Here is a 70,729-nt window from a genome sequence, read left to right on the forward strand (position 1 = left end):
AGGCAACCAGAAATATACTCGGTCTGGAGAATTAAGCCGGGTGTTGGGTGTTCCTCTTCGAAGCAGTACATCAGATGATCATTCTTTTGGAGTTTCACACCCTAAACCTTGCCCTCCAGTGGCGACAGAGGAGCTTAAGAACTTTAAGGAAAGCATTCAAGATACCACCAGGAAGGCCAGGTATAGTCTTTCTACATTATTCCACTCGCTCTATAATGCTAAAATTTGGAATGTTCTATATTCGATGGAATATGGTAACCTTTATGGTTACTGAAGTGACTTCTCAATGTAATTGTGGTGACAGGGGAACCTTTAAAGTTATTTAGGCGATGGTAGGAATTGCCCCTGGAAACATAACAGGCAAATAACAGTCAATGCCTGCAATGCTATTGTATGGTGGTATATGCAATTTATTATCTTTGCATGCAATGTAGATATATCCAGTCTTGGATAGAGAATATAAAGCTTTCCTGCAAGTCAAATGATTCTTGTCACAGTTTTCTTTCTGTTCATGTACTCCATGTGTATTTTATCTCGATTATGATGCCTGTTACTCGTAAGTCATGTGAACAGTTTTTTGTTATTGAATCTGCATTGTCTTTCTAACAGGGATAGAGTCAAAAGATTCCGAGAGTCAATTTCTAAACTCGATAGGTATAAAGAAGCTTTAAGCTCAAAGAAGCGACAACGGAGTGATATTTCGAGTGATAGAACTAGTGGAGTAAATATTACAAAAATGGGATGCCAGATTCACAGAAATGGTCATGACTTAATGACTCAAAGATTGGAGGATAGGCCAAAGACTATGGGGCTGAACAAGCGTGTTCGCTCATCAGTGGCTGATTTAAGGGTTTGTATTTCACTTGTATTGCTGGAATACCAGTCTAGGTTTTTATGTGCATTGTTTGAAGATAAAATATGTGCATTTCCATGTGATTTGCATAGAAAGATAAGTTTATCACTGTTCAGTTATGTATCGAATGCTGTTTCTGACGACTTTGTTCATTTTGTTTAATGATAATTGGATGTGCTATTTTATGCATAAATAAAAGGAAGAAAGCAAAATGGGCCTGAAACTTAAAACGTAGCTTTTCGACACCCTTCCTTTTTATCTTATTATTTAGCTTATGCTTCATCAATTTTATTTACTTTCTTGTTTTGTCTCCTTTTCTGCTTTCATGATACAGGTTGATAATAGAACTGCTGTGAATCCATGGCAGCCGGGGACAACAGAAAAAAATGGTGATGTGCTTTCAGATGTTAATGGTGGTTCTGCTCGAATGGCAGAAAAGATCCGCAGATTGCCAGGTGAAGGATGGGAGACAAAGATGAAAAGGAAACGATCTGTTGCAGCTGTGGGAAATAGAGTTGCTGGTGGTGATTGAGATATAAAACGAGTAATGCAAGCAAAACTGAGTTCTGAATCAAAGTTGCGATCATGTGATAGACAGGGTTTCAGGTAATTGTCTAGGACTGAACTTGTATCCTAGTTGATGATTTAAGAAAGAATGCCGCCTCATTTTGCTGGGCAGTTGGTATATTAGTTTTCAACTCATACTGTATAACTGCTTTTTTCGGAATTGCATTCTTGAATGCTTGATATGATATTACTGTTTTCTAACTGATATATAGGAAGCTTGCTTCTGTATATTAAGGCCTTGTTGCTGAACTAGATTGTTTCGTCACGTTTAGGCTTTTTGTTTATAAATCATGTGATTGTGTTATTTTTCAGCCGTTTTTCGAACCATATTCTCTAGAAGTTTTTTCTTAATATTGTGTTATTCATTTTTTATGCCTACAGATCAAAATCTTCCCTTGGAGTTGGTGGAATTAGAAAATCTGACTGTTCTTTTGAAGTGGCTGGTTCAGATGCCAATACAGTGCTAAGGAATGAATCGGAGAGTACCTCTATTCCTCGCGATCGTGCAGCTATGTTGGAGCAGAGGGTTGTAGTAAAAGCAAATAATAAGTATGTGCTTCACTGGTTGAGTTCTAAGCTTCTAGCAGTCTGTGGTGTATATGCAGAAATCATACATAGTTAACAACCATCAAAGTTTACATTTAATTTTTCATGTATGATATAATTTTTTGTGGTTTCTTCTCCTTGACTATTGATTCTTTTAATGGCTGTATTCATCAGGGCAACTCTCCAGGATGACAATCAGGCAATTGGCCCAAGTACAATGCTAAAAGCGAAGGTTTCTAGGGCACCACGAACTGGTTCCATCATGGTGTTAGACTCGTCTTCTAAAGTTCACCTCTCATCTGGAGCTTTGCAGGGTTGGGAACAGCTAAATCTAAATAAGATCCAACCGTTAGGTGTTGGGAGCAATCAAAAACGTTTGATGTATACAGGTTCATCTTCACAGGCCATGTCTCAGTGGGGTGGTCAGAGACCACATAAAAACTCACGTACAAGGAGAACAAATTTAGTGTCACCCTCTAATGCTGAAGTTCAGATTTCAAATCAAGGCTTCACAACTCCTGATTTCGGTGCTAGGGCATCTATTGGAACTGGTGGATCACTGCTTGGCTGCAGTGTAGATAATGCTACTCCCAGAATTAAGAGAGAACCTGAGAATGTTTCTTCTCCATTTGGGTTTTCTGAGAGTGAAGAAACAGGGGCTGGAGATAACAAATCAAAAGAGAAAGGAATTGATTGTAGTGAGGTTACTTTACCTACATCTCAAAAAGCTGGATCTTTCTTATTGCCCACAAGGAAGAACAGAATGTCTACTAATGAAATTGGAGATAGAGTCCGAATACAAGGAAGGAGTGGAGTTAATGCGGCATCCTTTACAAAACCAGGCATTCCTCCAATGAGGGAGAAGTTGGAGAGTATTACGACAACCAAACCAATACAAAGTGCGAGATCTGCTTCTGATAAAAATAGAAGGTTCTTAAATATTTCTAGCTAGCTTTTGGTATTAGGTTGTTTATTTGTCTTGAGGAGATCTGATGAATGAATTGTTTTTCTTTGGTTCAGTAAGACAGGGCGTCCACCTTCCAAAAAGCTGAAAGACCGCAAGGCCACAACTCGTGTCGGATTGATACAGAATAATGTCTCTTCAGATTGCACAGGTATTTACTAGATCCTTGAGATTTTCAAGTTTCGTCTTCATATATGTTGAAAATTTAGAGTATCAAGTCTATCGTATTACTATGATTGCTCTAAAAATGTCACTTCAATCATTTTTGCATGTTATTTCCAATCTTAATGCTGTTCATGAATGATGTGATTCTTATCCACGTCTCTGTGACCAAACGTTTAGCTGTGAACAGGTAATAGTTGTGTGCTTGTACGGGTTTATTGTTTCTTTTAATGGAGTGTGTCTTTTTGTTTATGTAATTGTCAAAGTGGGAATTAGTTTTAGATTCACACTTTCTGTGTCGATATACCTTTGAATTTTTGTGAACTAAAGATGTGTTTGGGATGGCATGTTCAGGTGAATCTGATGATGATCATGATGAACTATTTGCAGCTGCCACTTCTGCTCGATTTGCCACTAGTATGTCTCTCTCTCCAGTCATTGCCCCATCCAAAAGAGAAAAATAAATAAAAGAAAATTGCATTTTGAGAACTGAGCTTTTGTTGTGGCATATAGTCTTAACTGTTACTTGGTTTGATAGGTCTTGCTTTTTCTGGTCCTTTTTGGAAGAAAATGGGATCAATTTTCAATTCTGTCAGCTCTGAAGACTCATCATTCCTTAGACAACAGGTACCGTAGGGTTACTATCAGACTTTTGATGCATTGACAATTTGGGATTTTGTTAATCACAGTTTCCTTGGCTATTGTTTTGATGTTGGAACAGCTAAATTTGGCAGAAGGGCTTGATGAGAGTTTGTCTCAGATGTTTGGAGATCAATATATCGTTTTGGTAGGCTCATCATCTTATGAATTTCTCCCTAAACCAGATCTTTGGATTGGCTTTAATCACCTGCCAAGTTCAAACAACTTTATAAGTGATCTAAAAACTGTCAAAGGGATATCTGGAAATCAAGCTAAAACTTTGTTGACAAATATTGATACAAACTCCTTTCATTTCTCAGGGTAGCGTGACACCAAAAGATGCACCTAGTTCTGTTGAAGAAATTGCCAAAACTAACACCGCAACTGGAGGATTGGATCTAAAACAGTTTGACAAGGTTACTCCTTTATGCCAAAGAGTTCTTTCTGCTTTGATAGAAGAAGATGAAAGTGAAGAAATTTACAACCACGTTGAAGCTAAGAATATGTCCCTTCATTATGCAAGTGATGATTCTCATTGTGGTTCTTGTAACCATATGGATGTTGAACCTAAAGATAGGGACAGGATGGAGTCCGAAGTTGAGTCGAATGCAGATTTTCAGTGTCAGAAGAACTCTCTCTTAGACAGACTCTCTTATGATGCAAGCGTAGCATCTAACACATTTAGGAACTCCAGCTTGTCTAATTCGTTACATAGTAGTGAAAGGTGGTTGGGAGAGGATGAATTTTCACATTCAGATATGGGTCCTGTGAGTGAAATATGTTCAACTGACCTGGGTCAGGTTCAACCCAAGGAAATGAGTATTTCTGTTGTGTCTTCGTCAGATGGACGGTACCAGTTTATGTCTATGGAGGACAAGCTTTTGCTGGAGCTACAGAGTATTGGTCTTTATCCAGAGACTTTGGTGAGTCCTTTTTCACACTTCTGTCTATTTGACGTCAAATGTCTTTGTACTTCACTCGTATGATTTTCTTTTTCATTTTTTGCAGCCTGATTTGACAGAGGGAGAGGAAGCAATAAATCCAAATGTTGTTGAACTTAGTGAACATCTGTATCAACAGGTTTCTGTTCGTAACTTGTTTCAAAAGCATCTGCAACTTGGATTGTTTGAGCTTATTTTTTAAATTAGCCTTGTTTTATATATATATAGTTTCATATTTTTGCTAAAAAGAAATTTCATTGTTTGATGTAAAAACTTAAAACCTGTTAACTGCCTTTTGCTTTTAAATTGCATTTCGGCAGATTTGAACACTTCGTTTTTACTGATTTGTAGATCAAGAAAAAGAAGAGAAAGTTGGGGAAGATTGATAAAGCCATTCAGAGTGGGAGAGAAGTAGACAGAAGGTGAGATAGACAGTTGTCTTCGAGTGTTGTTAGTAGCCTTATGAAATGGTGCTTCAACTAGAATAATGTGGTTTAATCTGCAGGAACATCGAGCGTGCGGCAATGGACCAACTAATACAAATAGCTAACAAGAAACGTTTGGTAATTCTCAGATTCCGGGTGCAATTACTGTTTATACTTAATAACTAAAACCATTTAGGCTTAATTTGTTTACTACAAACGATTTATGCAGGCTTGTCGTGGGGGTAATTCATCGAAAAGCGCAGTTCGTAAGGTTTCAAAACAAGTTGCATTAGCTTTCATCAAGCGAACGCTTGGTAGATGCCAAAAATTTGAAGAGACAGGCAACAGTTGCTTTAGCGAACCTGCATTGCAAGATGTCATGTTTTCCGTACAGACAAGCAGCAACGAAGCAAAATCTGTTGAATGTATTGGCTCTGGAACTGCTAGTAACACTTGCAATGAAACATCCAACCATCAAGCAGAAGCCAGGGGCTCAGGTACATGCGAAACTAAATTTCATGTTACTTCAACTCAAGTATGTCGTGTTCGTCCAACATGTCTATGTCAATATTTTGTAACTTCATTCGTGTGTACCAAAACTCAAGTTTGAATGTCTCGGATACTCAAGAAAATAGTGAAGACACCAAGAAACATAGCGCTATAATATGCATTCAAGCTTTTATGAATTTTGGAATTTACTTGGTCATTGAGAGCATTATTTTTGGAAGGGTGGGAAAATTTATGTTAATCTCTCTTCTGCCTCAGGTGCTGTTTGTAGTACTTATGAAAGGTATGATTCGCCAGACGCTCCTCCAGCTGTTCACTCGTCGGAGCATGCCGTGTCCAAGTACGGAACTATGTTGAACAAAGGTAGAAGGAAGGAAGTATTGATTGATGATGTTGTTGGAAGTGTTTCTTCTAGGGTAACACCCGTTCTTGACGGCAGCACCGGAGGACTAAGAGGAAATAGAAGTGAAAGAGAGAGGGAGCAGAGCAGAGATAATTTAAGAAATACGAGTTCGATATCTGGGGCTGGCCGGGCATCACTGTATGGTGCCAAGGGTGACCGGAGAACAAAATCAAATCCCAAGCAGAAGGGTAATTCGGGGCATGGGTTCAATGGCAGGCTTTCCGATCCTTCACTACCTCCTTTGGCTAATACTACCAAGATGGTCGAAAGAGGAGTGAGTAACATTCGTCCGGATTCATCTAAAGAAGCAGACGAGCCTGTTGATTTCGTGAATTTGCAACTAACCGAGCTGGATCCGATGGAAGAATTGGGTGTTTCGAATGAGATAGGAGGTCCCCAAGATCTGAGTTCATGGCTAAACTTTGAGGAGGATGGTCTGCAAGACCATGATTCAATAGGTTTAGAAATACCAATGGATGACCTCTCGGACTTGAAATTTGCATTTTGATAGTCTTTTTACCCCTGCCGTTGTCATTGTTAAAAAAAATTAATTAAATTATTACATTTTTATTTTAAATTTTAAATATGATTAAAATTAAAAATAATAAAAATACGCACCAATATGAGTTAAATTTTTTTTCTCGACAAATAAGATTTTATCAAAGATTTAAACGACAAATATCAAAACATAAGTTGCACGTCTCGTTAAAAAAACCTCTTTAAACTTATATGAAAAAAAAAGTACACCACAACTAGGGGTGAGAATGGGCCAGGCCGGCCTATAGAGGCCTACGACCTGACTTATATAAAACTTGATCTATTTAATAAAAATGTTAAGCTCGGATTTTTTTAAAAGCTTATTATATTAAATAGGTTATGTTTAGGCTTATTATTAAAAAGTCTTATAAGCCTGATAGGCCGACCTATTTAAAGCGACTACTTTGTAAAATGCGCTAAGTTGGAGTGACTTAAGAGGGACTTTATTTTAAAATTAGTGGCTAAACTGGAAATAATAAAAATGTTTATTGTGAAACAGGCTTTTAAACAGATCAGGCTTTTAAACAGGCCAGGCCGAGCCAAAATAAAAGCTTTTGACAGGTTACAGGTCAAGTTCAGGCATACAAAAATCATCGTAAGTCAGACTCATACCTATTAAAATCTGGACTGACCTGATCTATTCCCACCCCTAACCACAACCAAGTAAAAGCAACAACGCGAAGAAATACAAGTCCGACAACCATTGACCAAAATCAATAAGACACCTTGAGACACCGGACATAAATCACTTTATAGATCGATTTTTTTTAGTCATTAAACTGTTTTCTCTCTAACATTAGGATGACGTGGCATTTTAAATTACTTTTTTCACTTGTTTTCAAACTTCTAATTTCCATATCTTGTTTCTCGTAATTTCTTTTCTTCTCCTTCTTCAAACACATCTTTTACGACACAGCTAAACAGTCACTCTTAACTCACGTCAAAGCATCAAACCCATCAATTTTATTATAAAAAATTAATCAAAGAAGGAAAAAAAAAAGGAGAAAGAGAAGACGAAGAGATGGACTTAACGCATGAAGTTATACATAACAAAATTATAATTTAGTCCTTATGAATCGTATGAAATTGGGAACTTCAAAATCATTTACAGGTAGTTAACCTGTGGCCGGTGGGTTAAAAACTCTACAAGGGGGTGTAATGGAATAGTTGTGTTAGAAACACCAATGTGAACATAAATGCAATGTCATCACGCGATTAGAAAATTAAGAGTGAATTAAAAGAGTTTAATATATAAAGTTCAGTGGTTGAATTGAAAAAATTGAAAGTAATATGGATGAAATAAGAAAGATAGTAAAGTTTAGAGAGAAATAGTGTAGTTTACCCAAGTAAAATCCGTCTATTCATTGCTCTGTTCTCGTTTGGTGGGCGACCCATCCCTTTATAAACCCAGCATCCCCTTTCTTTTAATCAATTCCCTTTCTTTTTCTTCTTTTCTTTCTTATATTTGTTTTATTACATTTGATCTGGTAATTTTTTTCCTGGAACAAAAATCGACAAGGATGTTTAACGGAATGATGGATCCTGAGTTGTTAAGAATCGCTCAGGAACAGATCGGTCGTATGTCATCCGATGAGTTATCGAAGATTCAACAACAGGTCCAATTTTATATATTTTTTTATTCTAATTTTGCAATATTTTTATCAGAATTATCAATTCCCATGTAGGATTTAGTAAATTTGATGTCTTTCTCAATCTGGGTATTTTAGCTTTTGGGAATTTATGTTGGGTTTCAGTTTTGATTTTATTTCTAATTCCATTGGAATATCTATACGATGTTGAATTGCTTTCTTATTGGTAAATTTGTACTTTTATATGATGCTCCATCTGATATGAACCTGATATATATGTATTTCATACGTCAAGATTTGGGATTTCCGAATAAAATTAATTTAGTGCATGATTTGTTAGATGTAGTAATTAATAATGAATTTTAGCTGAACCGATACAGTCATTGGACCTGAATATAAGTAATCAGTTTGTACTTGAGTACATGCCTTTTTTGCATATATAACATTAAGGGTTGTTTTTATTGTGGATTCAATGGCATTCAGATGATGTCTAATCCTGATTTGATGAGAATGGCCTCGGAGAGCATGAAGAACATGAGGCCGGAAGACTTGAGACATGCTGCAGAGCAGTTGAAGCACACTCGTCCTGAGGAGATGGCGGAGATTGGTGAGAAAATGGCCAATGCATCACCTGAAGAGATAGCTGCATTGCGTGCCCGTGCTGATGCTCAGATCAGTTATGAACTAAGTGCAGTTGAGATGTTGAAGAATCAAGTGAGTTTTGACACCCAAAATATATGCCCAACAGTAGAATAAGTTTTTAGTCAAAAATCTTAAAAGAATGTGATCAGTTCAGAATAGGAGCCTTGATGCTCATAAAAGAGCTGCAATACTCGAGTTTTAAAGAATTGAACACATTGTAAAAGTTTTGGTGAGATACTATCATACTAAGAGCTGCTCCTAAACCACTGAGTTTGCATAACTTAAACATGTAAGTCAAAATATGAATACAAGTTGTGTGTAAAAAAGTACCTGATCAATTGTGTTAATCTTTAATATTTGGTTCATTTGTGGAGGCAATTCATTACTAGAGATGTACCACATGCATCTTGTTGTGGTGCAAATTCGACTGCATGACTTTCCTTCTTGTATATCTAAATAACTTCTGCTAAATATTGTTGTTGTGTAATAAATTATGACTCTCCCCATCTGTTTCCGAGAACTGCAGGCATAATAATTGTTTATCTTCCTGCATTGAGTCTTAAGAAGAGCTTTTCACTATCGAATTCTTTTCAAATACGCATGTCTTAATCAAAACCTAAATTTTAATTATGGTCTTCCCTGATCCCTTTTTTTTGTTTTGCTTACTGTTAATGCTTATTGACTGGCACCTGACTTGGAAAAATGTGTATTTAATTTTTTTCAGGGGAATGAGCTTCATAAGCAAGGGAAGTTCAATAATGCCTCTGAGAAATATTTGCTTGTAAGGCAGTAATAGTATCTTTTGTCTTTTTCCAATTATGGGAACAATTCTTTCTGTTTACTTTAAATTTTAATTTATTGTATTTTATTTCTCATATTAATTAAAACCCTCATTGCCTTCACAATCTCAGGCAAAGAAAAACCTGAAAGGACTTCCATCTGCGAAAGGGAAAACACTTCTACTGGCATGCTCTCTTAATCTTATGTCATGTTATTTGAAAACAAGGCAATATGATGAGTGTATAAAAGAAGGCTCTGAGGTATACTTCTCCTTTTATTATCATTCGTATGCTACTATAGCTTTTGTCATAAGTCAAATCCTCACACCCCATTCCAAGATAATGTCGTAAAATTATTTAATACCTATAGACTAGGCTGCTAATCAGTAAACAAATAGATTAATAGTTCTCTAATTAGCATTTCATTCTTTGTGATCTTTTATCTTCTTTTTGGCTAAAATTATGTTTTTATTTACAGGTTTTGTCTTATGATGCAAAGAATGTTAAAGCTCTTTACCGAAGAGGTCAAGCATATAAAGAAATAAGCCAATTAGAAGTGAGTTCTATGTGCATATGGATTTTGTCAATGGTTGTTGAATTGCATTTCTGGTACATTTTCAAATTTGGGAATACCTTTTCTGAAATTATTAGGATGCCGTCTCAGACTTGAGAAAAGCACACGAAGTTTCACCTGATGATGAAACGATTGCCGATGTCTTGAGGTATTAACACTTTTGAATTAAGATTTTGGTAACACATCTTAAGTTTCCTTCAGCTACATTCGTTTATAAAGTTGGTTTATGCACCAATATCAGCCCATCATGACCATTGTTGGTTAGGATACGATAGACACATTTTATTCTACTTTCTTTACTTTTGCAAAAGAAAAAGCATTGTGATAAGATTCACCTGGTATGCTGCTTAGTTATTAAATATTTTTCATAAAATTGATGCGAATATGTTTTTTGTTGAATGCTTCTTGGTGGTTAGTGATGTCAATTTTTGATGCAGGGATGCTGAGGAAAGATTGTCTAGAGAAGGCAGTCATGAAGCACCCAGGGGTAAGTTTCTCGCCCTCTATTATGTGTTTTCCTTAGGCTTCTGTCTTTCTCTCTTTTGTATATTTTTGAAGTTCATATTTGTTTTCTCCTTATTTTTCAGGACTGGTATTTGAAGAAATAATTGAAGAACCTGCAAGCACCTCTTCTTCTAATCTTCAAAGTCCATCTACTGAACCTTTGTTGAAACAACCACGAGAAAGTAATGGATTCTCTAAGAGTGAGAGTGTGAAAAATGTTGGGGACTTGAGAATCAATTCCGACTGTCTGCAGGCTCTGAAGGAGGATCCAGACTCACTCAGGTTTGTTTCCATTATCTCAAAATTGCCTGATAAGTGATCTTCATTTGCTTAGTCTGGTAATGTTGTATCCTCTTTTAGTTTCTCCTTACTTTGGCTATGAATTCTAAGTAGCATAAATTTATAGTAATCGCATGATAGTATGAACATAAAATGGTTATTGCTGCTAGAAGCAAAAATTGGAAGATTAAAAGGAAACAAGTGTGGCATTGTTTCAACCACATATCCAAACTCACTTCTCAAATCTTTTTTTCCCTTACCTTTCCAAATGAAACTACTTGTCCTGTACTTTTGCAACTTTTTTGTGCTCTGTTATTAGTTAGTTTAGAGGTCCTTGAAATTTTGAGTTCTCTTATTCCCAATTTTAATTAGCAGGTCATTTCAGAATTTCATTTCTAGTGCCGATCCTGACACCCTTGCTTCTATGAGTGGCGGTAAAGTTGGAGAGGTGTCACCAGACATGTTCAAGACTGCTTCAGATATGATCAGCAAGATGTCACCTGAAGAGCTACAAAGAATGGTTCAATTGGCTTCTTCATTTCCGACTGAAAACCCACATACAGGTGGATTTAGATCTGGTTCCGTTCCTTCAAATGTGACACCTGACATGCTTAAAACTGCAACTGATATGATGACCAAGATGCCTTCAGAGGAGCTTCAAAAAATGTTTGAAATGGCAGCTTCTTTAAAAGGGAAAGACTCTATTCCCACAGCAATGGCTGTAAACAATAACAGACTAGATTCAGATGCTGAAGTTAAATATCCCGAATCTCAGACAGCATCCTTCACCAATATTAATAATGGTTTTGGTGAAACCGGAGCTTCTAGTTCTAGTTGTTTTCCAAATTCAAGGAGTGCTGAGTCAAGTTTTCCAACATCAACTGCTGATCTGCAAGAACAGATGAGAAACCAAATGAAAGATCCAGCTATGCGGCAGGTATGACAAATATATTTTACAATTATTTCTTTGGTATTAATATTTTTCTATTTTGCTAGAATATTTTTTTCTTTTTAACATTTAAACCTATAAAAAGTTTAAACCTGTATAGGCAATAGCTGATAGAGTCAATTGCAATAGTTTCTTCATAAATAAATCTTGCATTACACCTAGGTCGAGTCGGTTAATGTTTACTTGTGAACTGAGCAGATGTTCGCATCAATGATGAAAAACATGAGTCCAGATATGATGGCAAACATGAGCAAACAATTTGGATTGAAGCTTTCTCGGGAAGATGCTGAAAAAGCTCAACAAGCTATGTCATCTTTATCACCCGAGGACTTGGATAAAATGGTACATTTATTAACCTGGTTTTACATTTTTTTTCTATTTAGTACTTGGTAGAAATTGTCATCGTCATACTTTAAACAGAAGTTTAATGGATCTGAAATGTTCCATTGATTGAACTGTTGTTCATATTTTCCTGAAATATTCTCTCCCAGTGTTCACATCCCACACATAGGTCCTACACCTATGACCTTCCAAATACCCTTTCAAATACGTGCAAAAACGTTAATGTTTTGAACATACTTGTGTTGAACTCGTATTATCCGGCACCCAGACGTATGTCAGAGTAATATATGGTAGTAGTCGTTCGTAATTGGCTTACTAATCATCATTATCATCATCTTCTGTGCTAAGGTCGCTGATTTAGACGATTATGGTGGATTTTCTGTCCTCTCATGTTAGCAGATCTTTGCCTCGAAACACTAACTTTTTCCATCGGTAATTGTGGCAGATGCGCTGGATGGATAGGATCCAGAGAGGAGCCGAAGGTGCAAAGAAAGCAAAGAACTGGTTGCTCGGGAAACCCGGTATGATTCTGGCAATATGCATGCTCATCTTGGCAGTGATTCTTCACAGGTTGGGTTTCATTGGTAGTTAGAAATGGAACCGATTTCCATTTCGATCGTAACGGACCCTGGCAATTCTACTTCTAATCAAGTTAGTGTTGGAAACTGGCATGCTTCTTTGGTTGCAAGTAGACTTGGGCAATTCGTGTACCGTCGTGTGTTTATGGTTTTTCTTTCTCGTGTCATAATCGTGTTTAAGATATATTTTTATATAAATTTCGATACTTGAATAATTTGTATTATGTAGACCGTTCGGGTATCCATGTCGTGTTTTAGTAATTTTTCGTCGAGTGTTCGAAATTTTCTGGTTGAGTTAGATGGTAAGAGAGGCATTTCAAGCAACATGCTCTCTGAGTTAGGATCCTCCAATTAATTATTTTTTAGTCAAGCAATGCATTTATCATTACTATTCCTGTGCGTAAGGATAAGTTGATTTATCTTAACAGATGTTTTAGAGGCATTAGCAATTGGGTTAAATGCATATTTGGCCCCCAAAATTATTAGTTTATTTTCATTTTGGTATCTGAAGATGCAAATTGTTATAACGGTTAAGGTTACATGATCCGAATTGAGTTTAAGGTAGTTCCATCGGACTCGAAAATTGATCTAAACTTTTAGATAAAGTTAACACTTCATCTGATTCGATCTGATATATATATATATATATATATATATATTAGTCAAATAAAAAAATTAATAACTTATTTTATATAAAGAATATTTGAATTTGTAATAAAATTTGTATATTTATAAATGTTATATTATTAATATTAAAAACAAATAAACTTCATAAAAATAAAAATAAAAGTAAAATTTTTTAATGTTATTAATATTTAATCTATTAATGACTAATTCATATCAAATCTTACATAGATTTATTACACAATAGTTATCTTAAACTTTCATTTTTTTTTAAAAAAAAATTAACATTTTATTTGGTTAGATCAATTGATAACTGATATATTTATATTGGAGGTAACAATTAGATATTTAAGTCAATTTAAGTTTATATTGTATTTGATTAAATTTGGTTCGAGTCAAATTTGATTAATTAGATCTATTCTAAATAAATATATATATATTAAATTTGAGTCAATTATGATTCAAAATCAACTTGTTTTGGACTTTAAATTTAATTTAAATTAGCATGTTTAAATCTATATCAATTAATTTAATTTATTTATATTTTTTTTATAAAAAAAAAATTAGGTCAAGGGTGGGCTCCCCCGTCCAAGGTCAGGGTATACCTATGACCCAATTGGGATTTATATATTACCCACAAAGAGTGACGGTGATGAGATTCGAACTTGGCCTTACAAACTCAAATTCTTGAATCTCAACTACTTGTGCTAACACTTGTTGGCAAAGAGTTTAATTTATAATAGAATGATTAATTTCAAAATTTTGATAAAAGATAGCTTAATTAGAAAATAAGTGTTTAAATTATATCTCTTTTTTCAAATAGATGTCCATTTTTTTATTCATCTAAATATCTAATGTTACAAATGTTATAATTTTAGGTGTCTCGACCATAACGGTTATTAAATTCTGCCTTTAAACGATATGTGACACATTCTGACAATTTTAAAATATATATATTTAAAATTATAAAATTAAAAAATATATATATAATTAAAAACAAAATTTTGAAAATCCTAATCTCAACCCTAAATCCACATTGAACACAATCCTTTTTCGTCGATAAACCTCCACCCAACTTCACCTCCATCCAATAACCGACAACCCCATTAGAAGCCACCGGAATAAGATTCAATCAACAGTCAATCGACGTGTGTACCCTAATAAACCCCGATGCTACAAATCACAACCCTACGTGATCTCGGTGGACAATCAATGACAAGGATGACAACATCTTACTATGAAGGTGGCAAGAATGATGTCGACGGCGGGAACCGACAAGGACGATGTCGCACGGTTAGAGTTAGGGATTGGGTTTTTTTTGTAAATTAAGATAAATTAGAGTTATTTTTTATAATATAATATAATTTTTATTTTTTTAAAAAAATCTCAAAATTATAAAAAACGTGACATATATCACTTAATAGTATTTTTAATGTCAGATTGAGCACCTAAAGTGATAAGTTTATAATATTAGAGATATGAATGAATTAAAAAAAAAAGTTTAAATACTTATTTAAAAATAATGAATGAATGAATGGTCAAGAATATTACAGTATATTTGCCACGTTTCAGTATCACAGACGCCATTGGACCCGAACCCGACCCCCGCAGGTTGGTTTGTTTTTTCCACCCCCACGAAGTCATCACTTTCAGCGATTCTTCCCAAACAACCCCAATTTCAAAGTCTTCACCTTTACCCGAATCCACCAAAAAAAAAATACTACGGTCTTTTGGCCCTTGTTCTATTAACCGATCTACCGTGTTGTTTTTCTTCTTTGGAGGTAAACTGAATTCTGGGTGTTTCTTTGATTTTGTTTTCTGGGTTTCTTCCCTGCTGCTTGATCGGTGAGAAAATCGAGGCAAAGTTTAAGAATTTCTGGGGGAAACTGGGTGATTTGATATTGTGAATTTTGGAGGTTCTGCGTAGTTTAACCTTTTTAAAGAAAGTTTTCAATGCTTAATTTGCTGATACTTTGTTAATAGGGCGTTGATTTCACCATTTTTATGCATTTGATTAGTGTGGTGAAGGTGTAGATTCCTTTTGATTGTATATGAACTGTTTGTTTACTGGTCGCAGTCGGTTTCATTTGGTGCTTAGGACATGATTTAGCCTCTTTTTTCTGTTTGTTTTATCTTTGGAAAATTGGGAATCGAAATCTGTTATTTCGGTGTTTGGCCTATGTAGGGGATGGAAGATATCGGTTCCGAGGCAGGTTTAACCTCAGCCGCGGCTTTTGTGGAAGGGGGAATCCAGGATGCTTGTGATGATGCCTGCAGTATATGCCTCGAAGTATTCTGTGAAAGCGATCCCTCCACGGTATACATCTTTAAGAATATCAATTCTCGTTCCTTTGATATGTGAATGTACATTTCTTTGATCGACTATGGCTGTGGCGCTTACAGGTGACCGGCTGCAAGCACGAGTTCCATCTTCAGTGCATCCTTGAATGGTAGTATAACCCGTATCCATTTTATCGAGTTCGTTGAAGTTTATATTAGTTTCATTTTCATTGTAGCTCTATCTGCTTGATAAAAAAAAAACCCAAATCGACCAGACTTATGAAACCGGTAAAAATTTTACCGGCAGAGTTCATCTACATACCAAAAAGATAACATTATTACCTTAATTTGTCATTTTACTGTTTTTTCCTTGCAGGTGTCAAAGGAGTTCTCAATGCCCCATGTGTTGGCAGCCAATTAGCCTGAAAGATCCTACCAGGTTGGCATTTCATCCGGTTCTGGTTCTTTTTGTCGTTCATATTACATTAACGATTTTCTCTCACTATGGCAGCCAGGAGCTGCTTGAGGCTGTTAAACGGGAAAGGAGTTTCAGGTTCAACCCCTCGAGAAATGCTACCATATTTCGTCATCCGACTCTTGGGGATTTCGAACTACAACATGTTTGTATTTCTTCTCTGCTAGCCTGATGTGTAGCATCCTCATTATGTTATCAATAAATTGAACCCAAGCCATTCTCATCGGGATTTCATTTAATGCAGTTACCAGTGGGAGTGAATGAGACAGAGCTCGAGGAGCACATAATTCAGCACTTGGCTGCTGCTGCTGCAATGGGGCGAGCACGCCACATTTCAAGAAGAGAAGCTCTGAGGAATAGGTCATCAGCACCAGAGCGTCGGCCGCAGTTGGTATTTTCTCATTCGAATGAACCCTCATCGACCGATCCTGTATCTTCGTTATCTCCAACTCAAAGTGAAGGTGAACCTGCCCCCGCAATCATTGTTGGAACTCCATCCTCTCCTGCAAGAACAATGGGGGGAGAATCTTCGGCATCAATTACTCCTCTACCTTCCGTCGTAGTTGATCACCAGTCTGCCTCGGCATCTGGCGACAGTGCTCTTTCGGTCAATGATCAAGGGAATTCCTCAAATACCCGGTTCTTGCTATTCCCTTGATTCTCCTTATTTTCCAATTATTAGGTAATTCTCTCCGGTAGACTTACTTAAAACACATTTTTCTATCTTGCAGGAGGTCTCCTACTCTGTCTTCTCCAAATAGTCAAGATAGAGCCAGACCATCGGACGTTCAATCATTTTCTGAATCACTAAAATCCCGCTTTAATGCTGTTTCAACGAGGTATATGTCGTATGGAGACATTTGTGATTTTTCCTTTTATATGGTTTATTATGTAAGTTTGTGCCTTTTTTTGAATTACGAATCTCTTTAGATACAAAGAGTCGATTTCAAGGAATACAAGGGGCTGGAAAGAGAGATTTTTCTCTCGCAACACTTCCATGGCAGATATCGGTTCTGAAGTTAAGAGAGAGGTTAATGCTGGCATTGCAACAGTCTCTCGCATGATGGAACGTCTAGAAACCCGAGATAATAGAAACAGCACCGATTCTATATCAAGCAGCTCGGGGTATAATTCTAATCCAGAACCAATTAATCATGAAACCAGCACGGCTACCGTATGTAGCAGTTCAGAGAATAGTTCTAATCCAGAACCAAATCACCACCAGATATCAGACACAGATGGAGAAGCTCCCTTGACCAGAACCAGCGTGCAAGCTTCATGTGCTACGAGTTCATCATCCAAATAAGTATCGCTTCAGCTATTGCATCAACCGAAAGTGTTTCAGCATCAAAGGTAGGCTAAGATGTCAAAGTTTCGCTCGATTTCAGTATCCATATATTCCTGTCTAAAGCTATGATGTTTGGTTCCATGTGGTTATCATTCTCTAATATTATACAGACACACATATATTATGTTTAGTATTTATTTATGGATCTTTCGTTTTATCTCTTAAATCTTATCATGTTGGAACTGCCAAGAATGCTGGAACTGTATTCAAGAATAAGCTTCCTTTCGGTAGATCGGCTGACCAACACCAGCCCTGGTGCCGGAGGCTGGTTTCTCCCTTCTCTTACTAGGCCGTATTTATTTGTGTCTTTATGAAGTTGGACCTGCCGAGAATGCTGAAACTGTTTCATGAATAAGCTTCATTCCGGTAGATTGGATGGCTGAAACCAGACTTGGTGTCGGAGGCCGGCTCCCCTCCTCTCATAATAGGTTGTATTTATTTATGTATATTTACGAAGTTGGACCTGCCAAGAATGCTGGAACTGTATTCATGAATAAGCTTCTTTCCGGTAGATTGGCTGGCCGAAACTGGCATTGGTGTCGGAGGCCGGCTCCTCCCCCCCTCTCGTACTAGGTCGTATTTCTTTATTTATCTTTATGAAGTTGGACCTGCCAAGAATGCTGGAATTTTATTCATGAATAAGCTTTGCTTCGGTAGATCGGCTGGCCGACACCAGCCTTGGTGCCGGAGGCCCGCTCCCCCCTCCCCTCCCCCCTACTAGGTCGTATGTTCTCTCGATATAACCACCAAACCTTTGATTGAAGGAAATTACGTGCAAAATTCACATCCCCATTCTATAGTAATAAGAACGGTATGAATTAAAGGAATCCAGTTTGATTCGGGCTTAATATTTACTTTTAGCCTTTTCATTTTAGTCCTTTTATTAATTTTTTTATCAATTTAGCCCTTCAACTTTCTTTCCGTCAGCATCATGTCTACACATTTTCTTCTAGGTGAAACTATATTCATTAATAGTCTTATCAAAATGGACAAAATCAAAACTTCAAATAATTTGCAAATTGTGATAGAACTGCAGAAAACTTATTGGGACAACTGGTTTCATCAAGTTGCTTCTAAAAGAAGAAAAAAAGTTTACCAGCATCTAACCAAACATTATGTATTCGACATGTCGCCGTTATTAAACAAAAGGAAACCGAGCACAGGCTTCGCTTTCAATGGCACAATAAATTTTACGATCACCTCTGGGACTTGTTTTCCCACCACTCCATGAATTTGACTTGTGCAGCCATTGTGTCCAACCTGTAGAGTTGATACCAGTGGTTTGCGATTTCTTGTCCGAATGTCCAGCCAAAAACGCCTCCTCCTAAGAAAGCCAGTCCGGCACCTGAAAAGATTCGGGTTGAGAAGCTTAAAATAACTTCCTCATGTCTCATGACATTAATCAAATCACTTCTAACACCCGAGTTATAACACACAAAATCGCCTTGTGAATGACCTTCCAAGTTATTTCGTGTTCTTGTATCCGAGAAACCAAAGTGAAGAAGCTTAAAATAACTTCCTTCGTCTCTTAATATTAGTCGAATCAAGGTCTAACACTGACTTATAATAGCAGTAAAATTGCAACATAACATGTTCTTCAACGCACAAAGATTATTACTTCCTAGTCTTTCTGTTATTGTATTCGGAAAACCGGGCTAATCGTATTTTTTTCCATTCATCTTGTCTCCTACAGATCTACTTCAGTTGTATTAGTGTAAACCATGAGCTGGAACAAGCCGGACTATGCTAGTACTGGTAGTGCTTTGAAACTAGAAAAGAAAGATACTAGTAAGACCTAGACAGGCCACCAAGAGACACAGAAACTTATAAGAAACTAAAGAACTTCAGTTCACGAGGAGAATACAGAAAAGCACTAGGGATTTCGACTCATTGAAAACAAGAGCCTAGTAAACTTCTTCGAATACATACGCAAACTACTTATAGTTTTGAATATTCGTGTTTTGGCCTAATAATGCAATGGAAGGATCTTCCATCCATACACTCCCCTAGTTCTTAAAAGGAACTGGGATTTCGATCAGTATTCAGACCGAACCAGATATCGGCAGTTACATCACTATCTTATATAACAAAAAATGAGACCAAAGAGAATAAGCAGAGCATGTTACCATGTAAACTCCTTGAGTATTTCCAGGCAAGGCCTGCAGTTGAGACAGCTCCAATAGCACTTCCTGCCAAGGCGGTGTTTGCAGCTTCCCTAGCAGTCTTCAACTGAAAAAGGAAACAAATGAAATCCAAACAATTTGAGAATTTCTACTGCAATGAAATGACAATTGCATTAGCTGCATATGGTTACCATACGGAGACGACATTCGATATTTTAACAATGAACTTGCACAATAAACTTTTGAATCAATTAAAAATGGTATAATGCTAAAATTAGTCCCCCAAAGTTAACAAAATGGTCATTTTGGCCCTTTTTTGGGAGCATTCTAGCCTACTAACGTTACATTTTAGGGTAAAAAGACTCCAAATGTTTAACTAAATAGTCACTTTAGTTTTTTTTTTAATATTTTGGCCCTCAACGTTTCATTTTAGAGTAGAAAAAAACTCTTATTTTGAAGCGTTAACCGTTTGTTAACTAACAATTTTCACTCATAGAGGGGTCTTTTTGTCCTAAAATGAAATGTCGGAGGGTCAAAATGTTCCAAAAAAGAATAGGGATTAAAGTGACTATTTAGTCCAACGTTATGAGTATTTTTTTAAGTATGCCAATAAAAAAACAATCCATTTTCAATAATACTTTCAAGTTTTAACATTTTAAAACAAACAACATAAAATCACATAGAAGGGCAACACCGTGTTCATATTAGAACGAAAACACAGCAATGTATGCGAGGAAACAACTGAAGGCGGAATCTAGCAGCTACGGGAATTCTAAAACCAAAGCTACGAGCTAAAAAATGGATAACCCACAACTCTCTAGCCTCTAGAAGTTTCAGGGGACTGCTATGTTCTTGTATACATACATATATGTATATATATATATTAGAAGGAAAACAAAGCTGCTAAGCGACACCAGCTAAGTAGTGGGACAAGTGTTGATGGTAAAATACACGACACAACGGCTGAGGCCGGATCACCCCTTCTAATTTGAATAGAGAGTCACGGCCCATGACTATGTGAAAGGGGAAGAGAGATGATAATACGAGGAAGAAGATGAATAATAGAGAGGGTTGAGATTCCGAGAGAAAAGAGGGAGAGTTATTCTATTTTGTATGGCTACTTATATCTCCTTATAGAATTAGTGTTAGTCCTAGTATGTCCTAGAATGATAATGGTTATTTGTAGATTGATACAGTGAGTAGATTTGACCGTCATATAATATATTTAACCAATGATAAAATTGACAGTAGTCAAATCAGAAAATAACATTTCGAAGGATATAGAATTTCAAAGACTTCTATCGGGAGCTTTGATAGGCAGCAGAAATTCGATTTGTAGAGACAACCCGGAGGAGATACAACAAGAACCATAGGCAAAACTTAGCAGTTGTTCACCCATAGTTCTTTTTAGGGAATGACGCATAAATTTATGTTAGGAACGGCAAATTTATAATATTTTAAGAAAGATAAACTTCTAAGATTTTAAGAGGCATGTAAACAGATTTTCAGTAAAAATAATAAAAAATATCTTAAATATATAAAAAAAAATTCAAAATTTCTAAGCCCAGCTTAGGTCCATCCCTGGTTCCCTACCAATTACACCAGCACCGAAATAACTTCCTTCAAATTCATAGCCTTAGTTTCCTTTCTAACTACTGGTTTCATGACATAATTCTGAAACATAAACTCCATCGATAAACAAAATTCTCAATAATAACAACGATGGAAAAGATTAAATTTGCTATAATTTGAACTAAATCAAAGAAACCCAATACGGAAAAAAAATCAAAAAATGAAAGGAAAAAAAAGAGCGAAAGTGGAAGAGATTATTACGGTGGGGCCGTGGACCGAATCAGAGGCGATGAACTCATTAACATCGGATTCAGACCATGTTGGAAGAGAGTCTTCACGGCGGATGAATCTAGAATAGACATCGGTAAATGGAAATCGCTCGGCCCAGAATTCTTTATATTCTTGCCAGTTCTTCTTCAAGAAAGAATCTGATGATGATGAATCTACCATTTTCCTTTCACTAGATTTTTGTTTTCTTAAATTAATCTCTCGCTTTCTCCCTCAGTTAGATTCTTCCGCCTTCTTCCCGTTAAGATGCGTCTGAGGGTTTGGGAGAAGACAATTTAACCCGAATCCGTGGGATTTTGATCCGAATGGATGAATAGTAAAAAATTATAGTCTAATTTAAGATAATAATGTAATTTTTTTAAAAATTTTATTATATCTTTAATTAAATTTTTATTTTATAAATTAAGATGAGATTTATACTCTAAAAAAATCGGGTCAAGTTAGAGTCATGCTGAAGATATAAATTTTTCGAATCAGATTGAATTATATAAATACTATAAAATTTTTCGATCGAATTCAAATAAAATATATATATATTTAAATCAAATCGAGTTAATTAAAAAATTGACCTAATTCAACCCGTTGTCCTCTCTAATTTGGGTCATCTTCAATGATGGCTTAGGTCCTTTTGGCCTTTTGGGCACTGACCAATCACATCAATACATGCCAATTTTTCCTTTAATTGTAAATGAGATCATTATCAAAATAAAAGTTTATGTACTAATATGTGAAAAATAGACAATTCATGTGCAAATGTGAAAAAAGAAAAACTTTGGTATCGACAAGGGATAAAAGTTAGAATTGAATATTAAGAGGGATTAAAAATATAAGGTATAATATTTAAACTCAAAATTTTGGCATCAACAAAGCAACTTTAATGATTAAAAAACAGTTGTTCTTTAAAATTCGAGTCTGAACACTACGTATGCATCATCTCCAAGCGTTTAATATCAAATGGTTTAGAATCTTGAATAGATAATACATAGTATTCATCTAAGACTAATGAAAAAAAACTCAAAATTTTGAGGATAGACCCAAATTATCTAATATTTAAATGGTATAATGACAAAAAAATGCTCATAATATTTTATTATATAATTTCTATTTTTTTAGAGTATTTTGGCCTTAAATATTTCATTTTGGGACAAAAGGTATGTATTTTGTAGTGTTGACTAACTATTTTTATCAATGGAGGAATTTTTGTTTACTTAAAATGAGGTGTTGGAAATCAAAATACTTGAAAAATAGAATGATGATCAAAATAACAATTTAATCGATCGTTATAAACTTTTTTTTTACATTATACTTATTAATATCTATGAAAATTTGTACGAGCCAAGCGACCTCGATGATAAAGGAATCGTTGTTATTTCTTAAGGTCTCGAGTTCGAGTACCAGAAATGTCATGGGTGTGAGCGTTCAATGTCAAATGGTTGAGAGATGGGTTGAGAGTATCTTTGAACAGATATTATCTTTACCCCAAATTAATAAAAATGTATAAAAATCTAAATTATTATATTAGACAAAAAAACTTTGAGGCATATACCCCTTTTACCCTTTAATTTCGCCAATGGTACCAACAAAAAAATAAATAAACAAATTTAGAAGCTAAAATGTGATTTATCCCTATTATATATTTTCATATTATACTTTTTAAGTTTTATAATTAAAATAAATCTAAGAAATGGCCTAGTAATTAAAAAGAGTGTTTTTCCTCGATAAAATTATGGATTCAATAAGTTACGTTTGTATGATGCGTGTTCTCATTAATTAAGAAAGATTCTAAACATATAACATCTTGTAATCACTCCAAATTATTCGAGATAATTTTTTTTATCAAAATTTTATTATTTCATCTCGACCCGAACTCAAATTCTTAGCTTCGCCTTAGATATTACTTATATCTTTGTGACCTAGATAACAATCATACCATGCAAGAGAAACAAGAAAAACTAAGAATAATTCTACTGAGAGTGACACCTCTGTGTATATAAAAACCAACAAGAACAAGAGTTTTCGTATTCATTTCCAGAAGACGTTGAATCAAAAGATTTAAAAGATCAAAGGGTTAATTTGATAATAATCCCAAGACATGGATTCGAAGCCAAACGTCGTCTTCGAAGAGTTCGATGTGCCCACTGAATGGGTTCATCAGGTTGCAGACGACACGTTAATTGCATATCTACCAGGTCCTTTTTCTTGTTCCTTTTATTGTTTTGATTTTATCGTTAATATTATCGTTACTTATAATTATATGATTTTCAAAGGACTAACCTAAAATTCGGTCATTTCGATGACTAAAATATACTTTCAAAAATTTAAAGGGACTAAACTTGATATTGTAGCTTTTATTCTATAATATATTATTACAATTTTCCCATATCAAGAGGGACAGGACAATCAATTATGATTTTTTATTAAAACATTATTAGAACAAGTGGGATAAGGTGTTCCATCGTAAGGTCATAGGTTCAAATTTTAACGTTATGAAAAGAGAAAATTTGGTTGAGAAAGCCTCATAATTAGTGATGTTCATAAGGGTGTACAAATATTCAATCCGAATAATTTGATCCGTTTATCTTGTGATTCAATTCGATTTTTTTTATATCCAATTTGATATTTTGAGGATAATTCGAATCAAATATCCGAAAAAATAGATTGGATACAAGATTTTACAAATATTAATTAAAAATATTATTTAATATTTAATGTGATTAGAATACTATATATATTTTATTATATAATAAGCTTTGTTAATGTAAATAGTAATTAAAAATATTAATATAATTGGATCCGATATTCTAATATCTAAAAATTTGGATATCCAGTTATTTCATATCGGATTCGTATCAATATTTTAATTATCCGAAATCTCGAATATCCGAATTTTTAGAACGGATTGGATCTGATATTCGAATTTACACACCCCTACCTGTAATAGTTTATCCATATTAGTCAACTAATAGATCGAATAATGATGATTATACTAAAAAAAGTGTAAGTTACACCCGTGATCACTCGATTATAAAGATATTTCAATCTAAACATTGATCTTTCAACCATTTAATTATTTAAATGATGTCAATCAAATCATCTACGACATCAGAGTCGAAATCATTCATCATTTAGAATATTGATAATATTAATTAAAATATTGATGGTTAGATTAAAATCATCCATAATTAAGTGTTCACATGAGTAATTTACTTAAAAAGGTTCATTTGATTCTTGTCTCTCATTATTTTCTCTATTTTCTTCCGATAAGATGATAACACATGTTATTGTTTTATTAGAGAATTAAAGGTTTAATGAAATTTTGTATTTCCTACGTGATCTAGGTTTGAGCAATGTTGTTTGCATGTGAGTTTAGATCCAGGTCTTTTCATAAAAAAATTATTAATTTATTAGATAAACTACATTGGTGACCATTCAACTATTATCCCCTTTCATATTGACCACTGATGTTTTGATATCGTCAATCAGATAACCTAACTATTTAAATGCTTCAATAAAGTCACTTACCGTTAAAATTTAACAGGAAATGACATGGCAGTTAAAAATTTGATATAATTACACATGCAACAATCTATAGTCAGAGGATCATTTTATAACTTTTAATAGTTGAGGGACTTAATAAAGAAGTACCCTATAGCCAGGGGACTCTTTGTGTACTTTACCCAAATAATAAGGATCAATATGAAAATGGGGATAATTTGGTAATAAAGTCCCCCAAAAAGTAAGCCAATGGCTGCGTATGAGAGGGAATCAGATGCCTTACAGTATTGGTTCCTTTATATACACTTATACGTTCACTATCATTTTTCTGTTCGATTCTTTTCCGAGGAAAAGAGAAGCTTAAGTGAAGTAGTAGAAATGACCGATCAGCTTACCGACGACCAGATCTCTGAGTTCAAGGAGGCCTTTAGCCTATTCGACAAGGATGGCGATGGTCCCCTTCTCTCATCTCTGTCGCATTTATTTTGTCATTGTTTTATTTTTCCTTTTTAATTTTACTGTAATTATTTTCTCATGCTCAATTCAGCTTTGGCTTGCGGATCCGAGTGTATTTTTCACTTTTTATGCTTAACTTTTTGTTTCTCTTTTGATTTTACGATCGTATCCTTTCGTGATTCGAATGGTGTGAGGGATCTAGGTTCCGAATTATGAATTTATGATCGTGGTTGATCTTCGTTTTTGTTTCGTACTTGTTCTTGATTGTTCTCGCTTTTGATTTCTATCCTTCCATTTACGTTCTCATCAACCTTTTGTTGTCGTTTTATTGATTTAATTTATTTGACTCGGCACTGTTACATCCTTTTTTATGCAAAAGAGACTTACCTAGACCCCGCCATTTCATCTGGTGATTTGCCTTTTAGCTGATGTTTTAGATTTGATTTTTGATTTTATCATGACTGCAGGTTGCATTTCTTTTGTGTAGATTATGCTTAGTATTTACTACATGAAGGTTATTGAACCAGAAATCATAATCCATGAGTAATCGAACTTCTAATTCTTTATGTTTCTGCATCTTGGAACTTTTATGGAACAATAAGTTTGATTCAATACATTGGCACATTGGAAAATTGCTCACAATCCCCATTCTGTCGCGTTTGTTTACCTATCATTTGTCTGTTTTTCTTGGCAAATTTATTCAGTCATCTTGATTGTTTCATAGCTGATATTGTAGTCTTATTTTCCTTGCATTGCATTTCATTTTCATCCGTAATGTAGGTTGCATTACTACGAAGGAATTGGGGACTGTGATGATCACTTGGACAGAACCCTACCGAGGCAGAACTCCAAGATATGATCAACGAAGTCGACGCCGATGGAAACGGGACCATTGATTTTCCCGAATTCCTTAACCTCATGGCAAGGAAAATGAAAGATACCGACTCCGAGGAGGAACTTAAAAAGGCTTTTAGGGTGTTCGACAAGGATCAGAATGGCTTCATATCTGCTGCCGAGCTCCGTCATGTGATGACGAATCTCGGCGAGAAGCTTACGGACGAGGAAGTCGATGAGATGATCCGTGAAGCTGATGTTGATGGTGATGGGCAGATCAACTACGAGGAGTTTGTCAAAGTCATGATGGCCAAGTAAGGATCTCTCCAACCATAAGCAACCTCAATAGGATATCTATGATTTTGTGCTTCTCAGTTCGTCATCTGTTTATTGATTGCATTGTTTGCTCTGTTTTTTTGCTCATAGTGTGTGTTTTTCTTACCATTTGGTGTTTTCTTCCTATTCTTGGTGCCAAGAAACCAGCACAACATACAACAAGATTCCAAGTTTTTGCTCATAACTGTTCTACTTTCAATCAAATTAATATTTAACTTGAACTGTGATTAAAATTGTAATGGTTTATATCATAGTACATGATTTTATATCATTGGTCGAATCGGTTGAACTTCTAATTCTAGATTCAACTAGTTCACCTAAGGCATAATATCAAAAATAGCTCCCAATGTTTATCAAAATGGTCATTTTGGTCCCCTATTATTTTTTAGAGCACTTTAGCCCTCAACGTTTTAATGTGGGGCCAAAAAGCTCCCTCTATAGATGAAAATCATTAGTTAACACACTACTAATGCCCCAAAATAGGGATCTTTTTTATTTTAAAATAAAGCGTTGAAGGCTAAAATGTCACAGAAAAAAAAATAAGGAACAAAGTAATTATTCTGTAAAATATTAGGGGCTTTTATGCCTTAAAATAAAACGTCGTGGGCGAAAATGCTCCAAAAAAATGATCATTTTAATAAATGTTGGGGTTTAATTTTGACATTATGCCTTCAAATAATTGGTCCGGCCAGGTCTGATGCTTGTTGGATCGAACGATGAAGAGTCTAAAAACCTTTAAGCACAAATGTTTTGATTCTTGTGGATGGAAGAGAAATAATGTCGGAAGAGATTATCTTAAAATTGATCCTACCCAAATTAACTTATTCCGATTTTAGTATGTTAAACAAATAACTTGCCTTCCATTATTTTTTTAGTAAGTTTTGAGAGCGTAAAGTACACAAATGGTCTCTTGCTGTTTATTGAGTCCATCAACTATTAAAAGTTATAAAATAGTCTTCTGACTATAGGAAGTTGTTTTATTGAGTCCTCTAACTATTAAAAGTTACAAAATGGTCACGGGACTATTTATTATGTTACAAGGTCGTCCTTTTTCATTAAATAATTGATAATTATTTGAGCTGGATGTTAACCTGGTAATTGAGATATGATAGTTGTTAGAGTTTTTAAGATCAGATTTTATCATATTACAGTCATCAAGTTAACGTCCAATTCAAACCGCCATCAATTTTTTAATACAAAGGACGAGTTTTGTTCACAATGAATAGTCATGTGACTATTTTTGTAACTTTTAATAGTTGGAGACTAAACAAAACAACATCCTATAGTCGGAGAACTATTTTATAATTTTTAATAGTTAGAAGACTCAATAAAGCAACGTCTTATAGTTGAGGGATCATTTGTGTACTTTACCCAAAAATAAATTCGAAAGAAGAAAAAAATGAGAACATTTTAGTACCAATTATATGGTATGTCGATGCTCGGAGGTCAGGGTGTAATTGATAAATAAATCAATATGAGAACATTAATGTTTTAATTGTAATTTTTTATAGTTTAGTGCCATAACCAAAATTACAGTAAAAATTTAGTGAGTAATGATGTATTACCCTATAAATTATTACTTGAATTCAACGTTTTAACTTCAAATATTAATAATCTAATATTTTTGTCACACAGAAAAACAAAGCTTGCTTTTTTATTAAATATATAAACTTTTATTTTAACACGAGTCCATTGGGCTACGCTGATTGGTTCCGAGGACTGTAATTACATAAAAAAATGTTCAAAGGATGAAAAATGTTGATAAAGGAAATGGGTAAAATAATATTGGGATACCCAAATTTCACAAGTATTTGAATTTCATCCTTGAACTTATTTTAGTCCACATTACTCATGGAATTTTAAAAATTATAAAATATAATAGTTTGATAAATTTAACTTCCATCTTATCTTTTAAAAATTCAATAATCAACCATTCATTTAAACATAGTTAATCGATCTCTTATGTACTTTACTCGAATAAAAAAGAATGTCAAGTTCGAAACTAACGCGAATAAATAAAATTAGAGATCTACTTGAATAAAATAAATAAATTTAGGGACTAAAAGCTGATCTATTCCAGTGATATTACTAAATTCAAAAACAAAAGGATAAATTATGTGTTTAGTACTTAAATTATCAATTTCAGTATGTTTTAGTACCTAAACTATCAATTTTTTCAAAATCATACCTAAAATTTAATTTTTATTTCAGTTTAGTACCTCGTTCAAAATTTAACGTTAAGTTTTGAAAAAAATGGAAGTTTAGAAACTAAAACGGACCAAAACTGATAGTTTAGATACTAAATGCGTGAAATTTTAACGACGGATACCAAAATAAAACAAAAACTAAATGTTAGTCATGATTTTAAAAAATTTAAAAGTTTAGGTACTAAAATTGATAATTTAGGTACTAAACTATCAATTTGCCGAAAAATAGCAAATTCAATAAATAGCCATCATATTTAATGGGTGAAGCTCAGAGAAATTCGTTATTTCATTAGTTATAATTCTCCAGCAAAGAAGAAAGAAATATCAAAGGCGAAGTTCTCTCATTGTCGGTTCCATTTACCGCCAAATTTCTCTCGGGTCAATTCTAACCTCTTCTCTTTGCATCTACTTTACATTTTACCCCAATTTGATTGAATTTTTCCCGATTTTCCAAGTTCTTGTTTTTGATTGTTTGGTTACGGGAAGAGGATAGTTTCATGGAAAATTTGAATTTGTTTTGGTTGAAATTCATGCATTTGGATGCAGAATATAGATATTTTTTTTAATTTCTTAAATAGTTCCGGTTGATCGCACTCAAAGTACTAAATTGCTGTTGCGGTTGCCACTGCGGTAGATGTAGCAGATTGTTTACTGAAAATAATTATGTTTATAAATTGCGAATGCTGTTGCGGCGACCTTGAAAACCATTATATTGCTGCCATTATGTTGGTGCGATCGCAATTTAGTACTACGATGGCAATGCTTTTATATTATTGTTTCGTAACGAACTAAGTGGTTAGTTGAAGGATTTAGTCTTCTACGTTGATTCTAGATTTTAATTTTCGATGCGGTGTGGTAATTAGCCAGAACGGAACGATGAGGCTGCAAACATATGCCAGCGCCAGCATAGTCGCGATGCTAGCTGTTATTTATCATGCATTTAACAGTAGGGGCCAGTTTTATCCTGCTATGGTGTATTTATCGACATCGAAGATCAGCTTGGTGCTGCTTCTCAACATGGGGCTTGTCTTTATGTGCACCTTATGGAAAATAACCAAGCGGATATTCCTCAGTTCCCTTCGTGAAGCCGAGGTCGAGCGGTTGAACGAGCAGTCGTGGAGAGAGGTCATGGAGATCCACTTTGTGATCACTATTTTCCGGCAGGACTTATCCGTTCCATTCCTCGCGATGGTTACTGCTCTGTTGTTGATCAAGGCATTGCATTGGTTGGCACAGAAAAGGGTTGAGTACATTGAAACAACCCCTTCTGTCCCTATGTTGTCTCACATTCGGATTGTTTCTTTTCTGGGTTTCCTTCTTCTGGATTGTCTGTTTCTGTCCAGCTCTATCAAGTTTCTGTTCGAAACACGACAAGCTTCAGTTTCCCTATTCTTTGCATTTGAGTAAGTTTTTAACTTAAAATAATTTACATAACATGAGTAGTTCTGATTCCTCCCCCTGTATCTTTCCAAGTGCTCTGTGCATCTCCGTTTCTCGCATGTATCATTGTTCTCTGTTCCAGCTGCACTAGGGAGTGGTGTATATGTATTTCTCCAGTTTATCTAATTTCACTCTAGACTAATGTCGAGTTCTTCGGGTCTAGGCACATGATATTGGCAACGACTATAGTGTCAACTTTGATAAAATACTGTTTCTATGTAACATGCTTATGGAAGGGCAATGGGAAAAAAAGCCTGTCTATACCTTCTACTTGGAGCTCATTCGGGACTTGCTTCACTTGTCTATGTATTTATGTTTCTTTCTTGTGATTTTCATGTAAGCAAACTTTTTCTGTTTAGTTTCTGCACAATCAAGTCTGGATATCTTAATTTACTTGTGTGTGTATGCATGTCCAACATATTGATCAATGATATGGTTGTTGATTTTTAATTGGTTTCTGCAGGAACTATGGCGTACCTCTTCACTTGATACGGGAGCTATATGAAACCTTAAGGAATTTCAAAATTCTTGTTGCTGACTACATGCGTTATAGGAAGATCGCTTCGAATATGAATGATAGATTCCCAGATGCAACCCCTGAGGAGCTCACTGCGTGAGTCAAATAGTATTTGTTTATGTACTGGGTTTTATTTTTTAGGTATCTTTTAATTGCAATTTGAGTTTTGGATTCTTGATTGCTTAACAATTGGATGAGCAGAAACGATGCAACATGAATTATATGCCGTGAAGGGATGACCACAGCAAAGAAGTTAATCTGTGGACATCTTTCCCATGTGCACTGTCTTCGATCATGGCTGAAAAGACAGCATACCTGCCCTACATGTAGAGCTCTGGTTGTACCACCTGAAAACAGAACAAGTTCATCCGATGCTCAAGGGCAAGGTAACCTCATTGAAGCATCATCTATCATAAGATGAATTCTTTCTTTCAGGATTTAGATAGGATAGATCATTCATGGATAAAATGCCTAAGATTTTGAAACTTTGTAGCTTTGTCCTAGGCCTCCGGTGAATCTATGAGGTCTGCAGCGATATTGCTTCTAACTTCTATAACTTTGCAGTTATCATACCGACATTATTACTGTTTGAAAAACGTCGGCTAATTGTTTAAAGTGGGAACAGGGTCCGGCACGAGTTCAGCTAGACAAGGTTCTGGAGGTGACATGGCCGGTGGTAATTTGACCCAGCATCAGGTGAGGCTTCAGGCTGCTGCCTCTGCAGCATCGATATATCAGAGATCTTACGTCTATCCTTCTGCAAACACTCTAGTTTGGTAGGTGGTTTTATGCTTGTCGTGCTGCATGTCAACGAAATATGCAATTTCCTAATTTTTCTGTCGTTATAATCTCTCCTCGTTTTTTCAATGCGACATTTTTACCTGTCAATCGCCATGGTTATTCGCACGGGTACAGTTTGGTTATCCCCACAGTTCGGATATAACAATCCTCGTCCCCATCCCCATTTGAACTTCGGGGATAAAACTTTCCCCATTCCCATCACTAGGGTAAAGATTTTGGTTATTCCCCATCCCGTCGGTTCGGATCCCCACGGATTTCGGTATAAAAATTGATATGATTAACAGATAATATGAAATTGCACAATGATATGTACACATGCCTAAATATGATGATATAACTTATATAATATACACAAAATCTGTGAATATTCGTATTATGATGTGAATTGATATTATTTCATGGGATTTTTTTTTTAATTTGAATTTGAGTAAAAAAAAATTGGGTTGGATTCATGTTGAATTTAAATTAAAAATCTTTAAGTCGACCGAATCCGGAATAACTCAAGTCGGATAGGTAGTAAACTTACCCGACCCGACTAATTGATATCCCTCCTCATCCAACAAATGTGTATATCATTGTGCAATTTCATATCGTCTGCTAATTATATTTTTTAAATAGTTTATGGACTAGGATAACTACAAAGTAATATATATTTAAAAAATTTTTAACTTATTAACAACGCACTATATAGGCATTGTTAGAGGTGTGCAAAAATGTCCGATCCGATTTTTCGGATAATTCGGATTAGATATTTGATAAAAATTTCGAATAATTAGATAAAGATTGAAAAAATCTCAATTTCAAATTATCCGAATATTCAAAAAATAAATGGGACTTTTGCCCTAGACCTAATAGTACTATCTTTCTCTCCCAAATATCATCCCTCGTGGAATTGAAATTGACATTGAAAAATTCCTGACTAGGATATAACCCACCGCTACTGAGCTTGGTTAGTATAATCACAGTTTGAACTATCCTCAATGCTCTGCATTTGTTTGGATCATAATAATAATAAGTATCAAAGATGCCTATTGGCGAAAACACCTTTTATATATTTAAGCCTAAATCACTAAACCTTCTTTTTCTCACCATTTCCCCCTCAATAAGCCTTGGTCGAACATGGGCAGAACAAGTGACTGTGCTTTTCAAACTAAGTGATACATTCATATCGGATATCCGAAAATTTGGATATTTGTTTATTCCGAATGGATTTGGATCATAATTTTAGTTATCCAAAATGTCACATATTCGAATTTTCGAATTGGATCGGATATCCGAATTTGCACACCCCTAGACACCGTTGCTCGAACTCAAGATCTTTAGGAATATTAGCTTTTTTTTTTTTACCACTGAGACTACTTGATGCGTTCAATTTTTAATGGAAAAAGATGGGTTTAGAATATTAATAGTCAGGTGATCATTTTATAATTTTTACTAGTCGAAGAATTCAACAAAGTAACATCCTATAATCATAGAATCATTTTATAATTTCTAATAGTCTGGAAACTCAACAAAATAACGTGCTAGAATAGAGAGGTCATTTGTATACTTTATTCAATATTTTACTTATTTTTAGATAAAATATTGATTTATGTCTTATCGTAGTTTTGATTTTTAAATAAATCATCCCTCTTGCTTCATAAAGAAAAAAAATTAAATATTTTTAATAAATAATAAATTACCCATAGTTTTCTTTTTTTAAAAATAAAAAACAGTATCCTTTTCGGCCACGAAAATCACTATCGGATGAATCCGTACACAATTCAATCTCTCCCTCTGTATATAGACATAAAATCCCTTGAAAAACCCAAACTAATTCTATCGTAATCAGTAACCGAAAGCAATTTTACTCTTTTTTGGACGACAATGGCGATGACGGCCATCACTCAAGTATATTGCTCTCACTGTCGCTGCTACAACAAGGCGGCCATAAAAGCTGACTACCTGTAAGCGCCTCTTTACTTCACTCTGATCTATCGGTTCGTTTTTCCTTCTTTTTTTCTTCCTTGCTATGAATTTAATTGTACGGCGATGAACGCCGGACCGATCGATCGATCCGATTACAGATCGTGTTCGACTTGTGGAAAATCGATATGCAAGGCCAATGTAAAGGGAATTCTGAGGTTGCAGTTGGTAAGGATGAAGATTACTTCTCCAAGGTTTAAAAGATCCGGGAGAGCTCTTTCGCCATTAGAGGAGGAGACTGTAGCTCAAATATTTAGCGATTTGAAGATGTAAATATGACCTGTTTCTTCAACCATCAAAGGCTAATTTTCTTGGAATCGTTTTATGAATTAATTAGAATCGTTGAAGACTGTTTTAGTGAACAATTACGAGTTTATTTATTTACATAATATTTTTAATCGAAACAATTTTAAATGATTATTTTATTAAAATCAATTTACTTTTACATATAATAATTCAAATCGAATGGAATTTAAATAACATATATTAGAATTTGCCGTCCAGTTTTTTCCTTAAATAATATTTAATTTACATTGTTATAAAAATAAAGAAAATAAAAACACAATTACGTAATATTAATTTAAAAATAATATTTTAAATTTAACATCAATTAACTTTTCTAATAATACCAATTCAAGTAGAAATTCAATTAATAATTTTTTATAATACAAGAGTTTGGCCCAATCATTAATATAGTTAAAAAAATGGAAAAAGGAAAACATTTTTTATTTAAATCACCCATATCGAAATTAAGTTTTAAAAATATATATTTGAAAATTCAAGGTTTTTGAAATATATTTTTACATATTTTTATCAATAATAAATTTTTAATGATAATTATTCAAAGTTTAAAAAATTGATAAAAAGACAATAAATAGACATATAATTATGTTTTTATTTTATTTTTATCAAATATGAATTTCAGAACCATGATCCCTTTCACACACGTAAAAGGATTTTTACAATCCGATCATCTTATTTATAAATTTATAATAATAAGTTCACTCAATTTAATAATTGTTACAATCAAGTCATCAATTTTTTTTTTGAGAATACAAGTCATCAATTGTGACTAAAAGATTAACGTTCGTTGCATAATTCACAATAAGTGTGTTTGTAGCAATCATGTATAATCTTACTAATAATACATATTATTTCTACTATGGAAACATATCATTTTAATCAAGAGTGGTTAAGAGTGTTCGATGGATCGAACCGAAACCGAGCTGCTTATTTCGGAAAAATCCATCGTAAAATAGGAACATCAAAATAAAGCAATAATTATAACAAAACACAAGCAACAATGACATGCAATGATATGATACGATATAAAATGAAGATTAAAATCCGAGGGAGAATTGCATATTGTGATCTAATTTTATGTTGAAAGCTTAAAGCTTATATAGCATGTAGCCATACCAGATGTTATGTCTTCACCTTCGAGTTAATGCTGCTTTTGTTATGACCGTTCACCGGATTCTTCTAGGCAGCAACCGAGCATCGATCGCTTTGTCTACCCTTACCATTCATCTCGATCTGAAGTCTGCGCCGCCTCATTCTATTCTCCAAACGTATCCCTCTTAGAGCTCGGGCCCTCTGCTCGATTTCTAGAGCTTGCGAGAAGTTCCAAACACGAACAACACCTTCCTCACCTCCGCAGACGATTCGATCTGCTCCGATATCGACCGAGTACAGATTGCACCCGAATCCATGCAGCATTCTCTGGGGTGGTTCTATAGTATTTTGGTCAGATTCTTTAACCTTTGGAACACTTTTCCTTAATGGCTGCCTACTGGCCCTCAACAACTTTCGAACATCGATTAAAGCGAGTTTCCCATCACTGGAAGCTGAAACAAGCCAAGGAAACTCAAATGCGAGGGCATAAACGGCTCCAAAGTGAGGAATCCATGTTGCAACCTGCACGACGGTATGTCCCTTAGACTCGATTATGATCTCGAACATATGTACTGCCCCATCTTCTCCTCCGGAAAAAAGGAAGTCTCCAGTGCGGCTCTGTGCTAAGGCATATGCATAACCAACATGAGCATTGCGAATGACACTTAACAGAGTCCCACTGTTAGTCTCCCAAACATACACATCCGAACCAGACGTGCTCGCAACAGTCGTGTCGTGAGGAACAAGGCTCCAAACCCAGTCACCATGCCTCAATATCTGTGTGCACTTAAGTGATGACCGGTTCCAAACACGAACCGTCATATCCCAAGAACCACTATATATCCTAGTAAGGTTCAAAGCAAGAGAAGTTATAGGCCCCTCGTGTTCCCAAAGCCGAAGTTCGGCGTTCGGTTTCTCAACACCCGTTAGGTCAAACAAATGCTCAAGACCCTCAACTGCCTTCCAACAATGGATAAATCCATTAGTACCCCCAGCAACCAATAGTTTCGTATCCGCTGCAACTGCCCTAATAGTACAACCAAGTGGCCGGGACGACGAGATTGACAACCCACCCTCTTCCATATCCCACATACGAACAATCGAGTCATATCCGGCAGTAAAAATGAGCTTGGCAGAAGCCAATAAAAACACGGTTCGAACAGCTTCAGTATGACAGCGTAGAACATCAATGCTATACCTTCCTAAAAAAGTCTTGCACCTATGCTCCCTCTCCACAAACAATTCCTTCCATGACTTCTCATCTGAAAACAGAGCTGCGGTCGGTAAACCCCACCTCTCACAATAAAATTCCTTCCAAACCTGATGCTCAGATGCAATATTATGGAGAGCGGTCGACACACAAGACACTACACCAAGCTCCTTAGGGTCAAGACAATTCAAAATCTCCGATATCAAGGCTGGTGGGAGATCGGTGATCGTGCGCGAGAAATTCGAACAAACATCATTAGGAGGTAACTTTTTCGAATTACAATAACTCGGACTCCCTTTCTTAGGATTACAACCCAATGTCAGTTTCGAAAGTTCTAAATCCTTGGTTACGGAATTGGAACTAAAACGATTTGTTTCACAACAGTTTGCTAAATTCTTTAAAGCCTCGATGCTTTCCTGGCACTCAAATTCCATAAAATGAATGAATTCTTAACCTAAAACTTAAACCAAAATCCCTCTGATTGGGAAGCTTAAAAAAGGAAATTTAACCCAGAACCTCAACTTGCTCCTAAAATCAAAGATGCCCAAATCTAGCAAACCCTAGAAATTAAAACCCAAAGCGTTCAAATCAAACTACAGCAAGTTAAAAAAATCAGAAAACATCCAATAAATTTGATTACAGGACCAAATTAAAAAATCCAGAAAAAAGAACGATACCTCTGACGATTGATAATTCGTCCTTCGGATTAACAGAATACGAGAAATTAGAGAACTATGCTTAGGAAATTTGGGGGCACAAGCAGTGAAAGGGTGACGAGTAGACTTTTCATCACCGTTCATTTCCAAGAAAGGATCGGACGGTAGACAAGATGAGATCAGTTGTCATTGAATATTATGGGACGTTGGATTAGAATGGGCTGCGCCCCCAAACATGTAGGCTGGTTAAAATGTTTCTAGGTTCTCACTATTTTAATATATATATAGGGTTTATTTGCCAATTGCCCCCTAAACTATACCTATCCTTAGATCCAATAGATTCCATAATTTTATTTGGTTGAATCTATCATTAATATTTATTTGAATAGTTATTTTTGTTTTTATTTTTTTAAATATCTTTTAACTTTTAATCTTTCATTTTTATCAAAATAGTTTTTTTATAAATATGATTAGTTGATTAACGGTCAACACTTCTTATTATTGATGTTATATTTTCATGTGTTTAATTATTAACATAACATACATTATATCATATTAACAAAAAATTACAAAAAAAATATGAATATTTTGACCTCTATATATATATATATATATATATATATATATATATATATATATATATATATATATATATATATATATATATATATAATGAGTATAATAACTTTAATAAAACTATGTCATTTTTCTCTGAATTTATTTATGGGTAAAGTATAAAAATAATCCCCTGACTATATAGTGTTTCTTTGTTAAATCCTTCGACTATTAAAAGTTATAAAACGGTCCCTCGATTATAGAATGTTGCTTTGTTGAGTCTTCCAACTATTGAAGTTACAAAATGGTCACCGACTATTCATTATGTTCCAAATTCATCTTTTTTCGTTAAAAATTGACGACAGTCTGAGTTGAACGTTAATTTGTTGTTCGAGATATGATTAAATTTGATCCCAGAATCTCAAACGACTATCATATCTCAGACAACATATTAACATCCAGCTCAGACAACCGTTGATATTGTAGCAGAAAAGGATGAGTTTGGAACATAATGAATAGTCGGATGACCATTTTGTAACTTTTAATTGTTGAGGGACTCAAAAAGCAACATCCTATAATCGAGGGACCATTTTATAACATTTAATAGTCGAGAGACTGAACAAAACAACGTTATATAGTCGAGGGATCATTTGGTGTGCTTTACCCTTCATTTATTTTAATAAGTTTATGATCTGATCAAACGGAATCTAGATCATAAATTTTAACCTGAAATCAGTTATGATGCTCAACGATATGGCTGAACCCATAACACGCAGTAGCATTATAGCCTTGACCAGTTTCTTGCATTGCTCGTTGATTTCCTAGCGAATAGCAGGAAGTGGTGTTTCTCGAACGTGACAAAACGGAGCAAGAGTGTTTATGCAAGTCGCCAATTCAAGCTCTATGATTAGTTTGTGCAAGGAGCACGCGAGTTGTTAAAAAATTAGTTAAACTACCCATTTACTCATCTGCCTATTCCAACGTTTCTGTTTTGGTCACTACTACATTTTTAAAATTCTAACATTACATTTTGTTTCTGTTTTGATCACTCGTCTTTAAAAAACAAGGTTGATTTTGAAAAATCAAATAAATACCATAGCAATATTACCATTTATTTTCTAACATGTGATCAAAACAGAAACAAAATGTTAAGGTTAAAATATGGAAACAGAAATGTGATCAAATAGGTAGTTTATCCACACACAAAAATGAAGATAACTTGGCCAAAACAATGATACTAGAAAGCTTAGATGGAACTAGTCTTGGAGTTCTGTATATAATAAGAAAAAGAATGTTTATGTATCATATTACAGTACCATGCATTACATTCCTGCAAAATCCCCTACTATTTTGTCAGTGTGATTAAAATTCTATATATCTACCCTTTACTCCCAACCCATTCTCTCCATTCGAAGAAAAATGATCGAAATCCGCAGCACCGCTATTTTCCGAATTTAAAAACAAGCGGTATACTCGTATCCGACACTCGCTTCAAATCCGGATACATAAGAATAACTCCCTCCTCCCACCAACCAATTTCTTCTACTCTTAATGTGCTCAGACTGAATATTTGCAAAATCTTTTATTCGATTTCCTATTGTATAATTTGTGTAAAGCACAAAAAAGCTGGGATGAGAAGAGCAAACCCTAGCCAGTCGACCGATATACCCATTTTCGTGTGGCTTCTATTCATCTCTTCTTCACTGGCATACTTAATATCCGAAAAATCAATATGCAAGGGTTATGGTTTAGTTTAAGTAATCGTTGTCGTCTGTTAACAAAGCAAATGAGAAAGGTTTGAACTTGTACCCATCACCGTGGTAGAATTTGTTTTGAAATTCCACCCAGTGAAGACGCAGGGCGTGAAGGAAAGCACTGAGGGTCTCCATCATGAGAAGTATGAAAGCAGTTGCGAAAGCAAACACCGCGAGCCCAATTAATCGAATGATGAAGCTGTCGTACCTGTAATAATCATTGTTCATCGAGTCATTATCATCTACACATAGAACAGTTACAAGGACCAAGAGAGTAGTGAATGATTAAGCACATTGAGCACGTGAAAACATGGCACGTATTAGCATATCGAGAATCTACTTTGTGCTACCCGATGAAGTTATTCAATTCACACTCAAAAACCATAACCTAGGAAAGAGAACTTGAAGAGATAGACAATGTAGAAATATGCACAAGAGTAACATGCACCATGTAGAACAGTAAAATAACTCACCCCCATGCAAGTAGTAGGACTTTCTCGTAGAAAACAGTTGATAATTCAGAGTGCGCCAAGCTGTAACGTATTAGAAGCAGAAATTAACCAAACATTTATTTATGAGATGGTGCAACACATTAAAACTCAGAAAATCGTAGTTCCTACCTCAAAGCCCAAAGTCGAAGATACGATGCCATGTTCGAGACAGCACCCAGAACAAACTCGATCGAGTGTATCATTTGGTGCACAAAAACCTCACTAAAGTTGAACTCCTCATGATGTTGACGTGCAGAATCAGGTTCCACGTCAAGATCAAACTCGGATGTACCAAGCAAGCCATAGGTGCGACATTGAAATCTCTAAAACATATTGAAGAAAGAAAGTTCAAATAATCAACAAGACATTCATTCGAAGTATTCCAAATTTATTCTAACAGAAGAAACAGCAAATTAGGATTAAGAAAGCAAGCCCCAAGAAAGGCCAACCACGTAGTACCTCAGAATTAAGCAAAACGTATGAGAAAGCATCCGGTATTCAACATAAAGATTTTAACCCAAATCTTTCCAAAAACACAACATTAAAAATGGAAACGGAAAACAGCATTCACCTCATGTGCTACTTGCCTTGCTATCATATTATACTTCTTTTTAATTTTTCCCTTCAGATTTGCACAGTAATTTCTATCATGTTTGATGGAACAAAGAATAACAGGACAGGTAAAAAGCTTAACTCTTTAACAATGGCTTGAATATGAACTTGATACAAAATATAGAAGTACTTATGGCTAAAGCATGGACAGCATTCAGGAAATCACAACTGGAGGAATAATTAAATATTACAGATTTGACCTTTTCAGTAAATAGGGTGCAAATAAAGTAGGATACAAAAGACTAACATAGCAATTTACAAAGGCATTTAGAGGAGCGAGGGAAGATAAAAAAGGGTAAAACACTAACATGACTCTATCAAGTGAAAACTGGAAAGAAATTGATAAATAAATGCAAGAAATGCTCCCTAACACATTAATATCTAATAGCTGAGAGAAAATGAGCCAATAAATTTACCTTTTGCAAAACCAACTTGAACTCAAGGATCTCATTGTATGTTTGTTGAAGTTTTTCACTGTTGGCGTTCATTTCAATTAGTTCATGCTCGTGCTTGGCAAGTTGTATCTGAAATTGTATCAAACACAACATATGATACACTTTATCCACAAAAGACTACTATATCCTACATTAACTATTATTACATCAATAAACTGCTGGAATAACAAAATGGAAAATGCAAAGCAAGTCAAAGGGGGAAAGGAGTCATTATTTGGTAGGGGTAGAGCAGATGAACCTCTAATTCTTCCAATTCTAGATCTGGCTCCACAACAGGGTGTACTGAAGATAGTAGACCAGCTTTACTAATTTGATCTTTGAAAAAGCGTAGCTTTCTTGACATTTCTCCACAACGCTTCACCTGTTAAGGCCTCTCAGAAATTAAAGTGACTACTGTAGATGATAATCACTAATCACTCAGGTTGATTCACTTTAATACTACAATGTATATATAATCAATTACACAAGGATATATCTAAAGAATTGGTAGGTTCTCTCATTCAACTGACCTTGAAAAGTTTTTAAATAATACTTGATATTTGCTCATTAAAACAAATATTTAATAATTGATTAGTAGGCCAGAACATATAGCACAAAACTAAAACTATGCCATTAGTACATACCTGATTAACAAAGGTTCGTTGGAAAGGACTTTTCTCAGAGTTTAGCTGCCACAGGAGATACAAAAGTACTTAACCATTAGCATTTTAAATTGATGGTTGTACAAGTAATGTCCTGAATTTAGTTAGCAACCAAAACACAGCCATATGGTTATAATACCAAAGGACCATTTTACCAGAATAAGGAGATGACACCGGAAACAGTCTTAACAACTTCAAAAGCAAAAAATAATAATTAATTAAAAATCACCAAAAATCCATCAGAATATGTATGCCGAGAACATAGAAGCAAAAGCAATTCAGGACTAAAGATATTCAAGCTCAGTAGACATTTGGAAATATTTTCATTCCCAAGAAAACTCTCATGATATCAGAGCACCAAGACTGGGTTACAGTACATAATATCAATGCAATATTATGAAAATTCTAGAAATGGATATTTCCAAATCGGTCATCTTGCTAGACAAATGCATGCGAAATTCCTCACTGGCTTCTCATTAATGAGAGCTGCTGGAAATGTGGTATTAATGATTTTCGAAGACTCTGCTTCATTGAGAAGTGTGAAAAACGATAAATCAGAGACTCTCGCAGAGTGGTTCTCCATAGTCGAAGCTTGGTCAGAGAGTTTGGTAATGGAGTGTCGCTGAGTATGGTTAGTTTGCGAGGGTGTTCCGTTTCACGCATGGAATTGGGATACTTTCAAGAACATTGCTGATAGTTGGGGTCAGTTACTAGCAATCGATGAAAGCTGTCAGTCACCATCATCCTTTGATCAGGCAAAAATTCAAGTCCTCGCAAAAGCTGGTGCGAGAATTGATGCGACGTTGGATTTAAAGGTTGGTGACAACTCCTTCAAGATCATGGTGCATGAGATAGAGCCTTCATTCAAGTCAAACTCTTGGCCTCCTGAAGAAGACGAATCTCATTAGATCTCGTCTTTCTATTTGTGGTTTGATTTAGTTTATATGGTTGCAGATGTTGCTTTTCTTTTGTAGTATGTTCTGTTGCGTTGTTTTAATCCTATTGATGGAGGTGTAATTAGAAATTAGGTGATTAGATTGTGACTTAGGATGAGGTTATATGAGGTTAAGAGTAATGGTGTATATCACCATAGGAGGATATTACATGTAATCTTTTGTATTGGGTATTATTATCAATAAACTTTGAGGTACTCTTTTCTTCCTTCCAATGTTCATTAACATACTTCTTAGTATGTGAACGAATATGAAGGGAGTTTTTAATGAGACCTCCAACTTCTATCAAAAAAAAAATTCTAGAAAATGGATATTTCCAAATCAAGGTCTCAATAAAACAGTCTTTAAGGTGCACGTAGTCTGACCCTTTAACATCTTCGCAGCAAGTTTCAACTTGTTATCAGTCATCACCTAAATCCAGACTCTTACACTCAATCAATCATGCATGAAACCAGCAGGTTTTAATTACAAAACCGATATACATATGGATATTTTTAGTTTTCCAATATACATATTTTTTAAATAAGTTTTTCAGTCATTACTACTTATTCATAATAGAAACATTTCTTCCTGAAAAAGTAACATATTTTGAATCCCATGCTCCATTCGTATAAAATCAGCAAAAAACACTACATTTCATTCGTTGGATTAAACACTAACTCAGCTAATTGCACTTCTATTTAGGTGGATGCGGGTTCCAACTTAGGACTTGTAAGCCCACCAAAAGCTCCCAAATAAAGCAAACCTCATTGAAAACATTAAATGTCTCTTTACTTATAGGCAAAACTTAATGCAATGTCTAAAGTTAACACAATATTACCTAAAAAGGCAATCAAAGGGCACGGGTTCTATTCTAACAGATTCGTTTTGATCTTCTATTTTCTTTTAATTATGCCGTCAAACTCTCCTACATTTGTCAACTTGCATCATCATCAAACCTTTAATTGAATTATCGTGTGGTATATCCACACCGATAAATAAATAAGGGTAAGTTACATATATATAGTATCTAAATTATTAGTTTTGATTCGTTTTAATACTTTAACTTTTTTAACTTTTTTTTCAAAATCATATATAACATTTAGTTTTCATTTCATTTTACTACCTCGCCGCTAAAACTTAGAGCGTTTAGTACCTAAACTATCAGTTTTTGTCCATTTTTGTACAAAAACTTTCAATTTTTTTAAACTTAACGTTAAATTTTGAACGGAGATATTAAAATGAAACAAAAATAAAAGTTTTTAACGACGGGTAATAAAATGAAGCAAAAATTGAAATTTAGGTGTGATTTTAAAAATACAAGTTTAAGTCCTACAATAAACAAAAACCAAAAATTTAGGTACTTAACACATAATTTACCCAATGAATAAAGATAAACATTTTATGTCATGCAGGATTTTTGAATCGTGTCATTCTCCTTGTAACTTTTCTCGGAACCTGTCGATGGAAAGATAAACCTCTAAACATTCCACGACAATATCAATTTAGAAGTATAATACATAATTATTGAAGTTTTGATTAGAGATGAGCAAACGATTCAAATACGACGGATTTTGATTTAATTTGATCTAAAAATGTCGAGGTTTTTTTTAATATTTGGATTAGGTCGGGTTTTTTAGAAGTTATGTTCGAGTCTTGTTTAAGTTGAAAAAAATCCAATTCGACCCAAAAATAATAATTTGACATTATATATTTAAAGATAATTACAAAAATACCCTTATATATATATATATATATATTCAATTAAATCTTCATGTTTCTTGATAAAAATAATTTTTTTAATAAATATATTATTTATGTTGGGTTTGAATTTTATCTCAAAAAGTCGGCTCGGGTTCAAGTCAATGAAGGGTGTATATTTTCCGGGTCGGGTAGAAGGTATATAATTTTTGGATCAGGTTGACCTAAATCTGACTCGTGTCCATCCTTAGTTTTGATCAATCACATAATTAAAAGGTTCTTCAACCATGTTATAAATTAGATATATTTATTTTGATAATATATATAATGTTAAGATTCACTTACATCGTGTAAAACCTTTTTTAATTTTACACGTTTTTAAAATAGTTAGATTGAGAGAAATCAAAAGCAAATGCTGAAATTAAATCATTTTTCTTAATGAATATCTTCTCATTATTTACTATCGATCTTAGCCTTTATTTTCTCTTATTTAGTGGTACTAAAAATATATAAAATTAAAAAAAATAGATAGTGTAACTCTATCCTGTATATATATATATATATATATATATATATATATATATATATATATATATATATATATATATATATATATATATATGTTTCCGGCAAGCAACATCAAAATTTGTTTAGTCAAACTCTAGTCTATGCCTTAGACTGCACCAACCACCTGCTTGATGTAATGTCGGACCGTCCCTTAACCCTGAATTCATGATTTGGGACTCCCCTCCTAAGGATTTGGGACAAAATGCCGACAATGTATCAACTTGCATATAACTTCTTTTATAATTATTTTATATATAATTTATTAATCAATTAGTTTATATTAAACACTATAAAAATATTATAAAACATTTTTTTAAAATTTAATTCAGAATAATATTTAAATTTGTAATCTTAAACAAAATAAATAACATCTTGTTTCGTTAACTATAGTTTGCATTAAAGTTTTTTAGTTGCCCCTCAATTTCAAAGTTTCATCTTGATTAATCTGGATCGACACGGGTCATATTTGATTTTAGAGGATGAGTTTTTTAATATGAATTTTCTATATACGTAAATACTCGAACTTAAAATATTACTTAATTGATATTAAATTATTTATTATTTCAACTAATATGTTATTAATTACATTAAAGTTTTGGTAAAACATTGCACCCACACTAATTAGCTTAGCTTAGCATAGCATAGCATAGGTGACACCGCCATGCTAGGTTGCTAACCTTACGTCCCATCCATCTTTAGATCTACGCCATCAATGTGATTGAAACAAGTGTGCCAAGTTAATGATTCTACAGAATATATACTTGTGTATCCCACAACTTTAATAATTAAATTATCAGTTTTAATATTTAAATTTTTAATTTTTTAAAATCACATTTAACGTTTAAATTTCATTTTATTTTAATATCCGTTATTAAAAATTTAAGACGTTTAGAACCTAAATTACTAATTTTGATCCATTTTAGTTCCTAAACTTTCATTTTTATAAAAAAAAACTTAACGTTAAATTTTGAACGAGAGTAATAAAATGAAACAAAAACTAAATTTTAAGTATGATTTAAAAAAATTAAAGTTTAAGTGTTATAACTAAATCATAATAAATATGAAATTAATCAGGATCTAATCATGCTAAACCATCAAAAATAAAATAAATACTAGATTAACGGAAGCGTATCTGAATTAATTGATATGTTAAAATCCTTAAATCTTTATTTGGTTGTGATCTTCTAAGAAAATAGAATTCCCTTAAGTATAAATTCTTTGACATGGATATAAGTAAATATGAGAGTGACTATTTTTTTGGGACCATAACCCCTTTTTATAACTAATTTAAGAATCAATTATTGTTTGTACTTATAACTCTGCCCCTCATCAAGTTATAAATACAACTTTAATGGTATCTACACTTTTATTTCCATTACATTTCTATTACTTTACGACTTTATAACATAATTGGTCACTTAATTTATATCATATTTTATGATAGCAATATACATTATAAATATATACTCATAATTATGGATTTTAATCAAACAATCTCCCACTTTAGTAACATATGTTTCATGATAAATGTATAACCTTAAAGAATAAGTGTCATACAATAGATATTCTATAATAATCACGTCCATGATATTTATATTACCTTATGACTTTATATCATAATTGGTGACTTTATTTATGTCATATTTTAAGATAACAATTTACGTTATAAATATGTGTCCATAATTATAGATTTAATTCAATATTAGATACTAAAATGAACTAAAACTGATAGTTTAGATATTAAACGCGTAATTTACATGTATGCTTATATGATAATATAATTAAATTAGATAAATTGATTGAGGGAACGTTGGGTACAATCGCACATTCTGAAAAATTGTATATAATTTAGGTAATCTTAAGTTTTATAATGACTCTAATCTAATCTCAATTTTAACATAACTTAATTTAATCCAATCATATCAAACGCCGAACACAAGAGGGACTTGAAGATATGCCTCCAAAAATTGGAAAATTATAGGGTAAACTACATAAATGACTATATAACTATGGACCAGATTGTGAATTGACTACCATTTTCAAAATTGTGAAAAATATACGACTGAACTATGTAAATGGGTTCAAAATGACCACATTACGTTAACATTTAATGGAGGTGTTTACGTGGCAGTTAAAAAAATTGGTATAATTAGGGCGCAAGTCCTTGTAAAGCTACATATTTGCGGCACTGGCACTCTGTTTTTTTTCCTTCCATTTTGGTCACTACTTGTATATGATTTGTTTCCTTGAATTTTCATTTAATCCAATTTGATCATGATTTTGTTTTTAATTTGTTTAATTCCTTAATTTGAGCATCAACTTTAAAATCTTTTTATTCTAGTCATGTATTCAATATTTAGATTAAATCCCCCAGATTTTAGAATTAATCAATTTATTCACCAATATTAACTTTAATTCTTAATTTTTAATTAGGTCCTAATTTCAATTTAATATAACAAATGTTGTTTAACTAGGTACTCGCATACCCGATACCCGATTTATTAATATTATATATATATATATATATATATATTTTTATATTAAATTTTTATTTATAATTCTCAAATTATTCCACTCTAACATTATAAATTCCTAATTTAATACATGACTAAAATAAAAGATTTTAAAGTTAATGCTCAAATTAAGGAATTAGACAAATTAAAAACAAAATCAGGATTAAATGAAAATCCAAGGAAACAAATCATATACAAGTAGTAACAAAAATGGAATAAAACACAGCAGGGTGCCAACGTCGCAAATACGTAACTTTACAAGGACTCATGCCCTAATTATACCAATTTTTTAACTGTCACGTAAACATATCCGTTAAATGTTAACATCGTGTGACCATTTTGAACCCATTTAAAAAGTTCAGTGGTATATTTGTTACAATTTTAAAAATGATAGTCATTTCGCGACCTGTCCTATAGTTATGTGGTCATTTATGTAGTTTACCCAAAATTATAATTTAAACCCTTAAAATTATAAAAAAATAATAATTTGGCATCAACAAAATATTTAGAAATTCAAATTAAGTTTTTATTTTTTTATTGTTTTTAATTATACTTTCTCAGAATTTTTAAAAAATTTCTCAAATTTCCAAATATTTTAGCTAGACTCTAATTTAAAAAAATGTAAATTAAACTATTCAATTTTTTTGAAAATTTTAATTTAAACCTCTATTTTTTTAAAGTTTTAAGTTGACCCCTCAAATTCCATCACCAAGTTCCGTCACTGAATCAATTTGATTCAAATTGAAACCCAGTTATATCGGGGGTTCATTCCTAATCATGGATGGACCAGGGGATGAGATGGGTGGAAACAGTCGTTGCTTCTGAAAATTTAAAATTATCATATATTTTAAATTTTTTTACGTATTTTTATTAAAAAAAATTTTTTGCTATCGCTAGCATTTTATAAATTTAAGTTTATCTCCTCACATAAAATTTTGAGGGTTTCTACGTGCATGCTTTTATCATGTTTTGGAAGCTGACAAAATAACTCACGTACCATATACGTTGCCAATTAGGGATATGATTCGTTTCGTAGTTTAATATTGTTAGAATAGCGTACGTTTGCAATTATTGATAACGGTAGTTTGTTTCGCAATTCCGTTACGGGATACTCTATCTCTCTCATTTAACCGTAAACAAAGACAAAAGCAAAGTCCGTTACCGATCATTACCGTTACGTCATCTTGCTCCCACCACCGTCCACTATTCTATCGTTCCTCACGTGATACCCTTTTCTATACTATAAATTTAAGGGTAAATTATGGATTTAGTACCTAAACTATTAGTTTTGATCTATTATACTACTCAAACTTTCAAATTTTCAAAACCATACCTAAAGTTTGATTTTTGTTTCATTTTAACACCCACAATTAAAACTTTAATTTTTGCTTCATTTTAGCATCCTCGATCAAAATTTCAGGTTAAGTTATGAAAAAAATGAAATTTTAGGTACTAAAACAGATCAAAACTGATAGTTTAGGTGCTAAACGTGTTAAATTTTTAACGGTGAGGTACTAAAATGAAATGAAAACTAAATGCTATGTATGATTTTTAAAAATTAAAAGTTTAATTACTAAAACAGACAAAAACCGATAGTTTACGTACGAAACACATAGTTTACCTTTTTTTTTATTAATATGGGTAAATATAAGGTAATATTTGTTCATTGATAACCCTCCACCATTTGACATTGAACACACACACTCCTAACACTCCTAATATTTGGGTCTCCCTCCATTCTCCTCCTCCTTCTACGGCGGATCCCACAGTGCATAGTTGCATCCAACCGAGATAAAAGGCGGGACCCACAAACAGCACAAAGAAACAACCAGTAACTAAAGCTAAGCTAAGCTAAGCTTATGTCTTTCCCTTCTTTTGCAGATGAGTAAGTTAATGAAAGCTTTCTTTGAGTGCAAGCCAATCATAATCATCTATATGTATAGGGGAAACTATTTCATCACTCAATTTGTTTCTCATTCTGTTTTGGTCACGAAGTTTAAATATCTTAAATTTATTCACTACTTTGATTCTGGTCACGATGTAGTAATTGATCCGAATTAGTCGATCAATTGATCGGATACCGATGGTTATACAAAAAAACCATGGTTTCATAATCCTTTTGATTTCTCGATAATGAAGTATATTCTTTCGAATCTCAGCATTAGGGAGGTGGGGAAAGGAGTAAGCGAGCTATGTATCTTAATTTCACATTGATTGAATGGGATATTCTAGGTTAGAGTGATTTAGGGTTTTACGACTTTTAGATCTAGGTTAGGTTTCTTGAGTTTCAAAGTGATTTTGAGAAAATTTAAAATGATAGATTGGTTGCAGACGATGATGAAAGTTCGTATGTATCTTAAATGGTCAAAGAAGACGTTAAATAATGGTGATTAACTAATTATAGTGTCGGTGGGATACAATGATAATATTGTAAAATTCTTATATTTAGAGGAAGAAGATGAAATCAAAAAGGAGAGAAAAAAAAGGGAAAATGATGTAGATGATTCATGTATTACATGTCAATAAAAAAAATCCCCATTAACACACGTGACTACCATGTCACCCATTCATTTATAATTTAATACTCAAGTGATCAAATAAGAATAAAACGAAAGTTTAATGAGTAAATTGCAAAAAAATTAAACTTTAATGATCAAAGTACGAGTGAAAAGAAAGTTGAATTATGAATTTGTAATTTACCCATACATATATATATATATATACATACATACACATATATATTAGGGTAAACTATGCATTTAGTACCTAAACAATCAGTTTTGCTATGTTTCTAAACTTTTAATTTTTTCAAAATCATACCTAAACGTCGCTAAAATCTTAACGCATTTAGTACCTAAACTATTAGTTTTGATCCGTTTTAATACCTAAACTTTTGATTTCCTCAAAACGTAACGTTAAATTTTGGATGAATTTACTAAAATGAAACAAAAAATAAAGTTTTTAACAATGAGATATTAAAATGAAACAAAAAATAAACTTTAAGTATGGTTTTGAAAATTTTGAAAGTTTAAGTATTAAAACAGACAAAAACTGATAGTTTAGATACTAAACACATAATTTACCCTATATATTATAATACACTTTCCCACTTTACTCTTTCTCTCCTTTATATGTGTATATATATAATGGGGGAAGGGTGCCCTTATTTATCTTCACTCGTTTCTTCTTCTTCTTCGTATGCTAGAGCTTTGTTCTTGTCGGAAGAAAAAAAAAGGACAAGTTGGAATTCTTGCAGGAGTGTGTCGTGTTCTTTTTTGTTGCATGGATGGATCCTTCAAGCAGACAATATCAGGTTCATATATGATCATAGTATATATGTGTGTTGTGTTATGGTTCGTCTGATTTGAGTTTTAAATTTGATTAATAGTCTTTGAATTATCGGCGAGACTCGAATTCTGATTCTTTTTCACGGTGCTGTCGAGATTAGAATTTTCAGGCGATGTCGAACCCGTCGACGACGGTAAACACGGCGGTTACGCAAAACGGAAACGAACAACAAGAGAGGAAACCAAGGCCACAACCAGATCAGGCTCTCAAGTGTCCGCGATGTGATTCGACCAACACGAAGTTCTGTTATTACAACAACTACAGCCTGTCTCAACCGAGGTATTTCTGCAAGTCATGTAGGAGATATTGGACCAAAGGTGGCACACTGAGGAACGTCCCGGTGGGCGGAGGCTGTCGGAAAAACCGAAGATCATCGTCATCGTCGTTGTCAAAGAGGACCGAGGATCAACCACTAATAACACCCAACAACACCGCCCTCCTGCCTCTGAATTACGACACAAGCGACCTCGGCTCAGCCTTCGCTAGGCTCGAGAAGCAAGCCAATGTTAATTTAGGGTTCGATGCTAATGAGTTTTCCATGCTCGGGAACCCTAGTGGCCTCACCTTCGTTGGGGACCGAAACGATTTTCAGGGCTTTTATAGCTACAATATCCCTGGGGAGGTCGACAACGGAGGCGGAACCGTGGCCGGTGTTAGTAGTGACACGATGACGATGTTACCGTACAACAACAACAACGGCAATGAAGATATTATCAACAGTGCTGTAATTACAACATCGAATGCGACGGTCTCGACAATGATGAAACAAAGCGAGGATCGATCCGTGTTATGGGGTTTGCCGTGTCAACTCAGTGGTGATCATGGGAGTTATAGCATGGCTGACCATGACTCGGAAAGAAAAAGCTGGGGTGGACTCAGTTCATCTTGGCATGGACTCATCAATAGCCCTCTAGTGTAGTAAATTTAAGTGATTTTTTTAGTCTCTCGTCTAGATTTTAAATTGATCTCGGAAATTCAAAACATTATAATTAAGTTCAAGCTGCTCAAGCTCTATAATAATCAGGTCGAAATCGAGTATCGAAACCAAATCAGATAGTCAAAGACAAATAGTTCAAGCTTCTGCCGTAATGATTCACATACACATCCAGCATCGAGATCGCGATAAAAATACAGATTTTGAGGTCGAAAGCTGTGTCGATCTCGATGCTGAAATGGGTCGACCTTATTATAAATACAAATAAGTTACAACAAAACTTTTCCCGATCGTCGGGAACTCAACTACTACATGTTTCTCCCAGATGTATACTGTCAAGCAAGAAGAACAGTATGTGAAAATTACCAGATTCATCTCTGTTTTCGGTTCTGTAGGATGTTCTTTACATTCATGCCTGCAATGTAAACACCGGGAAATATCAGATATCGATATAGGGCATCGTTCTACGAATAAACAGAAAAACTCGAACATTTTAGTATCAAACACGTAATAGACACTCATTCTGGGTCTAGGTAACATAGAGGCTTCGATCGAACAACCATTGTAGCCATTTACGTTCACATCGACACTGTACCTTTGCAGCCATTTACGTTCACATCGACATTGTACGATAGGAGGTAGACTAAGACATGAAAATGTGCCCTGGATAAAAAACCTACTAAATGTGATTTTTTATGCACGTTATCCTTGATATCGAATTTACCATTTGAAACAATGGACGTGGTTTAGATGAAGAAAGTAAGGGATATTGAAGAAAGTAAGGGATTCTGATATCTTAGATCATTGCCGATACAAGAGGCCGGAGTTCGACGAAATTTCAGGTGATAAGAATAGTGGAATTCATTGAGTGTTCAACCTATGTAAAAACTAGACAGAAACTGCTTGAGCAGCAACTTGAATATGATGAAATTTTGGGGATAAGAATAATGAGACTCTCCGAATGTTCGACCGACGTAAAAACTTGACAGAAACTGCTCGAAAAAGAAAATGTTCAACATGAACTGATCGAGAACTTATAAGGATGAACAAATTTATAATGGTCCTACGCTACTCCGAGCCATAACTAAATTGCAGAGTACTAAACAAGAAAGAAAGCCTCACTTTAAAAAAGCATTATAATTGTTCAACCTCAATGGGCAAGAACGGAAAACGAGATCGACAAACAAGAAACTGAGCTACCAGATTTCTTAAAACATTACATATGGATGTTAAGTACCTTAGCCACCGATGTGTATCATCGGTCTATTTGCCGTCTTTGCAATGTCAAACATCCCAGCATGTGCAGCTTTCTTCCTCTTAACCTGATCCAAAGAAGAAAAAAATGATTATGCATGCGGTGCAAGAAAAGGAAAGAAGACTCGACCTATTTCTCCCCTAACTTTGAGCACGAATCGATGCTACCATGATTAATCGACTAGCCATATAACTCATTAACCACCCCGGTTTCGAAGAAAACAGAGAGAGTGAGCATGATAACCAAAAATCCAGAAGAAAACAGAGAAAGCAGTGCTTGTCATTGCATGGTAACAAGTTTTGAAACACGATTTCATCAAGTAAAAGCCTAATAAAGTATTCTTAAGCAGCAACCATACCGCTGCTCCGATTATTTCTCTCAGTTCGTCGTCACCAGCACCGGATCGAAGAGGATCTCTTAAGCTAACCTGAGAGAAATCAACACTAGTAAGGAAGATATTGAAAGAAATATCAGACGCAGAACGGCGAAGATCATATCGATATTTAACTCGGAAGGGTCTAAAACATGTTTAAAGGCCATAGGTTCACCTCTGAAGGACCAAAGAGGCATACTTTTAAGTTGCCATCAGCTAAAAGTCTCAATCTATTACAACCGGCACAAAAATGCTCACTCATCGATGTAATGAAAGATGCAGTACCGGCATGGCCATCGATCCGGAAATTCTTTGCAGTCTCCGTTGGATGATCATGCAACCTCTTCAGGGCCGGAAACTTTTTCGTCTGTCCGATAACAGAGAACAAGAAATTAGTTAGTTGTGAAGCAAGAAACAAGCATAAACAAATGTGCAAAAGCAACATAAGAGTTCTAACTTACCATAGTATCCAACATCTCTGCATACGGCACGAGTTTCTTGACATTCCATACATTTCCATCAAAAGGCATGAACTCGATGAATCGAACATTAATCGGTTTCTCACGAGTGAGTTCAACAAAATCGCACATCTCGTCACGTTAAAACCGCGCATGACAACACAATTGACCTGAAAGCAACCAGAAACAGACCCAGACACACTTAAAAGTAAAAACACAACAACATAAAAACAAGATAGTCAATGATCCAAGTGTAACAACATACTTTCACAGGGTTGTACCCAAGATCAATGGCCGAATTAATGGATTTGATAACCTTGTGATGCCCTTTACGCCGAGTCATAAACTCGAATTTCGAAGGAACAAGCGTGTCTAAGCTGATATTCAGATTGGTAACCCCACATTGTTTCAACAATGGAAGCTGCCTAGCAAGAGTGATTCCATTAGTGGTGATTGCCAAAGTCTTAAGCCCTTTCAAGCTAGACAAATCCATGCAAATATCCCGAATATCCTTCCGGACGGTCGGCTCACCGCCGGTTAGCCGAATCTTCTCGACACCGGATGCGACAAAAAGATTAGCCAAACGAATGATCTCGCTGTGGGTGAGTAATTGCGGCGACGGCGTTAGCTCCACCCCTTCCGCCGGCATACAGTACTGACACCGGAGGTTGCAACGCTCCGTCAAGGAGATTCTCAAGTAACTGTGCTTCCTTCCAAAGCTATCAACCAACATATTGGAAACTTGATTCCCTTTCTCCTTATCATCGACTTCTCTATTTATCAGATCCTCCGCCGTGTTTGAACCAAAATTTCTATACCTCTTATCCACCTGAACAAATTTAAACCCAGTTTTGCAATAGTAACATATGATTTAGACATCCATTTTTCAAATCAAACAAATATAGAACTCGGGTTTACCCCCACAAGAAAACAAACTGGGAAAGAACCAAAAACACGTTTTTTTTCAGAAGGAAAGAACTGAAAGAACATTGAAGAAGAAGAAGAAGAAGATACCCGGAAGAAATTGAAGCTACGAGAGGCGAAAGGCAGAGAGCAGTTGGTAATTCTAGAGGCGTAGCGTTTCATGATAGTAAGCAAATGCTGCTCGTTGTTTATCTATAACACACACATATAAAGTATGAAACTTTATTTTTTTCCCTCTTTTTCTAAGTATAAGCTTTCCTTTTATGGATAATAATTGGGGTACTTGTGCGGCTAAAAAACAGTTAATATACGGCGTGAACAGTTAAACAAGTGATCGGTTAAAATTTAGATCGATTATGTTATATTATTTAATTGAAAATATTATCAAGTACAATAACATATTAGGTAACGCTTATATAATGTAATAGATAGCGCTTATATAATAAAATAGGTATTTAACGGGAAATATTATCAAATACAATAACATATTAGGTAACGCTTATATAATGTAATAGATAGCGGTTATATAATAAAATAGGTATTTAACGGGAAATATTATCAAATACAATAACATATTAGGTAGCGCTTATATAATGTAATAGGTAGCGCTTATATTGACCTATTTTATAAGTAAATCGGTATATTTATACCGGTAACATTACAAATTTACCTATTACATTATAATTATCGGTTTCGATATTTCATAAAGTGTCGAAACTTTTTATAAAAGTATCGACACTTTATGCTTGCACCTCGTTGGGCATTAATATTTCATTCTGGAAAAAAATATCGACACAAACTAAAAACGCGTCGATACATGATTTAAACCTATTCTCTCATAAAACCGGTATAATTATACCGGTTTCATTGACCATTTACCTATTACATTATACTTATAGGTTTCGATGTTTTAGGGATCGATATTTTTTTAATAAATGTATCGACACTTTTTAAGGGTAAACATTTTTTGGCATTCATTTTAGACCGTAAGTATCGACACTTTATGCTTGCACCTCGTTGGTTTTAATATTTCATTCTGGACAAAAATATCGACACAAACTAAAAAAGTGTCGATACATGATTTAAATCTATTCTCTCATAAAACCGGTATAATTATACCGGTTTCATTGAACATTATACTTATGGGTTTCGATGTTTTAGGGATCAATATTTTTTTAATAAATGTATCGACACTTTAAGGGTACACCTTTTTTTACATTCATTCTAGACCGTAAGTATCGACACAACTTTAACAAGTGTCGATACTATATGCTGACCTATTTTAGCATAAAATCGGTATATTTATATCGGTTACATTGTAAATTTACCTAATACATTATAATTATTGGTTTCGATGTTTTCGGGATCGATACTTGTAATAAGTGTCGATACTTTATGTTGACCTAATATATTATGCGTGCACCTCGTTTGGGTCGATACTTGTTACATTGTTAATTTACCTATTACATTATAATTATTGATTTTGATGTTTTTTGGGTCGATACTTGTAGTTATTGTACATACCTAAATATGTACTGCGAATTTAATATTGTACCCACCCTTTAACTACCACTACCAATATCACATCCTATTGAAAGCAGCACGACTGAAACATGTTCAAAATGAACATTTGCTTACATCTCCATCAACTCCTGGACCACTGAACTTGCACAACAAAATTTTTGCCATGGATAATACTGATGTAGACAATGTTAAGCCAACCGATGAATGCCATGAAGTACATAATGTTGATGAATCTGACAAATTGGTTGGTCAGCTCTTCTGTTCACGTGATCAAGCTTGGTACTTTTACAAGGGATTCGCACGGGAACATGTGTTTAGTGCACGTAAGGGAACAACACGGCTTGACGTGGAAGGGAATATGAAGACACAAGAATTTTGTTGTTCCAAAGAAGGGTTTCGAGTATCAAAAGTCAATACTGTTGATCGTCAACGTGCTCATACGCCAGTCACGAGAACAGGATGTAAGGCTAGAGTCGTAGTTACAACAACAAATACAAACGATCAGCGGGTGGACTTCCGTGTCGCCATCAACTTTACATTTTGAAGCACTTGGACTACACATATTTGCCCGAGACTTTGATTCAAAGTAGGTGGACTAATGATGCGAAGGCTTCTGCACCTAGTTATGTTGATTTGAATGTGTCTCCAGAAGTGATGCAAATGGCAAGGTTCGCTGCTATACGTTCAACGTCAAGTAGGTTATGCTACATTGCATCAAAGACAGACGAGTCTTTCAAAACCGCAAAAGATGAGATGAAAAAACTAATAGAAGAATTAGAAAACTCGTTTGGTTTGAATGATTCAGTCAACCAGAGCATTGTAGTAAACAACGTTCGTGACCCTCAACGAAAACAACGCAAGCGAAAAGAAGTGTCGAAGAACAAGGTCGATAAGAAAATTAGGCGATGTGGGTACTGCAACGGTGAGGAACATAACAAACTAACATGTCCTCAAGTCAAGCTCAGTTTGAGTACAAGCACACAGCCTACATCAACTGATTTTTTCGAAGACGGAATGAAATGACAACGATCTCCATATATCGTAAGTATCAACATGACTCCTATTGTGTATAAGAAACATGTACATATAAATATTTTGAATGAAGAAAGAAAAACCGCATTACTTAAAATTAGCGACACAATATTAAAAAGTGTTGATATAGGTTGTAGACCTATTCGCTCATAAAACTGGTATATTTATACCGGTTATATTACAAAATTATCTATTACATTATAATTCTGGGTTCCGCTGTGTAAATGTCGACACTTTTTGACAAGGTATCGACACATTTTTCTTCCATTCTTGACATAAAATACCGACACAATATTAAAAAGTGTCGACATAGGTTGTAGACCTATTCGCTAATAAAACCGGTATACTTATACCAGTTATATTACAAAATTATCTAGTACATTATAATTCTGGACATAAAGTACCGACACAAAATTAAAAAGTGTCGATATAGGTTGTAGACCTATTCGCTCATAAAATCGGTATATTTATACCGGTTATATTATAAAATTATCTATTACATTATAATTCTGGGTTCCGATGTGTAAATGTCGACACTTTTTGACAAGGTATCGACACATTTTTCTTCCATTCTGGACATAAAGTACCGACACAATATTAAAAAGTGTCGATATAGGTTGTAGACCTATTCGCTCATAAAACCGGTATATTTATACCGATTATATTACAAAATTATCTATTACATTATAATTCTGGGTTCCGATGTGTAAATGTCGACACTTTTTGACAAGGTATCGACACATTTTAATGTCAATTCTGGACATAAAGTACCGACACAATATTAAAAAGTGTCGATATATGTTGTAGACCTATTCACTCATAAAACCGGAATATTTATACCGGTTATATTACAAAATTATCTATTACATTATAATTCTGGGTTCCGATGTGTAAATGTCGACACTTTTTGACAAGGTATCGACACATTTTTCTTCCATTTTGGACATAAAGTACCGACACAATATTAAAAAGTGTCGATATAGGTTGTAGACCTATTCGCTCATAAAACCGGTATATTTATACCGATTATATTACAAAATTATCTATTACATTATAATTATGAGTTCCGATGTTTTTTTAATCGACACTTCTTGAAAAGGTATCGACACATTTTTCTTCCATTCTGGACATAAAGTATCGACACAATATTAAAAAGTGTGAAAACTTTGTTGTGGATATCATGGAAAACAATGATATAGTAATGTGTTTCGATACATTTGCAAGCAGATGTAAAATACATTAATAACTAGTATTGATATTTCAATAATCCTCAAATGTATATGTATACAGAGAAGCAAATATGAAATAATTAATGAAAATATACACACAATATAATCACACCAAAATATACATACACAAGAATGTTCAAATAATATACCGACAAACGAAATTAATCCGATGAAAAAGAGATATTTCTAACGAAGTCCGAAACATTAGGATTAATATGTTGTCATGAAATATTTAAATATAACTCACAAAGCAATATATTTCATTTACTCCGATTCTAACTCACTATTCCATAAATAATCACAAATTGCAGCTTCGATGTCATCAATTTCGCTTGGAATATCCGTTTTTTCAACCTACAATTTTGCATAACAAATTTTTGTCATAACAACATAATAAAAATCAAATTAAGTTTTCTTTTATTCAACTTACCTTCTGCTTCTTCTTCTGGGGTGCAGGACATTCCGAATCCAAATCTGCTGCTATAACACTCTCCGGTGTATAAATGACATCGACTTCCTTCCTCCTCATTTCTTCCATCTCTTCTTCTTCCTCCTCTCTCTTTTCTTCTTCATATTTTTTCAGTTCATCGTATTTTTTTTCTACATAGCTCTTCATCTCTTTTATTTCACCCTTCAATTGATCTCCTTCATCCAAGTATTTATCAACCACCCCCTTAACCCCGTAAGTTCACTCCTCAATTCCACAACCTCCTTCACCACTCCCTCAAATTTTTCACCCGTCACCATCTTAATATCACCCCTTAACACCCCAACTTCTTTCACCGCTTCACCCCTTAACACCTCTACTTCTTTCACCACTCCATCTATTTTTCCTTCCACTACCCCCTTATGCCTCTCAAGTGTATCTTCGACTCTCTCAAGTTTCTCTTCGACTCTTGATTGTCTTTGCATGATATCAAATTGGATTTTTTTGATATCGGCCAATTCAGACATTAAAATGTCGAAGTTACTATGTTTTCCCTCACCGTCGTCCCACTCACCGTCATCCCCCAATACAACCATCTCTCCTTTCTTCTCCTCTGCCTCCTCTACATCCTTGCCAATAACCTTCAAAATTAAATTACAATATTAAGACATTGATTATATTCTTAATATTATTTAATTACATTTTTTACCTTTTCTTGCTTCTTCGCTCTATCCAACTTCACCTTCACTCTAACCACCTCTTCCTTCCCCCATGCACGGATGCGTGCCACTCCAGTTCTTTCATAAGCCGGCACTGCCTCACAGCCTGACCAAAAATCGAACAGTGCAACCTACATTTATAATAAAATTTATATTTTTATATAAAAACACAAAAAAGTTCTTCAACTCATTTACCTCTAAGATTGCTATGCACCCTTTGAGGTATCTCTGGCTGCCCTTTTTAAAGGTGATTATTGATTCAATCAATCTCGAATGGATATATTCAGCCCAATTGAATTCACCCTTCAAGCCTTCATCGCAAATGAGCTTCATATGTTCCTTGTTCGTTGACGTATGACCCGTTGGACAAAGAAAGATACCGACAAGGTATAATAGAACTCTGGCCTTCAGCTCATCCCCAACGTAAGATCCACTTTTTATTTCCTCTTCAATTTCAGCATATGTCACCTTCTGTTTCAAACCATATTTGGAGGCAAGTGCTTTCCAGTTCTTACTCTTACAAACTTCTACAACACTTTTGCCTTCATTTTCTACCCCCAATACGGCTGCAGCACATAGGATCCCGAGAGGAAATGAAAAATCACCATACTTAGCAATACATTGTCTGACATCAAATTGCGCCATCAAGGATCGACACAATTCCCTCCGAATAGGTCGATCCCTTACTCCTACCAACGATCCAAAACCTATTTCTCCCAGCACATTCAACTGACCCTTCTCCTTAAGGTGTTGAATTAATGAATTCACCCTTTTAATGCTGCATCTTGTCGACACTTCCTACATTTTTTAACAATATATAATGTTATAGTTCTTATATATTTTGTATCAACGTATTTACAAGTTTAATGAATACCTTATTTTCATGTGCTTTCCTCCGTTCTTTGTATTCTTTACTATAATTCATTGACTGTGTGATGTAAGGTTCCTTTTCAGCATCACTCATTGAATTCCATTTGGACCTCACATCTTTTGTCACCTAATATTAAACATAAACGTTTCTTAATCAATACATTAGCACTAAATACTACTCAATGTCAATTTCATTTTACATACCGAATCGCTCTGTGTGCCATCTTCCTTCATCCTTTTGCATTCGACCATACTGTCAACATTTAAAATTTGTAATCAATTTAAAGTTTATCGATACTTTAATCCAATTACCATTTCAACAATAATAACAAAAAGACATTGATACTTACTAGAAGTACAGATATCTACCCTGTAACACCCCCAACCCATACCCGACCCGGATATGAGTCAGAGATACTACATTGACTTTAAAACACAACTCTTAATAAATAATAGTAAAATATTTGAACTTGTATTAAGAAAATACAATAATATACATACTGTAATATAAGTTTACCAAAATATTCAGAGCATACACAACTTAACCCTTTAATTACATGCCAACTGCTATTTACATAACAAAATGACCTACTGATTAAGTTGCTTCTGATCTGATGGTTGCAGGAGTAATACTGTCAAGCTGCTTCACCTGTCTCGTCTAATTCCTCGGATCCTACGTGTGAAACACTCACACGCTAAGTCATCGACTTAGTGAGGCAATAATAATAAAGCACATGTAATGAAGATATCATGATCATATGAGATGAGATGCAAACATGTACTTAATCCATGTACTGTACATCATTCATATCCATACCTGTAAGCGTATGACTGTAACATTCATGAATCTGTATTAATAAGTTTACTGGCCCATGATAGCATATTGAGAACCTAAGGTATCTGAGTAATGTGAGGTTGTGCACTATGCTGTCACCACAGCTCGTATAAATGCACCGAAGTGCCCCGTAGAATTGCACCGTAGTGCCATATAATGATGTCCATAAGGACCACGTAGAATTCCTTAAGAATCATATACATATACTATGGATCAAGTATGTGTCTTTCAAGACTTCACACAGGTTCCAAAGAATATACATATGTCCTAAAGAACCGAAGAGAATTGCACCGTAGTGCCATATAATAATGTCCATAAGGACCACATAGAATTCCTTAAGAATCATATACATATACTAGGGATCAAGTATGTGTCTTTCAAGACTTCACACAGGTTCCAAAGAATATACATATGTCCTAAAGAACCGAATAGACCCTCTACTCTTGGCATGCCAACTATACCTATAGTTCTCATCTACCTAACATGGGCTTATACATTTCCCGTAGTTCATATCACGTAGACATAGTATTTTCATACCTTTATCACATAGGCATATCATTTACATACCTTCATCACATAGCTCATATAACTTTTTCTGCATATTCATGTCATGTAATACATATAATATGAATTCATGTCATGTAATACATTTAATATAAATTCATGTCATGTATCATAATATGGAATGTGATCATATGTCAAAAATATGGAATCTAGACTTATCACAAGTCTAGAACTGAATATACTACTATATTCATGCTATGCATATGCACTCACCTATACTTCTTTGCTTTTTCCTCGATCGATCCTACTTGTAGATTGTTCCCGAACTCGAGTAGGCTCGGTATCTACATAAACATAATTTTCAAGATGATCATCAGATGTCTATATCTTGAAATTAAGCTTTAATAGCCTACTAATTTAAGGAATTTATAGCTGAGTCTTTCTTCCTTTCCTTTCATTTTTTTTCTTATGGGGGAATCGGTTCCCCTCCTGGGGGTATCGATTCCCCACTAGCCTTCTGGAATTCATATGCGTTGAGGGGGTATCGGTTCCCCCCTGGGGGTATCGATTCCCCTCTATCATTCTGGAAATCATGTTCGTTGAAGGGGTATCGGTTCCCCTTGAATGGGTACCGATTCCCCTAACCCAGAAATCCTATTTTGAGCCCGGAAATCATCTCATTTCAGCTCAAACATACATATTTCAATCCCTTTAATACTCTTAGCTCTCATACACTTACTTAAACTACTTATTATCCATTCAATACCTCTAAAACTAAGAAAACTACTCATCCATATAGAATTGAAGAATCTTACTCCAATTTCAACTTGTTCTAATTTCAATTCTATTACTTCATACTTCTTAATTAGTTTATTGACAAGTCAAAAATCTGATTCAAACATCAAAAACTCATTCCTATCAAAATTTCATCTAAAAATTTATTTTCCAAATCTATCTCTAAAACACTTATCTTGTTGTTTTAATGTCATATAAGCTTTCCTTTAGCTTATATAACATCCAAACTTTCATTCCCAATCTTAAAAATCAAAGAAACTACCAAGGTTTAGATTCTCACATTTACTTGCAAGTTTCACGCGGTTGGAGAAGGAAGAGAAGAAGAGAAAAGTCTGGAAGCTTATCTCAAATGCCCACGTGATTTATAATCTCACCCTAAGGAATATTTAATTATTTCCTTTACTCAATTACTCTTTTGCCCTCTTAATTCTCCTTCTTTATGATTCCATCCTACACCCAATAACCCAAATAGATCATTAAACTCTTCCATCATTATACTTAAATTACCAAATGTTGAAACTTTGCAAATTAATCACTCACCCGACATGGAGGATGTTACATACCCTTTGGTTGCTTTCGAGTCTCGGCCTCAATTTCAAAGTCATCTGCGCCACCAACAATTTTCCAACCCATTGACTCAATTTTTCCTTCATATATCAGTTTTCGCAAATCAAATTATTTTGTTACATACACTTTATTCAATATACAAATATAGATAACTACTCTTGTGGTAAAACGGTTTTCTTCAAAAGAATTTGAATGGCCACTACAAAATGTGTCGGCACATTTATACAACCTATAATATCATTTTCTACCTATAATATTTAATAAAAGTATCGACATTTATATTTTACCTTCAATATCACTTTCTACCTGCAATCGGTCCCAATTGCTTCTTTACTCCAAAACCCCAAACAACACATAAAAACCCTATTCGCGATTACTGTAATAATAAAAAACTAGGGTTTCGACAACATACTTTTCGATTCGACTGCATCAACAACAAACAAACATCGCTTTAGAAACGCCTTCTGAAATGCAGCAACAATTACGCTTCGATTTCAAAAACTCGTCCGTTCTATCGATTTTCAGAGGATATTTAGATATGGCCTTTATATTTTCATCGGATATGTTATTTATATTTAATCGATACAAATACAAAAGTGTCGATACTTTTATGTCAGATATCGATACTTTCGAAATGATAATTACCTATTTCTTTGAAAGTGTCGATAATTTATTACACGTACTTACTAAAGTATCAACACTTTCAATATATCTGGTATCGTTTTACCGGTTTTATTATATTTTTATCTGTTATATCGTTGTGGATCGATATATTTTTTTAAAGTATCGACACATTATAGGCGCTAAAACTGCTTCTCTTTTAAATTCACAAAGTGTCGATTCTTATATAAAGTATCAACACTTTCAATATATCCGGTAACGTTTTACCGGTTTTATCATTTTGATACCGGTTTTATCATATTTTTACATGGTATATCGTTTTGGATCGATACATTTTTAAAAGTATCGACACTTTATAAGATTTAAAACTGCTTCTCTTTTAAATTCACGAAGTGTCGATCCTTATATTAAAGTGCCGACACTTTAAATGTATCCGGTAGCGCTTTACCGATTTTATCATTTCAATACCGGTTTTGTCATAGTTTTACCTGTTATATCGTTTTGGATCGATACATTTTTAATTTGGATCGACACGAACCGACAAGTTAAGTTTGCCGGTTACACAATTTTTTAATATTTCTTCATGACTTAGACCTACTACATTATTATTAGTCAACATTTCCGGTAGCGCTAAACCGAATTTGTTAAATATCTTTTAATGTATCTGGTAACGCCATATATTAGCCGTATATTAACCCGCATTTCCTGAGACAATCCCATAATAATGGCTGCTAGTGACATTTGTTCGAAGAGTTTTTTTTTAATATAAAATTTTATATCCGTCGTTAATTTCGAGGTTTCTACGTTCTTTGGATACCCTTTTAAAAACCTTGAAAGTTGTACAGATAATTTAAGAGCAAATTATAAATTTGATAACTAAACTCTCATACGATTCCTATTTTACTCATCGTACTTTTAAAAAAAATTTAATTTTCTCACTCAACTTTGAAATTGCTCCTATTTTGGTCACTCACCGGTATTATGACATGGAAATACCTAGAAAAACGACATCGTTTTATATACTACAAAAAAATAAATAAAGATCAAAACAAAACAGTTTGGATTTTATACAAAAATATTTTTTTCTTTTCATTTCCCCCTCTTTTTCACCGTTCTTTTTCTTACTCACCAATTTCCCCCCTCTCCCCTCAGCGTGAGCAAATCTGGGTTTCTACCATCACTTTTTTGAGTTTGCATGTTGGTGGTGGCTCCGACGGCTTCGAATGCGGAGTAGGAAAGTTTAGAGTTAGGGGCAAATGTAAGTGGGGGACAACCAAGGCTCATTTTGAGAGGTAAAAGGAATGTTTGTTTGGAAGGAAAACAAAAGTTTTGATGGAAAATGAGAAGGAAAATTGTGAAGCGAAGAAGAAAACGGAAAGAAGACATTGATTCTCTTTCGTCGTGCTTTAATCTTCCGTTTTGGTTTGTACGTAGAAGGAACTGTTTGAATCAGATAACCAAAACATATTTTGATCTTTATATCAATTCCAAATATTTGATTTTATGCTGCTTTGGTCTTTCAAAGCTTGAAAAATGTTGTAATTTTCTTGTTTGTTTACCGGGAAAACTCAAAAAAATGATGTTCTGATTGATCGTTGTTTCAGCGTAATTTTGGTCATGTTCCTTTAGATTTCTTCCTTCTACTTTTGGAAGCAAGCGATGTTAAGACCATTCAAAGGAAGTGGGCAGTGGAGAATAATGGTTAAAATTACTAATAACTAGTTCGTATAGTGGAATGAGATACTAGATTCCTTAAATAAGATCAGAAGTTCGAATGTTGGCATTTGCGTCAGCAAACTAGGTTAAAAGGGTTGTCCCATAATGGGCCTCTGCAGATCATGATCTAGATTAATCGATCAATAGATCAGATACAAGTGATTGATTAAAAAAACGAAATAAAAATTAAAATTTTTAACTTTTTTTAAATATAATATTTTATTGGGTATTTAATTTTAAAATTCAAAAAATAATGTCTGATTTGTTTTAAAATCGTGGTGAATTGATAGTCAAATGTTGAGATCGATGAAAAAAGATTCGAAAGTTTAAGAGAAGTTTCGAAGTATTTTTGGAGTTTCCATGAGAAATTCAATTTGGAATACTTGTACATGAAGAAAAGATGAGTAGAACGTATTATTGTTGGTTGAAATTGATATCGAATGATGATGATTCAATGAACTGAAGTTGGTGAACGATAAATTATGGATTTTAAGCTATTTATCGGTTAAATGAATATTGAATTCGTGTTTAGAAGGATGAGATGAGGTTGGTGAGGAATTTTGAGATTCATTGACCTTTAACGACGATAGCCGATGATAGTCAAAATTGATTAAGATTAAGAAGAGAAAAGGAAAAAAAGCGAAAAAAGAAAAGGAAGAAAAATAAAAAAAAACTTTTTATATGGGCTTAAAATGTTGTGATTTTAGTTTAAATTAAATTTTTATAGGGATTTAAAATAATATTGTTTTAGTGTAAACTATTATGTTATAATATCATTAATTATTTATTAGCAGAGTGATCAAAGTAAAAGTAATTTAAAAATTAAGTGATTAAATTAAGAAAACTAAATTTTAGTGATCAAAATAGTAAATGGAAAGAAAGTTGAATGATGGAAAAAAGTAATTTACCCATAAATTATAAAAAAATTTAAATTTCTTGTTCTTTGCCATCGATTTTCTTCGCGGGAAATTATACGGTGTGACACCTTGAATATACGATTAAAAAAAATTGATACTAGTTTTATTATTATTTAAATAACAAAATCGATAAAAAAAATTACTTAAAAAATTATTATTTTACATAAAACATCAATATTTTTTAACATTTCCGGTAAAATGTCCAACAATAAAAAAATCGATAAAAAAATAACAAAATCAGTAACACTCTACTGATTTTGATAAGAAACCCGATAAAAAATCTATTAATAACAAAATCAATAGAAATAATAATATTTTCAATATTTTTTATTAATTTTATTATTTAAATAATAACTAAACTAGTAACACTTTTTTTTTTAAATTTATATTAAGGGTGTTTTGTTTATATCTGTTTGTTCATCTCTTTTATTATTTTTACTTTCTCTCATGAGCAACGACTACTCTCCTCACTCCTTCACGAGGTAATCTGAAATATGCTTTCCTTTGGAATTTGTCTTTAATCGTTTTAGTTCTTGATTTTTCTCTGTTCTTCCTTGAATTTTGCTGGAGCTGAATTTTCCACTGTTTGATGTGTTTCTTTGGCTACTTTGTTTGATCCTTTTACGCCTTTTCCTTTTAGGGATCTGGGTTAGTTCTTGTTTTGGAAATGAATAACTTGTGTTCAATTACAATGGCGATTTTGCTGGAATTTTGAAGAATCGCACTACTTCCTTACTTTCCCCCACCTAAGCCTTTGTTTGTGATCGGAAATCGCTGCTTCCGTGGCAATTTTCGTTTCCAATTGGGGGACCCTAGTGATTCATTAAAACTAATGATTCTATTGGCAAAATTGTTTGAATGTTGTGGTGAAAAAACTTATTTGAACGAGGTGTGTCAAAATTTATTTGATCTAGGATGGTTGCTACAGTAATCGAGAACTTATCAGGATTACATTGTGATTTTAAGAGAACTTGTTGACTGTACGACTATTTTAAGATCTCAACATGCGTGCATATCGACTTCCCCATGCACGCTAGCTGGCAGCGATGCAGTCCGAAGGCACGGAACCTTGCCGGCGACGCATAGGAGAAGGATTCCTGGAAGTAACATGATAAATTTGTCATGCAATCAACACGTTTTCTTGAAACCGTCTTGTAGTCCTTGTAAAAAAATAGTACTGATGTAAAATAAAATTGTTAGTATTGATTATTAAATAATAATGGAGGAAATAGAACGATGTACTGTGTGGTGGTATGGAAGCCACTGCTTTAAAAGTAATTTCGTCTGGATTGGTGTAATGTCGAATTGCCTCCCAAAGTTAACTCCTGTGCCTTCTTGTTCACTTATGATCTTGTTCCTTCTTGGATTAGTTTAGATTTGTTTTGAAGATTAGTTTGTTGTGCTTGACATTATGCTGTCTTGGTGTGTAGACTGTAACCACTGTCGAGGCTCCGTTAACTCCTGTGCCGAACAAAGACCCGTTTAGTCCCGAGTTAACCACAGAACCTCTGTAAACAGCAATGAATCCCGAGGAGAGAACTCTTGTCGAAATCTTAGATGAGAATAAGAAGATCGACCTTGCCGAGTACATAAACTATGTTAGTGCCCCACAAGCTGGTGCCATAGCCACATTTTCCGGCACAACTCGCGACAGTTTTGAAGATAAAACAGTGGTGGAACTAAGATACGAAGCATATGTACCGATGGCGGTTCGTAACCTCAAGTCTATCTGTTACTCTGCTAGATCATCCTGGGATCTCCGTTCTATTGCGGTTGTCCACCGCTTAGGGACGGTTCCTATAGGAGAAACAAGTGTGTTTGTTGCAGTATCGGCTACTCATCGTGCTGTTGCTTTAGATGCATGCAAGTTCTTGATCGACGAGTTGAAGGCATCTGTTCCGATTTGGAAGAAGGAGGTTTATTCTAACGGAGAGGTCTGGAAGGAGAATGCGGAATTTCTCGAGCGGAGGTCGGAACTCGGTAAGGATGGGGGCTCTTGCCGAAGGAAGGTTGAGATCGAGGCACATGATAAAAAGGGTTGTTTCAAAGCCAAGGTCAAGGTGGAAGAAGCTGCAGATGCTAGCACTAGCTAAGGTAATTAAAGACGATCGTTCGAATTCCGAGTTTAATTCAGCCAGTTCATGCGATCATTTTCTAGCTTATGGACTCTTTTCCGTCTCGAATATCGATTTCGATATCGATTATCGACGTTGATCCCGATTCGTATCGTTTATCAATCATCTAATATATGCGCTGAACTATGAAGTTGGACTAATATGGAAACATTGGGCAATGTAGCCTCCAAATAAGAATTTGATGTTTTATGGTACTATTTTATTTTATCAACTCGCAATTATTTTTTTTCAAAATTAAATTAGGATATTGAATTCAAATTTTAATTATTTATTCTTTTAAACATTTTAATATTTATTTATTTTAATTTTTTATAATAATATAAATATTAAAATACAATCAAACAACATATAATACAAATAGGATGGGAATATATGAATATATCAAAATAATATATATCTTGCATAATTATATTTTAATTAGTGAATAAATGCAATGAATTTGAAGTATTGAAATGAGGTGTTCACGAGTCAAATTTGATTAAATTTTATGTACGATATGAATAATTTTATACTTATTCAAATTCAAATATTTTCAAAAATATTTAAATTATATTAAATCCATCTAAGATGAAAAAGAATGTTGTTTTCTCTATAAGATTGAAGAACCTGACTTTGAACAATTGTTTTATATAAGATGTATGTAACACCTCCAATCCGTATCCGACCCGGATCCGAGTCCGAAGTGTCACATTTACTTTTTAAATCATTTTCCTTTACAAACATATTAAAAATGTAAATTCACATTTCAAGAAAATGAATATTTTACATTAATTAAATCAATTGATTTACAAACCATATTAGAGCATATTTAATTCAATCCATTAGTACATGTCAACTATATTCAAAATAACAAAATACATTTAAATCATCTCTTTTCTGATATGAACTTCGTAAGGGAGATGCTGACCTGTCTTGCTCTTCTTCGTTTCCCTTTTCGCTTTCCGGAACCTACGTGTGAAACACTCACACGCTAAGTCGATGACATAGTGAGGCATAAATAAATTGACTATAACATATTATTATTAATTCCTACTATGCACACTTCATGCCATCATCATAACTATAGAATGCATTATGCATCAAAACATAACTACATACATATACATATCATTTCATTATCTTTATTAGTATTCTTATCATCATCATTAATCCCTTTTTCTTACCATATACACAACATATAACATGTATATCACTACCCCAAGGAGCAAACATATCATCATGTAATTTCTATAACATATCTCATATTACCAAACATACATATCACATATATTTCCCACATAACTCATATCATATGATTCATATCTTATTTTTATATCATCATATCTATCGTCTATGTTCATTCACTTAATCTCTTATATTCATATATCACATATTCATATTATTCATACAAATCATGTCACTCATACACTAACATATAACTCATACACTCATAACAACATATGCTCATGTTCATGAATTCATGCATAATAGTATAGGAAATAGACTTTTCGTAAGTCTTATTTCCATTAAACATCATATACTATCTAAAATGCACTCACCTGACCTCACTAGTAAATATCAATTCCTTATCTCTTCTTGATGGCTATTACTTGACACCTTGTCCGGACCTTGCTCTCGATTGATATCTACACACTCACACGTATAATATACATATCAGCATTCCACTTGACATATTCTAATTTTCATTTCTTAAACTAAAAGAAAGATTTATTTCTATTTTCCCTTTAAAGTGTATCGATACCTACTATAGGGTATCGATACATCCCTTCACTGGTGTATTGATACATTGCAGTGGCGGATCTAGAAATTAAAAAATAGGGGTCCAAAATTTTAATACCCTATTATAAAAAAATTTGGGTATGCAAATTTTCTTATTATTTTCTATTCCTAATAACAAATTAAACTAAATTTAATATTTTTCTCAAAATAATGGGTGTGCAATGACTCCCCTAGGGAGCCATGTACATCCGCCCCTGATACATTGCCTATGTATCGGTACACAAATTACATTTGAAATTTCCATTTCAAAGAGGGTATCGATACACTCCTCAAGGTATCGGTACCCTTTGAATATCTTCCTGAATTTACTCTTGAGGTATTAGTACCTGTTGAATGGGTACCGATACACCTAGCCCAGAAACTATGTTTTTAGCCCGAAAATTCACTCAATTCCTCACAAACACTTCATGTTTCAATCCTTTACTTATTCATAACTCATATATACATGCTTTAACCCATTTATACTCATTAATCACATCTCTAACTCCAATATCCTATATTCTACATAGAATTCAAGAATCATACCAAAATTTTAACATGTTCTAATTCCAATTCTATTGCTTCTTACTTTTTAATTAGACCATTGACAAGTCAAATTCACCTTCAAAATCTATTAACTCCTTCTATTTCAATTATTCACTTAAAAACTCCTTTTACTTAATCTCTCATAACTTGTTCATCTTGGAGTTTTAAGCCACCTTAATCTTTCTTAAAGCTTTCTTAATACTTCAAGAATCAAAACTA

General features: G+C 34.1%; 10 protein-coding genes, 2 long non-coding RNA genes and 2 pseudogenes across 13 annotated transcripts in view; 9 read left to right on the plus strand and 5 right to left on the minus strand.

Annotated features, from left to right (window-relative positions):
- The first annotated feature begins 1,400 nt into the window (after positions 1–1,400).
- Positions 1,401–5,709, plus strand: LOC120136605. The gene is made up of 12 exons (XM_039152582.1): positions 1,401–1,459; positions 1,802–1,969; positions 2,141–2,896; positions 2,987–3,081; positions 3,447–3,509; positions 3,631–3,719; positions 3,814–3,879; positions 4,052–4,654; positions 4,740–4,811; positions 5,024–5,094; positions 5,178–5,235; positions 5,327–5,709. Exons 1-12 carry the CDS (start codon positions 1,401–1,403, stop codon positions 5,705–5,707), a joined length of 2,481 nt encoding a protein of 826 aa, XP_039008513.1. The 3' UTR covers positions 5,708–5,709.
- A 2,289-nt stretch (positions 5,710–7,998) lies between these two features.
- On the plus strand, positions 7,999–13,041 carry LOC120136587 (outer envelope protein 61-like). Its single transcript, XM_039152567.1, has 11 exons — positions 7,999–8,160; positions 8,617–8,847; positions 9,500–9,556; positions 9,687–9,815; positions 10,033–10,110; positions 10,206–10,276; positions 10,566–10,615; positions 10,716–10,914; positions 11,287–11,848; positions 12,059–12,202; positions 12,648–13,041. Exons 1-11 carry the CDS (start codon positions 8,065–8,067, stop codon positions 12,792–12,794), a joined length of 1,764 nt encoding a protein of 587 aa, XP_039008498.1. The 5' UTR covers positions 7,999–8,064; the 3' UTR covers positions 12,795–13,041.
- A 1,991-nt stretch (positions 13,042–15,032) lies between these two features.
- LOC120136626 (E3 ubiquitin-protein ligase RHF2A-like) lies at positions 15,033–17,909 on the plus strand. The gene is made up of 9 exons (XM_039152601.1): positions 15,033–15,185; positions 15,590–15,721; positions 15,808–15,854; positions 16,061–16,123; positions 16,196–16,304; positions 16,404–16,798; positions 16,891–16,998; positions 17,090–17,512; positions 17,698–17,909. The coding sequence occupies exons 2-8, from the start codon at positions 15,593–15,595 to the stop codon at positions 17,463–17,465; spliced, it is 1,227 nt and encodes a 408-aa protein (XP_039008532.1). The 5' UTR covers positions 15,033–15,185; positions 15,590–15,592; the 3' UTR covers positions 17,466–17,512; positions 17,698–17,909.
- Positions 17,910–18,494: 585 nt separating this feature from the next.
- Positions 18,495–21,774, minus strand: LOC120136616 (succinate dehydrogenase subunit 6, mitochondrial-like). Its single transcript, XM_039152591.1, has 3 exons — positions 21,464–21,774; positions 19,634–19,736; positions 18,495–18,852 (listed from the first exon to the last, which is right to left on the minus strand). The coding sequence occupies exons 1-3, from the start codon at positions 21,650–21,652 to the stop codon at positions 18,704–18,706; spliced, it is 441 nt and encodes a 146-aa protein (XP_039008522.1). The 5' UTR covers positions 21,653–21,774; the 3' UTR covers positions 18,495–18,703.
- Positions 21,775–25,303: 3,529 nt separating this feature from the next.
- LOC120136650 lies at positions 25,304–26,615 on the plus strand (annotated as a pseudogene).
- A 2,755-nt stretch (positions 26,616–29,370) lies between these two features.
- Positions 29,371–31,617, plus strand: LOC120136651 (annotated as a pseudogene).
- Positions 31,618–33,404: 1,787 nt separating this feature from the next.
- LOC120136653 lies at positions 33,405–33,855 on the plus strand. Its single transcript, XR_005517363.1, has 2 exons — positions 33,405–33,522; positions 33,643–33,855. It is a non-coding gene; the product is annotated as an uncharacterized LOC120136653 (long non-coding RNA).
- A 990-nt stretch (positions 33,856–34,845) lies between these two features.
- LOC120136649 (F-box/WD-40 repeat-containing protein At5g21040-like) lies at positions 34,846–36,817 on the minus strand. The gene has a single exon (XM_039152617.1). The coding sequence runs from the start codon at positions 36,578–36,580 to the stop codon at positions 35,024–35,026; it is 1,557 nt and encodes a 518-aa protein (XP_039008548.1). The 5' UTR covers positions 36,581–36,817; the 3' UTR covers positions 34,846–35,023.
- Positions 36,818–38,804: 1,987 nt separating this feature from the next.
- LOC120136606 (V-type proton ATPase subunit a1-like) lies at positions 38,805–40,200 on the minus strand. The gene is made up of 4 exons (XM_039152583.1): positions 40,174–40,200; positions 39,732–39,925; positions 39,585–39,644; positions 38,805–39,319 (listed from the first exon to the last, which is right to left on the minus strand). Exons 1-4 carry the CDS (start codon positions 40,198–40,200, stop codon positions 39,106–39,108), a joined length of 495 nt encoding a protein of 164 aa, XP_039008514.1. The 3' UTR covers positions 38,805–39,105.
- A 426-nt stretch (positions 40,201–40,626) lies between these two features.
- On the minus strand, positions 40,627–41,347 carry LOC120136652. The gene is made up of 3 exons (XR_005517362.1): positions 41,293–41,347; positions 40,908–41,030; positions 40,627–40,738 (listed from the first exon to the last, which is right to left on the minus strand). It is a non-coding gene; the product is annotated as an uncharacterized LOC120136652 (long non-coding RNA).
- An 8,872-nt stretch (positions 41,348–50,219) lies between these two features.
- On the plus strand, positions 50,220–51,290 carry LOC120136590 (dof zinc finger protein DOF2.1-like). 2 transcript variants are annotated; one of them, XM_039152568.1, is made up of 2 exons: positions 50,220–50,336; positions 50,472–51,290. In XM_039152568.1, exons 1-2 carry the CDS (start codon positions 50,310–50,312, stop codon positions 51,288–51,290), a joined length of 846 nt encoding a protein of 281 aa, XP_039008499.1. In that variant the 5' UTR covers positions 50,220–50,309. The 2 variants fall into 2 exon arrangements, with proteins under 2 accessions (XP_039008499.1, XP_039008500.1); XM_039152569.1 differs by having other exon boundaries at positions 50,222–50,336; positions 50,481–51,290.
- Positions 51,291–51,501: 211 nt separating this feature from the next.
- LOC120136585 (GTP 3',8-cyclase, mitochondrial-like) lies at positions 51,502–54,156 on the minus strand. The gene is given in 7 exon segments (XM_039152565.1): positions 51,502–51,720; positions 52,543–52,627; positions 52,919–52,987; positions 53,109–53,300; positions 53,395–53,531; positions 53,534–53,561; positions 53,657–54,156. Coding segments are annotated over 6 exon segments (978 nt in total). The 5' UTR covers positions 54,125–54,156; the 3' UTR covers positions 51,502–51,720; position 52,543.
- Positions 54,157–66,492: 12,336 nt separating this feature from the next.
- LOC120136580 (molybdopterin synthase catalytic subunit-like) lies at positions 66,493–68,400 on the plus strand. Its single transcript, XM_039152562.1, has 2 exons — positions 66,493–66,553; positions 67,502–68,400. Exon 2 carries the CDS (start codon positions 67,592–67,594, stop codon positions 68,162–68,164), a length of 573 nt encoding a protein of 190 aa, XP_039008493.1. The 5' UTR covers positions 66,493–66,553; positions 67,502–67,591; the 3' UTR covers positions 68,165–68,400.
- A 1,735-nt stretch (positions 68,401–70,135) lies between these two features.
- Positions 70,136–70,729, plus strand: part of LOC120136607 (translation initiation factor eIF-2B subunit gamma-like) — a 3,153-nt gene continuing 2,559 nt past the window's right edge. Inside the window, exon 1 of the mRNA XM_039152584.1 lies at positions 70,136–70,139. Coding sequence (XP_039008515.1) covers positions 70,136–70,139 — 4 coding nt within the window. The remainder of the gene's footprint in view (positions 70,140–70,729) is intronic.

Source organism: Hibiscus syriacus, unplaced genomic scaffold (genome assembly GCF_006381635.1).
Source record: "Hibiscus syriacus cultivar Baekdansim isolate YM2019G1 unplaced genomic scaffold, ASM638163v2 tig00110634_pilon, whole genome shotgun sequence".
In the NCBI taxonomy this organism is placed as follows: Eukaryota; Viridiplantae; Streptophyta; class Magnoliopsida; order Malvales; family Malvaceae; genus Hibiscus; species Hibiscus syriacus.

Coding starts and splice junctions, on each gene's coding strand:
- LOC120136590 (XM_039152568.1), top strand. CDS start 50,310: ATGGATCCTTCAAGCAGACAATATCAG. Junction 50,337..50,471: donor CTTCAAGCAGACAATATCAG/GTTCATATATGA, acceptor TGTCGAGATTAG/AATTTTCAGGCGATGTCGAA.
- LOC120136616 (XM_039152591.1), bottom strand. CDS start 21,652: ATGGTAGATTCATCATCATCAGATTCTTTCTTGAAGAAGAACTGGCAA. Junction 19,737..21,463: donor ATTCGGTCCACGGCCCCACC/GTAATAATCTCT, acceptor TTCCTTTTTCAG/TTGAAGACTGCTAGGGAAGC. Junction 18,853..19,633: donor ATACTCAAGGAGTTTACATG/GTAACATGCTCT, acceptor GAATCTTTTCAG/GTGCCGGACTGGCTTTCTTA.
- LOC120136626 (XM_039152601.1), top strand. CDS start 15,593: ATGGAAGATATCGGTTCCGAGGCAGGTTTAACCTCAGCCGCGGCTTTT. Junction 15,722..15,807: donor GTGAAAGCGATCCCTCCACG/GTATACATCTTT, acceptor TGGCGCTTACAG/GTGACCGGCTGCAAGCACGA. Junction 16,799..16,890: donor GGGAATTCCTCAAATACCCG/GTTCTTGCTATT, acceptor TCTATCTTGCAG/GAGGTCTCCTACTCTGTCTT.
- LOC120136580 (XM_039152562.1), top strand. CDS start 67,592: ATGAATCCCGAGGAGAGAACTCTTGTCGAAATCTTAGATGAGAATAAG.
- LOC120136649 (XM_039152617.1), bottom strand. CDS start 36,580: ATGGAATTTGAGTGCCAGGAAAGCATCGAGGCTTTAAAGAATTTAGCA.
- LOC120136587 (XM_039152567.1), top strand. CDS start 8,065: ATGTTTAACGGAATGATGGATCCTGAGTTGTTAAGAATCGCTCAGGAA. Junction 8,161..8,616: donor TATCGAAGATTCAACAACAG/GTCCAATTTTAT, acceptor AATGGCATTCAG/ATGATGTCTAATCCTGATTT. Junction 9,557..9,686: donor CCTCTGAGAAATATTTGCTT/GTAAGGCAGTAA, acceptor TCACAATCTCAG/GCAAAGAAAAACCTGAAAGG.
- LOC120136605 (XM_039152582.1), top strand. CDS start 1,401: ATGCAAGCAAAACTGAGTTCTGAATCAAAGTTGCGATCATGTGATAGA. Junction 3,082..3,446: donor TGTCTCTTCAGATTGCACAG/GTATTTACTAGA, acceptor TGGCATGTTCAG/GTGAATCTGATGATGATCAT. Junction 4,812..5,023: donor GTGAACATCTGTATCAACAG/GTTTCTGTTCGT, acceptor ACTGATTTGTAG/ATCAAGAAAAAGAAGAGAAA.
- LOC120136606 (XM_039152583.1), bottom strand. CDS start 40,200: ATGATAGCAAGGCAAGTAGCACATGAG. Junction 39,926..40,173: donor CAAGGCAAGTAGCACATGAG/GTGAATGCTGTT, acceptor AATATGTTTTAG/AGATTTCAATGTCGCACCTA. Junction 39,320..39,584: donor GTCCTACTACTTGCATGGGG/GTGAGTTATTTT, acceptor TGATTATTACAG/GTACGACAGCTTCATCATTC.